The 66,731-nt window shown below is 54.3% G+C and overlaps 2 protein-coding genes and 1 long non-coding RNA gene across 16 annotated transcripts; 1 reads left to right on the forward strand and 2 right to left on the reverse strand.

The window, feature by feature from the left end:
* Nucleotides 1–501: 501 nt before the first annotated feature.
* Nucleotides 502–15,879, reverse strand: NMI (N-myc and STAT interactor). 14 transcript variants are annotated; one of them, XM_072757750.1, is made up of 10 exons: nt 15,742–15,879; nt 14,267–14,304; nt 12,728–12,841; nt 12,561–12,650; nt 11,564–11,659; nt 8,785–8,947; nt 5,157–5,263; nt 4,883–5,069; nt 2,768–2,874; nt 502–1,249 (listed from the first exon to the last, which is right to left on the reverse strand). In XM_072757750.1, exons 4-10 carry the CDS (start codon nt 12,642–12,644, stop codon nt 1,064–1,066), a joined length of 930 nt encoding a protein of 309 aa, XP_072613851.1. In that variant the 5' UTR covers nt 12,645–12,650; nt 12,728–12,841; nt 14,267–14,304; nt 15,742–15,879; the 3' UTR covers nt 502–1,063. The 14 variants fall into 14 exon arrangements, with proteins under 14 accessions (XP_072613851.1, XP_072613850.1, XP_025863806.1 ...); XM_072757749.1 differs by having other exon boundaries at nt 14,128–14,304; XM_026008021.2 differs by lacking the exon at nt 15,742–15,879 and adding an exon at nt 14,427–15,119.
* A 460-nt stretch (nt 15,880–16,339) lies between these two features.
* LOC140598989 (uncharacterized) lies at nt 16,340–18,480 on the forward strand. The gene is made up of 2 exons (XR_012001526.1): nt 16,340–17,271; nt 17,414–18,480. It is a non-coding gene; the product is annotated as an uncharacterized lncRNA (long non-coding RNA).
* Nucleotides 18,481–21,884: 3,404 nt separating this feature from the next.
* On the reverse strand, nt 21,885–29,685 carry LOC112926894 (uncharacterized). The gene is made up of 7 exons (XM_072760149.1): nt 29,667–29,685; nt 29,262–29,402; nt 27,498–27,578; nt 26,453–26,812; nt 22,929–23,321; nt 22,703–22,825; nt 21,885–22,159 (listed from the first exon to the last, which is right to left on the reverse strand). Exons 1-7 carry the CDS (start codon nt 29,683–29,685, stop codon nt 21,885–21,887), a joined length of 1,392 nt encoding a protein of 463 aa, XP_072616250.1.
* Nucleotides 29,686–66,731: the final 37,046 nt, after the last annotated feature.

The following is a 66,731-nucleotide window of genomic DNA, read 5'->3' on the forward strand; positions in this document are numbered from 1 at the left end:
TGCTTTCTTTTGCTTTTAGCTTTCCCTTTATTTTAGATGGCAGGCAGCACTGGGTAGGTTTAGGCTTAGAATTTTTTTAAAACATTTTATTTCTGCCAGCATTTTAATATGAACTTACTTCCACTGTTTGCTCTTTATGTAACATACCATATTAGGATAAAAGCCGTTCAAACATTCTTTACCAAAGAGAATTTTACCTTCTCTAAATAAGAACCTTGCATTTCACTGTTTAATTTCTACAACTTAGAAACAGTGGGATGCTAATGAACTGGGTCTCTCTCAAACTAAAATGTAAGCCCCTAAAAGGCAGCTGCTGTGCTTTCCTCTTCAGGCATTCCTTAGCATCTAGCATGATGAGTGATGAGCCTCTAGCTTTGCATTTACTTCTCCCTTTATTCCAAGGACGGCATTCCCTTATTTTTTCCATTAAAAGTGTAAAAGAAGGGAAATTATGGCCTTTGCAAGTTCTATTTGGAGATGAAAGAATCAGGGGACACTTGATACTCTGGGTGAAGAAAATTTATGTGAAAAGACCACACTCAGCTCTGAAAAATACTTTTGGGGCTGTGGAACAGCATTCTACACAATGGGAAAGTGGGAAATGATTGCTCTTGAAGTCCCTTGAAATTCAAAGTCTACAGAGATCACAAAGAGCTGAATATAACGTTTCTTTGGGAGAAATGTTCAGAGTCAAGTCTGCATACTGGTGGATCCAGGGCCAAAAGAGAATTGGCCCTCATGCCCCAGACCAAATGAGCCAACACAGCAGGGGGACAATTGCATCACTTATGGTTGATTTCAAGAGACGTGGCCCCGATCCACATAACTTATGAATAAACAGAACTGTTTTTAATACAGTGCACATAGTACGTATTGTAAACATGCCCCAGAGTTTGAAACAAAGAGGAATTCAAAAACACGGAAATATATTTTGTATCTAAGAATAAATGGGCACTAAAGAATTCAGGTCTTAATATCCTTAAAGGAAAAGGATATTTATTTTTGTCACATATTGACGGTGATTTGGGCTCAGAGGCTCTACCAGCCATATAATCTCCTGCCTCTATTCTTCAAAGTACGCTATGCAAGGTTGGTCTAGAGAACATTTGACCACTTCTACTTCTCCACCTCCATTCTTTTCCCGCTGAAAGTGAATGTTAACTAAATCCTGCAAAATTTCTTCATCCATCATCTGAAGATCTTCCATCCCAGTCAGAAGCACCGTCCTTTCCGATATTCCCGAAAACACCTAAGAAGGAAAGTTTAAAAGATGAATAGAAAACGTTCCAAGAGCTTTGAGGTCTAAAACTTCATATTGATAAGCTCTGCCTAATATTATCTTGGAAGAGACAAGAGCCTCAGGGAGATGTTGCAGGAAGAGAATATCCGAGGTGGGTCTGAGTTTCGGGAAGATAACCGGTGGCATTAGGACGAGCAGAGGAAAGAGGCATCGCTGCGGACAGAAGGACCAGGAGAGGATAGTCAGAGGTGCAAGCAGAAGCACCAAGTGGCCGCATGAATGGGGGAGGTGGAGCAAAACTAAGAATTGAGCATTTGAGTGGCTTTCAGGAGGGTGACCAGGTGGACAGGGCTGCGGTTTAATACCCAAGGAAGGACACTGAGGCTCCTTCCACAGTTTGGCTATTGTGGACATTGCTGCTATAAACATCGGGGTGCAGGTGTCCTGGAGTTTCATTGCATCTGTATCTTTGGGGTAAATCCCCAACAATGCAATTGCTGGGTCATAGGGCAGGTCTATTTTTAACTCTTTGAGGAACCTCCACACAGTTTTCCAGGTGTCCATCGAAAGATGAATGGATAAAGAAGATATGGTTTATGTATACAATGGAATATTCCTCAGCCATTAGAAACGACAAATACCCACCATGTGCTTCAACGTGGATGGAACTGGAGGGTATTATGCTGAGTGAAATGAGTCAATCGGAGAAGGACAAACATTATATGTTCTCATTCATTTGGGGAATATAAATAATAGTGAAAGGGAATAGAAGGGAAGGGAGAAAAAATGAGTGAGAAATATCAGAAAGGAAGACAGAACATAAAGACTCCTAACTCTGGGAAATGAACTAGGGGTGGTGGAAGGGGAGGAGGGCAGGGGGTGGGGGTGAATGGGTGACGGGCACTGAGGGGGGCACTTGACGGGATGAGCACTGGGTGTTATTCTGTGTGTTGGCAAATTGAACACCAATAAAAAATAAATTTATTATTAAAAAATAAAAATAAAATAAATAAAATATATGTTAAAGTATTAAAGAATACCTACATGATGTTCTATAACATATTTTAAGAACTATACAGCAAAATACGATTTTGAAATAAAATTTTGCTTACTGCAAATTTAAAAAAATAAAAAATAAATAGTACCCAAGGAAGCCACAGAGAAAAGGAACAGGTCGGGGTAAACATAGTGAGTTCAGAGAAAATGAGTGGAAAGAATCAGTTTTAATGCCCAATGACAGTAAACACATGAGAGAAATGCAGCTATGTCTCCACACGCAAAAATATGATGCCATTATCTGAATAATTTCAGGTTTTAAGAAGTGTGTAAGGAATAGAATACGGTACAGTTTTGCATTAAAATACTTTTTAAAAAGAGAAACTTATTTGCAGCAAGCAGATATGAAGAAACTATTTTGCTGTTGCTCACTAATAAGATTCAACATTAGCAGACTCACAACTTTTCTATTTTTTGTGGGGTGGGGTTGAGCAGTAAGTTCCCAAAATGAAAGAAAAGAGACGACTTTACCTGAAAGTGTTTCAAATGTGTTTCTGTGTATGGAGAAACAATGACGTTGTAGCAGTTTTCATTTATATAAAGCGGATAGTCTTTCTTTTTCAAAATCTTGTCAGCAACTGGAAGTAAATTTTTAAAAAATCATTTTCTTTTTTATATCACAGACATTTTTAACCAAAGTTAAAACTTCCTTCAAACAGAACACCACACTACACAGTGAATTTGAGTGATTATGTTCTTAAGAATTCTACGATCCACAGTACACACAAAAATACAAAATTGTGTATTTTGAAAAATGTAAGTCCAAACAATAATGGGTTTAAACAGATCCTTCCATCTTGAACTATCCACTGCAATCAATGCAAGGGCTGTGATGGCCTCAGACAGATCTACCCTGAGGTACACAAAATGCAATAACCACCTGCAAAAATGTAACCCCTTCATCCTAACAACATGTGAGTTTCCCAGTTTCTCAAGAAGCATAATTGAAAATTATGATTAGAATATTATACATATATATTTTTTACAATATACACGATATAAATTATTTTATTCCTATATTTTTATATATAAAATTACTTAGGCATCTTGCACCTAATATATAATATTATTCAGTAAACTGATATAATGATGTTAACCAACGGGGGCAGGGTGGGGCGGTTGGATGTCATCTAGAAAGTGAAGGCAAGTAACAAAAATTCATCAGTTTCCTCTAACACAAAGAATAACCAGACTTATTTTTAGCAGCATTTTTCTCCTAGAGGGAAAATAGGTAATGTTTCAGATTGCATAAAGTTTAACGGAAACAGTTCTTAGGAATATCCTATCACTTTGCTTTTTCTCCTCTCCCCAGTCCATCTCGGGTGAGCAATATGGTGCGGTGATTGAGAGCAGGCCCCTGCTGGTGAGGATGTAGAGAAACTGAATCCCTGGTTCACTGTTAGTAGGAACATAAAATGCTACAGCCAGTGTGGAAAGCAGTATGGCAGTTCCTCAAAACATTAAACATAGAATCACCATATGCTCCAGCAATTCCAGAAAGATCTAGAAAGACATTCAACTAACCATAACTAACTACATAGTAGAAGAAGGGACGTGTAGTGAAATGTCTCCATTTTTACTAAATTAATGTTCTTCTCTATTATCTCAATTTTCTTTGAAAAGAATGTGTTACTCTCTTATGAAAAACAGTATTTTTTAAATTGTATCACTGGATTTCTATTACATGTGCAATCCCAGGAGAAACCCTAAAAACTGGATTAACTGGAGTAAGATATTTTTTCCTTGGAGAATCACTTGGGCACATTAACAAAAGCATCTGTAGAATTTTATATTTTTAATCATAAGAATGTAAATATCGCTCAGATGATTGAGTAAAAATCCATTTCTACCTATAAAGGTAACAGCTTGTCTTCCCTGCAATCTATTCTCTCCACCTAAGAGACCCTCATCTGTCAAAATTGATGGGATGGAAGTGACGGTTTTCTCTATATACATTTTTAGATTTCTCTGCCACATACTCACTGTGATTGGGGGTAAGTTATTTACTGTCCCTAGGACTCCGTTTCCTCACCAATGAAGTGAGTATAACACGGATCTCCAGAGTTGTGCTGCGGTTCAGAGGAAATACATGCCCATGTCCTTGGGCACTAGAATGAAGGATGAGGATGCAATAGGATTGAAGTACCTGTTATATGTAGTATTATTCTCAGTAGCATTCACAGAAATCATTTTCAGGACCCTACCATTTTATAACATTTTTCTTTAAAAATCCCCTATTATTATGCTGTCAAGTAAATTCCAAAAAAAGAACAGAAAAGGAATACTTTCAGAAACGGCAGATCATAGGGGTGCCTGGGTGGTACAGTTGTTTAAGTGTCACACTCTTGGTTTCTGCTCAGGTCCTGACCTCAAAGTTGTGAGATGGAGCCTCTCCATGGGGCTCTGTGCCCAGCACGGGGCTGCCGAAGACTCTCCCTCTCCCTGCCCCTCCCGCCTTGCTCTCTCTCACTCTCCAAAATAAATACATGTTTAAAAAAAAAAAAAAAAAGGAAAAAGAATAGAAAATAAATGGCAGCACACGATTGAACGGTAGAGTCTTTCGTAGCTGCCTCCACGGGTGACTACCTCCAGCCTCCATAAAGGTGACCACGGCGCTGCGGGATGGCCTATGGTACTGCACACACAGCACTTCTCCACCTCCGTTCCGGGACTTAGAGAAGCTCAGTTCCAGCTTGTCTCTCATCTGGTCCTCAGGCAGTGCGTTGGGAATTTCACTAACATTGATCTTCACCTTAGACACTTCTTCATTGACCTGGGAAATCAGTTCATGTTCAGGAATACGGATGAGAAGAGTGTTCACACCCAACAGAATCCTAACAAGCCTTAATCACCATGTTACCTGGAATCTGACTCCTGAATTTAATGGAACTGGCTTGGCCACAATCTCCACATCTACATCTTCTATCTGTATATGATGTTTCCCCATCCTGATGATATTTTGGGCAACTGAAAAATAATTTTGGAGTATTAATTGCCAGGATCTTTTTTTTTTTTTTTTTTTTTTTTTTAAGGCTGAGAAGTTTGAGCTGGAATCCGGGTTTTTTTTTTTTAAACTTTCTTTTTTTTTTTTAGATTTTATTTATTTATTCGTGAGAGACATAGAGAGACAGAGAGAGGGGCAGAGACACAGGCAGAGGGAGAAGCAGGCTCCATGCCAGGAGCCTGATGCAGGACTCGATCCCGGGACTCCAGGATCACACCCTGGACCAAAGGCAGGTGCCAAACCGCTGAGCCACCCAGGGATCCCCCTAATTGCCAGGATTTTAATAGATGTTTTCACTTTTGGTTTAAGAAACAAATTATTATAGGTATTTTAAATGTCCTTTAATCTTAAAGGATCTAATGTTTTAAAAAATTTTCCTAGGACTTTCAAGTGATAATGGTCTTGTCACCAAAGTGGCAAATAGATATATTAATATTGAAATGTCAAAATATATCAGCAAAAATCACAAAGTAGTCAAAAAGGTACAAACTTCCAGTTAAAAGATAACTAAGTTCCAGGGATGTAATGTACAACATGGTGACCACAACTAACGCTGCTGTGTGTTATCCAGGAGAGCTTATTACAAGACCAGATCCTAAGCATGCTCATTACAAGCAAAAAAAGTTTTTTGCCCCTTTTGTTGAATCTATAAGAGCTCTGTTTATTGCATCTATATGAGAAGATAGATGTTGGCTACACCTGCTTCGGTCACCATTTCACAATATATGCAAATCACCATGCCATACACCTGAAATTTAGACTGTGATATGTATCAATGATTTCTCAGCAAAACTGGAAAAAAAGTATAATGTAGAAAATCTCATCAAGTTCCAGATTCATCTCTTAAGAGATAAGCCTGGTGATGCTTCAGAAATTCATCTATTATTTCAGCTCAGCCACACGCCCTTTGGAATTCCTGTTAACAGAATGATGAGAGAATTCCCTTAGTGCATTAATTAAAGCACAGCCAGAAACTTCTTCGGCGTTGAGTAAGCTGGAAAAAGTTGTGTGGGCCAGTGGCATTCTGACAATCTTATTTATCATTTGCCACTCCTCTTTGATATGCTATAAACACCAAAGAAATAAATGTTCATTTTCGTCTTTCCTAAGGATGACATATTAAAGACCACATAAGCTTGAACATCAAAGTGTGAGTCTTTTTTATTTTTTGGCTGTGTTTATTTATTTATTTATTTTTGGCTGTATTTAATGAGGAATTCTCCTTTTGCTAGAATGTCTTGAGATCATTTATTTAAAATGATAGCCTGTACCAATCACAAAACTATCAAAGCTAATTTATCAGTGCGCATGGGAGAGGCTCAGTACTGTAGTTATGCCCCAAATCATTAGAAATCCAGACAGCAGTGACATTTCAGGTTTAAAATGAATGTGGGTGTGCATTTCATTTCTAATTGTGGGACATGAGAGTTTATAACGTTTCAGTGGTTAACACAGGGCCGCTTACACTAATTTGTCACAAAGATAAGGGATGCCCACCCCGGCCTGACAAATGTCATTTGTTCGTGACAACCAGACACACCGCGGCTGAAGGACGAAACAGGCCGAGAGGCAGGGCGCAGCCATGTGGGAATTCACACTCACTGTACCACGATATGACTCCATAACTTGAATTATGACTTTCTTTTGTTAATGACAACAGGCAACAATAACAGAAACTGCCAACGAAGTCATCCTTAGATGATCCTCTTTCTCTCCCACACCCTCCTCCCCAGCCTCCAACATCTGGTGATCTGATGCAGCTGAGAATTCCCGCCTCCCACATCCTCTCTTCTGTCTTTTGTTTGTATCTCCATTACCACTGCCAACTGCCTACACAGAGCCCCTGGCCCCCGTCTCTGCCCTCGGCTGCAGCGCAGACCCAGGTGGACCCAAGGTGAACCGACAGTGGTTGCATATGCTGATCTGCTAAGATGCTCTTCTTTTTAATATTTCTATTCAGGCTGTAGTGACAGACCAGGTCTAAGGAGATACAAGTTATAATCCTAGATTCTCAGAATATGAACACTGGAAGGGCTTAAAACCGTCCAATCCCACCCCATAACTGGACAGATAAAGAATAAAAGCTGGAGAGAGTGACCTGCTGTGAGGACTGTTGGTCCAGTACAATGCTCATGGGTACTCAAGGTGTGGCTCTCAGTTTCGCGATTTTTAACCGTATGGACCTTGAACAAGTTCTCTATCTTTCCTAAGTTTCAGTTTCCTTATCTGGAAAACTCCCAAGGAGTGGCAATAATGACTGCTAACATCTACTGTTTATTTTGTGTCAGACACCGTGTAACAGCATTTCTGATTTAATACTCAGCCCAACCCCATAAAGTAGGCACTGTCTTAAGGCCTGCCAGAAAACTCTGAGATTCAGAAAGAACCCAACCCAAATCCCATATCTAAAAATGGGCAACGTTGGCACTGAAGGCCAGATTGTCCTCCCTAGCATGCTCCGGCTCGGAACAGGGTCCTACAGCAGACTCAGCAAACGTCAGGGCCCGTTTCCAAATCGCTGACTCTTGGGCTCTTTCCATTCACTGGTCATGTGCCCTTAGGTAAGTCACTTACACACCCAAGAATCTGTGTCCTTAGCTATAATATGTAAATAGTAACTCTCAGGATCCCTGGGTGGCTCAGCGGTTTAGCGCCTGCCTTCGGCCCAGGGCATGATCCTAGAGACCTGGGATCGAGTCCCCCGTCGGGCTCCCTGCATGGAGCCTGCTTCTCCCTCTGCCTGTATCTCTGCTTCTCTCTCTATATATATCTCTCATGAATAAATAAATAAAATCTTTAAAAATAAGTAAATAAATAGTAACTCTCCTCCCGGTCACGTGAGCGTAAGAGGAGCCATCTGTGAGAACTCTGGGGGAACTCTATGGAGCTCTATCAGCTTAAGACATTCTTGCTAACACCATTTTGAGGTAGCAGGTGGAGCAGAGAGACACTGGTATTGGACGTCACAACACCTGGGCTTGAGTCCCAGGATCGTCATGTTCTCAACAGGTGATCACATTCATGGCAGTTAATGTCCCAGTTTTCTCATCATCAAATGAGGATAATCCTGTCTGCCCCAAGGTATCGCCATGAGATGAAATGAGATGAGATGAGATGAGATGAGATGAGATGAGATGAGATGAGATGAGATGAGATGATAGATGTAAAAATTTTAAAGCAATAGCCAAATATCTAAGAAAGCTCTTTGGAAGTCTCAGCGATTTCCAAAAGCAACATAGTAAAAAAAAATTTTTAAGATTTATTTATTTATTTATTTATTTATTTATTTATTTATGATAGACAGAGAGAGAGATAGAGAGAGACAGAGACACAGGAGGAGGGAGAAGCAGGCCACACGCCGGGAGCCCGACGTGGGACTCAATCCCGGGACCCCAGGATCGTGCCCTGGGCCAAAGGCAGGCGCTAAACCACTGAGCCACCCAGGGATCCCCAACATAGTCAAATTTTTGAACATTACTCGTACCTTCTTCTCTTTCAAAGGTGATAAGAGCTTGCCCTTTCTGTAGCTCATAAAAAATTGGCGAGCTCACTTGAAATGAACAGGAGATGTTTAAAAACTGGCTGTCAGTCTCAGGGTTCTCTAAAGATGTGAACTTCACCTTTGTTTCAGGAATATCCTCTTTAATCTAATTTAAACAGAAATGTTTGATTAAAATCAAGACAAGAAATAACTTAAGCCCTTCTTGTGATAATGTGATTTGATCGTCCAATAATTCATCCTCCACTGATTTCAGAATCCCACAGAATACCAAGTGCAGTCTTATTTAATATCTTTAGTAATTACTTCTTCCTAGGTAAGTACTCAGGAATGTAATCAGATGCTGATCCTTTAATATTATTTCCCAGATGAAATTATAAATATGTAATCTCTCACTTTTTCTAATCAATGTTTAAACTAGCCAATATTGTATGGTGTTAGATTCTAAAGCCTACATCGCTCCTGTAGAGGAGTACCTCTTAAACAACCGTACTAATAATAGGCTCTCTTACAAGGGAATCATTAGACATACGTTCACGACAAAGCAGTATAAAATAGTTGAGTATATGCCATGTGTATTTTGATAGCTAACCCGGATAATTTCATCCCAAAAGAAAGACTCCTGAATTATGTTTTAATTATCAAATTTAAATTCCCCTTTCTCCAACACCTGCCCATCAATATTTTAACCATTATCAAACTTAGGTCTGTAAAAATGCGAAGGGACACCACCAACAAAATTCATAAGCTGAAGGGTAAAGTTACATGGTTAGACTTATCTGTTAAAATCACTGGGATTACCAGACATACACAACTATATATAAATGCACAAATGAATCTGTTGTTTGCATTTCTTTCTTTCTCTCTTTCTTTTTTTATTCCTGAGAGACACAGAGAGAGAGGCAGAGACACGGGCAGAGGGAGAAGCAGGTCCCTGCGGGAAGCCCGACATGGGACTGGATCCTGGGAATCTGGGATCACGGCCTGGGCTGAAGGCAGACGCTCAACCGCTGAGCCCCCCAGGCACCCCATGTTGTTTGCATTTCTATTTCCCATAATCATTTTACACGCTGCAAGAAAATGTTTGTGTTCTCACAAAGGGGTTAGAAAGAGTCAATAAGTTATTTGACCTAATTTCACATTTCTCACATTTGCCCTGTATCTTCACACTTAACCTCTGTAGAATTTGATTACTGTAAGTCCAATTTCAAAACAACTGGCAGTGTCTGAGAAAAGGCAGTGTTTCCCAATAATGTGGAAATACCCAATATACTCTGAAAAGTCGAAAGCTTTCTGGAACGAGAGTGCCTGATTTTGGTCTTGGGCACACTTGGCCAGAAGCAACTCACCTATGCTCTCTAGACCTCAGTTTCAGTCCTCTGGAAATCGGACTGGCTGAACTGGCTGGGTTCCCGAGGCCCCGTGAGTTAGAGGGTGAAGTGATTCCTCTCCAGCCAGGACGGTAACGGAGTGTTCCCTATGTCCCATAAACACGGGAACCTCACTTCCAGATATTCAATATCCTACCCCCCATTTCAGAAACAAAAAGTGACAACGTTTTAAGCATTTAAGTTGTTTAAAGACAGGTGTTTGTTTGTTTGTCTGAACAATGAGTTGTTATGGACAAAAATGGGGAGAGGGGCACCTGGGTGGCTCAGTCGGCTAAGTGTCTGTCTTTGACTCAGGTCCTGAGGTCAAGTCCAGCATCGGCTCCTGCTCAGCAGGGAGTCTGCTCCTCCCCCTTCCCTGTGCCCCTACCCTCTGCTCATGCTCTCTCTCTCTTTCTCTTTCTCATTCTCTTGCTCTTTTTCAAATAAATAAATAAAATCTTAAAAAAGAAAGCAAAAAGGGGTGAAAAGTTATGTCTAATTCAAATACAGGAAAATTTCGGAGAAAATTTAAATGGTGAAGACATATGTCCGATTTTTTATAAAAACTGTGAAATTCATTTAAATTACTTGGATTAGAAGAGCAATAAAAGAATTTAGTGAGAAGACCAATAATTTGATCCAAAAGTGACTGATAACGACGAATATTTTTTTTGTTTTTGCATTAACATACACATACATTAAAAAATAAAAGCATATACAAAAATTTTAAATGTGTATTATCAGAAATATACAGCCACACTTGACGGGATGAGCACTGGGTGTTTTTCTGTATGTTGGTAAATTGAACACCAATAAAAATTAATTAAAAAAAAAAAAAAAGAAAAAAGAAATATACAGCCAGATGAAATTTTACAAAGTGATCACATGCATGTGACCAGAGCCCTGATCAATAAACAGAACATGACCAACACCCCAGAAGCCTCCTTTGGTTCCCTTCCAGTTCCTACCTGCCTCCAAGGGCAACCAGATGCTAACTTCTAACACCCTGCTCTTGTGCTTATTTAAATGCAAGTACATGATATGCCCTCGTTTATCTTTTTTGGCTCAACACTGTGCTTATGAAGTTCATCCATGAGGCTTGCATGTGGTTATATTCTGTTCATTGTCGCTGTGTCATATTCCATTTTGTCAATACACTTCAAATTAATAATTCATTCTACTATGGAGAGTTGAGTTGTTTTCATTTTAGAGCTACTACAAACCATGGTGCCATCAATGGCTACAATGTTTTTTATTTTTATTTTTTAAAGACTTTATTTGACACAGACAGACAATGACCACAATGTTTCAAAGGTGAATTCTGTATCATTAAATTGGCTTTTCTGAAAAATGGTGTCAACTAAAAATGTGACACATAAAATAATTAGAGATACCTGGGAGTTTCTGGTGGCCTCCTGTAACTCAGCTTCGAGCCTTTGGATCTCCTCCTTTAGTTGAATATTTTCCTTTGTGAATCTGTCAGTTAATCTCTAAAAAAATCAAACAGCACCAAAAAATTAAACAGCCGCTGACCTCATTCTTCTAAATGAATCCAAGAAGCTACATTCCTATCGCCCTAATAAAGGCGAAGGAAGACATCATGACCTATTGATTCTTCTACTTCTGACAAGTATTATTATTTCCTCTATACAAGCAGTGAAACTACCTTTCCACAAAACCAAAGTCACAGATGATTTTGTAGAGCATGGATTGAGAGCCAGACCTCAACCTTATTAACTGCCTTCCTGGCCATTTGTGACAACAATATCACTTTTAAGTTAGGGGCACCTGGGTGGCGCAGTCGGTTGAGCGTCTGATTGGTGTCAGCTCAGGTCATGATCTCCGAGTCCTGAGACTCCGCAGTGTTGGGCTCTGCACTCGGCATGGACTCACCTTGGGGCTCTATCTCCCTCTTCTCCCACCCCCAGCAGCTCGTGTTTGCATTCTCTCTAAAATAAATAAACACATTTCTAAAAAAATAAGGAAATAAGGAAATTGCACTGTAATTGTAGACATATGTTACTTGGCATTAATTAAAAAAATTTTTTGCTGTGATTCCCACAGTATAGACATGCCAGACATATGGCCCTGGGTAAGTGGCTCAAGCCACCTGAGTCTCCCTCCCCTCTTGGGTCTGATCAGATAATTGCTAACTAAGTCCTTAACTTCTAGGTGCAAATCAAAGAAAGGAAGGAGGGGAGGAAAAGATAGCTAATATTCTAAGCCTTACAATGAAAACCTTAATATCTAAAAAAAAAGAAAAAAGAAAAAAAAAGAAAACCTTAATATCTTCCCAAATTCAAAGTAATGTTAGGCAAACACATATAAAACAGGCTTTACTGCAGAACTTATAGATATAAAATAATTTTAACAATATCTAGTAATATTTACCTTTCTTAGTTCATTTTTCGTTACCTCTTCACTTGACCAAGGATCCCAAAAAACTCGTTTTTCCCTAGGTCCATCATCTGCCATGATTACCTAATTATTGTTAAAAAGTAAATATTTTTAAAAATAGTACATATATATAAATTCAAGAAGAAAGAAATAACTTTTACCTTTTTACAGAAGAAACGCCTCTTCTTTGCTATATCTTTTGTCTTATCATCAAAGCCTTTATTGTCATGTGGCTTATATTTGAACCAAGTCTATATTTCAAATAACTGTAGCGTCTGTAAATGTATAAAAGAATTCTAAAAATTCTTTGCTTTTCAACACAATAATAGAAAATAGCAGGCATTAATATTCCTTTGAGGTTCATATCTTAATCATAATATGATGCCCCATTTGAAAAGATTTCAATTTTTGTCTTTTCAAAGGTTTTGATTTAAACATCTAATTCTTCCTATTGCATTTTCCAAATGTAAATGGAGTAAAAAGGACCCCCTCAAATACCTCTCCTCTACATGTATAGTAGTTGTTTTTTTTAACATATTATTTATTTATTCATGAGAGACACAGAGAGAGAGGCAGAGACACAGGGAGAGGGAGAAGCAGGCTCCATGCAGGGAGCCCAACACGGGACTCAATCCCAGGACCTGGGGTCACACCCTGAGCCCAAGGCAGACGCTCACCCCCTGAGCCACCTAGGCGTCCCTACCATAGTTCTTTAAAAAAAAAAGAAAAGAAAACTTTTTATTTATTTATTTATGATAGTCACAGAGAGAGAGAGAGAGAGAGAGAGAGGCAGAGACACAGGCAGAGGGAGAAGCAGGCTCCATGCACTGAGAGCCCCACGTGGGATTCGATCCCGGGTCTCCAGGATCGCGCCCTGGGCCAAAGGCAGGCGCCAAACCGCTGCGCCAGCTGGGGATCCCCCCCCCCAAAAAAAACTTTTAAGTAGGCTCCACACTTAGCATGGGGCTCAAGGTGGGGCTCAAACCCCTGACCTTGAGATCAAGACCCAGGCTGAAATCAAGAGTCAGATGCTTTACTGATGGAGCCACCCAGAAGCCCCTCACACGTACATTTTCACAAATCCTCCCTAGTCCACAAACCTAAACAAGAAAAAAATTACATCTTTACTTCTAATAATCTTTGATTAAAAGTTAGTATTCTCTTAAAATATGAGTACAAATAAGAAGCCACATGGTCTTTGCAGCACCTGTGACCAAAGCTGCCAAAATGGCACAAATATCTTCAAAAATCATTGTAACTCTTGCAGGTATCCTGAAATGCTGTTTGTGTAAAACCTTCCTTCAAAATTATGAGAGTCATTAAACTCACCACCAGGTCTTATAATACACTGTAATATATTGATATATATTACTATGTCAAAGATGTTTTTAATATTCTCATCATTGTATTTCGATATAATTTGCTTCTTTGTAATTCTATATATTTTATTTTATACATTTAAAAACTATTTTTAAAGGCCCATGGGCTTTATCAGACTGGGAAGGAATCCATGGCACAAAAAAATAAAAATAAATAAAAATAAAAAATAAAGGACATTTGCCTGCAAATGAATTCACTGAGATGGAAAGGTCCCAGATCAAACATGAGAAAAGGAGTATCATGTCTTTATTGTCTCAGAAGCACTTTAGTAACTGGTTTGTGATATAATCCTCTCAAATTTCCAGTAGCTGGATTCTCACCCTTCTTGTAGAAGAAACAGGGAAAAGATTTCTTCCTCCTTAAAAAAAAAAAAAAAAAAGAAAATAGAAAACTGGTTAAAAAAAAAAAAAAAGTTAGTGTCCACACAAGCAGCGTCCAGAAGCAGAGGGGACCGTAGCGCACCGGCTGCAGATGCCTCACCTGTCCTCCACTGGGAGGGCCCGGTTCCGGGGCACGGGCTCTTCCACCTGCAGAGCAGGAAACTACGAGAAGCCTGGAGCTCCCGGGCCCAAGGGGCATGAAGGGGATTTTCCAGTAAGGAGTGAGGGTCAGAGGAGCCGGTGCTCCCGCCCAGACACGCGCCTCAGAGACAGACGGACGGACCCAGAACGGCCGCTCTGCACTGGCACTGGCACTGGGAGCGTGACCTCAGGCTCCCCGCACGCAGAGGGGGACAGACACGCGGCTGTACGTGTGCGCGGGCTTGCACACACATGGGCCCGCACCTCGCGGGCGGCTCCCCGCAGCGCCGGGCGACGGGGCCTGGGCCAACCCACGACGGGGCCAACATGGGCACGGAGCCCGTCGCCCCGAACAGCGCTCCCGTCCTTCCCTGCTTCTTTGTAAAGACTCTACTCATTTACTTGAGGCAGAGACCGTGTGGCCCGGCGCGGAGCAGCGGCAGCGGCCCGCGGGGCAGGGAGCCTGGCGAGGGCCTCGAACCCAGGACCCAGGAGCACCCCGGAGCCACAGGCCCAGGCTCAGGCATGGCGCCACCCGGGCCCCGAATGTGTGGTTTCCAAGCCACTACGTTGGCAGTCACTGTCACCGCAGCAGCCCCTCCGCCTGCAGCGCCCCTGTCACCTCAGCAGCCCCTCCCCCAGCAGCGCCCCCTGTCACCTCAGCAGCCCCTCCCCCAACAGCGCCCCTGTCACCTCAGCAGCCCCTCCCCCAGCAGCGCCCCCTGTCACCTCAGCAGCCCCTCCCCCAGCAGCGCCCCTGTCACCTCAGCAGCCCCTCCACCCACAGCGCCCCCTGTCACCTCAGCAGCCCCTCCGCCTGCAGCGCCCCTGTCACCTCAGCAGCCCCTCCCCCAGCAGCGCCCCTGTCACCTCAGCAGCCCCTCCCCCAGCAGCGCCCCCTGTCACCTCAGCAGCCCCTCCGCCCACAGCGCCCCTGTCACCTCGGCAGCCCCCAGCAGTGTCACCCGCCTGTCCCCAGGGCGTCTGTGCCGCGGGCCGCGGGGACCAGACTGAGCTCCCAGTCGCAGGTTGTGCAGGAGGAAGGCGTGGCCGCAGCGCCCGCAGCCGCCCCGGCAGCCGCCCCGGCAGCCGCCCGGGAGCGCGAGGCCCCAGGGGTCGGGGTCCGGGCCCCCTGCGCGGCCGGGAGGGGACTCGGGCCTTTCCCGGTGCAAGCGGGGAGGGGGAGGGGCACCGGCGCACGCGGCCGCCTCGGGCCGCGGGGGGACCCGTCCGCTGCCCCCCGCCCCCGCCCCCCCAGCCCAGGGCGCACCCACCTACGGCGCAGGGCGGGCGTCCGGCTGGGCGAGCGGCGGGGCCCTGAGGCGGCGGGAACCCGGAGGCGGACGCCCGGGCCGGCTCCCCGCTCGCTCCCCGGGGCGCGCCTCCCGCAGGACTTTCACTTTCGCTTCCCGGGGCCTCGGGGCTCCCCGCGGACGGGCGGCGGCCGGGGACGGGGGCGCTGCGGGCAGGGGCTGCGCAGGGGCGTCGGCGGGACCCCCGGGGGCGGCCCGGAGCCTGCAGCGCCTCCCCGCGGCCCCCCTCCCCGGGCCTCCCCCTCCCCGGGCCCTTCCCCCTCCCCGGGCCTCCCCCTCCCCGGGCCCTTCCCCCTCCCCCGGGCCTCCGCCTTCCCGGGGCCTTCCCCCTTCCCGGGGCCTTCCCCCTCCCCCGGGCCTCCCCCTTCCCGGGGCCTTCCTCCTCCCCCGGGCCTCCCCCTCCCCACGGCCCCCCTCCCCCGCGGCCCCCCTCCCCCGGGGCCTCCCCCTCCCCCGGGCCTCCCCCTCCCCCTCCCCGGGGCCTCCCCCTTCCCTGGGCCTCCCCCCCCTCCCCCTCCCCCGGGCCTCCCCCCCTGTCCTTCCCCCTCCCTCTCCCCCTGGCCTCCCTCTCCCCTGGGCACCCCGCCGTCCCCCTCTCCCCCCACAGGTCTCCGGGTCTCTGTGACCCGGATTTGTTAATCTATAGGATCCTGTAGGGACTCGGAGTCCCAGGTCCCAGGACAGCACGGCGGGGGAGGCTGGGCCGCAGCAGGTCCGAGGGGCGCCAAGGCGAGCCTTGGCACCAGTGAGGCAGGGACCCCAGGGTACGTGGCTTCTTGTGCAAGAGGTGGCCGTTTTGTTTTCATTTTGAGTGTGTCCAAAAAGTATTCCTGAAGGGTGCACAGGCACCCATTCTAAGGCACCGTTTTCAAAAATCACCCATTTTGTGCGTGTGTTACTGGCCGTATTGTTGGGAAGGTGGGCAGGAAGGCAGGAAGGCCCGGGGGAGGCACGTCCGCGGGGCAGCAGGTCCCGGGGCGCTGACCCTCGCCTGCAGGTGCGTAGCCTACAGGTGCAGCCGCTGGGCCCCGAGCCGGGCCGGAGCCTCCTGCGCCACCTGCGAGCCCGGGGCGGGGAAGGCCGTGCTGTCCCCTTGGCTTCCGTGGCCCGTGGCCCTGGAAGGTTCTCTTGCAGCCTTCTGTTGGGAAGCTCGCAAATACATAAATACTTCGCCACGTGTGATCTTTTCCTTTGAAAATAAAAACATCTGGCTCATTTCAAGAACCCAGCGTTTCTTACTGCTCCTCCCAGAAGCACCCACAGCTGCCCTGGCCCCCAGGTAGCGGTCGGGCGGCAGGGCACCCCGGGACGTCGGGGCACCCAGCCCGGGAGACAGTGCTGCAGCCACACGGCACTCAGCGCAGCGGGCCGAGCACCGGGTCAACACACGTCAGATCCACATACATCAAGAATACCGATGGCAATGCAGCTGCTTTTCTAAGTGAAAAAATAAAGGAGCGCGTGACAAGGACTTTTGTCCTCATCAGCCCGGTAAGAAAGCTCAAAGCCCGTATCTGTTGCCACCTGAGCATTCCTTCCGCTCCACTTGGGCATGTTAGAGACCAGGAGCCCTGGACCGTTACCTACTTCAGCCTTGTTTCTTCTTTGTCTCATTTATGTTTTTCACAAGCAGATGATAAACGGCAGGGCGGCGGCCAGACACTGGCGGGTGCTGTTAAGGGGCAACGGCCACGAGCAGGAGGGAAGGCTTTGGGGTGCCCGGTGCTCTGCAAGGCGATGCGGCTCTGAAGATGAATGGGCAGCTCTGGGGTTACTAACGATGCTAACTGTTCATCTACCGGGGACTCCCAAACGTTTTCTAGACGTCTGTGTCTGGCCAGCAACATGAGACAGAGGAAAGGAATCACCCGCGTGTGCAAATGAAGACAGCAAGGCTTACGGACGCGATAAAAATCAGGCGGTTAATGGGTGATGACACTGGTAACGTGTTTTACTCTCAACCATGAAATCAAGTGTCTCCACACTGTGTTCCCCGGCGCCTGAAGAGGAGAGAATGCCGTGGCCAAAAGGGATTGGGAAATGTCGAATACTGGATTCACTTTTGGAGATTCACCATGCACATCGGCACGCTTGGAGGTTCGAGGGAGGGGGTACTGCAGGGCGAGAGTAAAGCACACATTACAAAACAAAACAAAACAAAACTTAAAAATAAAAATAAAAAATAAAAAAATAAAGCACACATTACAAAGTTTAACTTCATTCCACCTTGAGTTTATCAAACTAATTTGACCACTAAATTCCGTTTTTTCATGGAGCAAGTATTAAAATCTCAAAGAGTTTCTAATTTGAGTGATGCAATTTGAGCGGTGCTTCACTAATGATGGGCTTCAGGACAGGCTGCTTGAAAATATGGCATATTGAATATTTTAAACTGAAGGAGTTGCAGAGAACAGTAGGAGCAAGATCCTTAGGAGCTCTTCCTCTACCTCCACCCTCTTCCTCTGAGAAGCGCCTGCCTTATCTCTGAAGACAAAGGGACACAGAGAGGAACCCTAACACGCAGGATTCACTAAGTTCCCCCAGTTCACTCCGATTGCCGCGTACTCTCTGCTCTAACACGTTCCTACGTGACTGTGCAGCCTGCGTGAGTCCAGCATTCAAGCCCAGGCCTCACTGTTCCCTCCGGTCTCTATTTCCGCCTGAAGGTTCTCCTGTCACATAAAACTCATGTTAAACACATGTGTATCCTTCTCTCCTGCTAATCTCTTTGTCGGTTTCATTTTCAGCCCCACCCAGGGACCCCAAGGACATACAGGAAAACTGTTTCCTTCCCTACACTAAATTATAAACATGAATCCTAATATCAGAAAGTATTGAATGTCTGTAACACACTCAGTGGATCTGGCGTCGCACAGAGATGTCTGGGACGCTCACACAAATCTGCGCTGCCTGACAGCAGATGCACACCCCCTTACATGCTTCTCCTTCCCACCACACGCCAACGAACTCCTCCTAGATTTTTTATAAATTCACACACACACACACACACACACACACACACAGCCTGGTTACTAGCACAGTGTGATGGGCGCCATGAAGAGGTGCAGGCAAGAGGGAGCAAAACACAAGGGAGGGACTGGTCCCCCATCTCGGTTTCCTCTTTGGGAATTAGGTTGACTCTTAGAGGAGGCAGCCTGAGATGGGGGGGGGCTTGGAGGGGGCGCGGGGGTGACCACCCCCTGGGGCAAGAGACAATTTAGGGAGGTACCAAGACTTCTGTGGGCATGCAAATGAGGAAACTACCTGAAATCCCCTTTACTATGCCCTTCCTTTTATTTTTTTTTTTTAAGATTTTACTTATTTATTTATTCCTGAGAGACCCAGAGAGAGGCAGAGACACCGGCAGAGGGAGAAGCAGGCTCCCTGTGGGTCCCCTACGTGGGACTCGATCCCAGAACCCGGGGTCACAGCCGCAGGCAGCTGCTCACCCCTGAGCCCTGGGCGCCCCTTGCCTTCCCTTTCCCTCCAGCCTGTGCTATCCCCACCCAGACCCTGGTGACCTGGGCTGCAGGTCTTCCTGGGGAAGTCAGACTGGCTGAGATGCTCCCAGTCGCAGAATCCCGTGGGGCCCCAGGGCCCTGCAGCTCTGAGGGACAGAAGTGCAGGTGTCCCTAAGGACAGGGATCTGAAATGGCCTCAGCAGCTCGAAGAAACACTCACTATGTGCTGCGATGAGGAATAGATACAGAAAATAAATCAATGTACTTAACTCCTCAGGGCTAACCCCATACATAATAACACAGGGAATATTTTTAAAGGAAAATAATAAATACTTTAATTATGTGGACATGAAACACAACATGTAACAGGTCATTGAATTGTGGACACATTCTATATGCAGAATTGCCTTCTTGATCTCAATGAGATTTTTTATTATTTATTGGAATATATTACGTTAGATAAAAGAAAGATTTTGATAAATCCAATTTGAAAATTTGTCACGAAAATGAAATCTTAAATGCATATATATATATGCTCAGGAAGACGCAGAGAGAGAAACAATTTTGCAATACATAAGTATATCTGATCAACAGGACATGCGTGTCTAAAATGTCTGTACAGTGTTCTATGCCAAATTTATCTCAATAAAGCTGGAAAAAAATAAAACAGTAAGCAGCAGATTTTTTAAAAAGTAAAGTAAGTGTCCCATCCCTTTCTCTCTATCAAGTATGCAATACGACACGGCTAAACCTGCTGTTGGTGTCAAGTGGGGGCTTAGGGCCTGCTCAGGTCACTGAGGCTCTCCACCCCCCCACAAGTCTCTTGGGCTGGGGAATGGAGCTGCCCTCACCCAGGTTCTCCTGCCCAGCTCAGCAAGTAGTGGCTGCAGCCATTCTGTACACTGTGGACATTTTCTTCTCTTTTGTCTTCCTACCCACAGAAGTGCTTTTTTTTTTTTTTAGAACTAGTTTTAAGACAAAGCTTCAAAACAAATTTTTTTTTTTGCATCAGCTAGTTACTAGTCCAGTAACTATATCTAGTAGGTGCTACACAGCTCCTTCTTCCTAACTGGTGGTTAGATGCAAGGGGGGAAATCAGATACTCTAGGCCCAATGTCATAACCCCCTGGTATGGGTTTTCATATTAATGAAAACATTAGTGTATGAACATTTGTCTAAGTGAATAAAATACTGTGAGGTAGACCAAACATTTAAAAACAAAAGTCTGGGCAGCCTGGCTGGCTCAGTGGTTTGTTGTCTACATTTGGCCTGGGGCCTGATCCTGGAGACCTGGGATCGAGTCCCACGTCGGGCTCCCTGCAAGGAGCCTGCTTCTCCCTCTGCCTGTGTCTCTGCCTCTCTCTCTGTGTCTCTCATGAATGAATAAACAAAATCTTTAAAAATAAATAAATAAATAAATAAATAAATAAATAAATAAATAAATAAATAAATAATAAATAAAAACAAAAGTCAATCCAAGGTAAAGAATAAGAGTAAGAATAAGGAATAAAGGAATTATCTTCTTGAACCTTCCCTGGGCTGCTCATTTATCATGTAAACATAATTGATCAGTTAGAAAATTGTTTTTTGTTCAAGTATTAAGACAAAGAAGCTACTGTCTTTGATGATGCTGGGAAGAGGAACGATGACGTGTTTGCTCGTGAACTAGAGGCTCAAAAATAAACATCAACTCCTAAAGGCCAAGCCTTAAAGGTAGTAAGCAGTATACCTCAGTAGTATATTAAGGAAATTAAAGAAATCTAAGAATATTGCTGATGTTTTCTTGCTTTGCTTGTCTAATTGCAAATTGAATACTGCTTCTGATCGAACTCCCTTAGGCTGCACTGATGGAAAGATAAACCAAACCGTTAGGCTTGAGCTTAGAACACACAGGAGAGAAAAAACTCAAAGACTCTTGAGATTCTCAGGGTGTTTAAACAGAATATAGCCTTAGAATGTTGGGAAAATCAAAATATTAAATTCTGATTGTGTTATCACCCATATTCCCAAATGAGAAAGAATCAGGCAAAGCATCCAAATAAATTAATGTAGCTTCTCAGGGAGGTGAGCTGCTAAGAGAATATGCATAAACATAATGAAAACCGCTAAAAAAAGTATTAGAAGAAATTTATTTTGCTTACTATCTTTGTTTTTTGAAATGGGAATTTCTAGTTTGCTTTTGCCTGAGTGGCTGTGTGAGGAGTTCTAGAAATTGCCAACAAGCAAGATTTGAGTTGGTGCTTGAGTACGTTGTTTTTTATTATCTCTTTGGTTTAAATGATGTCCACAAGAGGTGTCAAATCATTGCCACAAGGAAGTTTACTGATCTATTTGGCAAATTAAAAACATATTAGGCAAAAGAGTGCAACTTCTTGTTCTAAGTTAGGGATGTTTTCTTGGAATTAGTGAGCCTAGTTAGATGGAAGAATATAATGTCCACCACGACGTATCTCAGGATAGTGTGTGATTTCTGTCGATTTTCCTTGCAGTGTGCGCAAATGTACAAGAAAGAGAAAAGGTGTCTGTGGGCAAAAGGACATGCTGTAAACTAATCCTTCTCGAACTGCAATGACAATATGGATTTGAGGATCTTGTTAACTTGCAAATCCTGCTTCCACAGGTTTAGCATGAAGGTTCTGTATTTCAGACATTGCCAGGTGCTGCTGGCACTGGTGCTGGTGCTGCTGCTGCTGGTAGTGCTAGTGGTGCTGGTACTGGTGTTGCTGGTGTTGCTGTTGCTGCTGGTGCTGCTGGTGCTGGTGGCGATGGTGCTGCTGGTGCTGGTACTGCTGGTGCAGCTGGTGCTGGTGCTGGTGCTGCTGGTGTTGCTGGTGCAGGTGGTGCTGGTGCCGGTGGTGCTGCTGGGGCTGGTGGTGCTGGTACAGGTGGTGCTGGTGCAGGTGGTGCTGTTGGTGCTGGTGGTGGTGGTGGTACTGGTGGTACTGGTGCTGCTGGTATTGCTGGTGATGCTGCTGGTGCTGCTGGTGCTGCTGCTGCTGCTAATGAAGCTGGTGCTGGTGGTGGTGGTGGTGCTGATGGTGCTGCTAGTGGCCCTGGTGGTGCTGCTGGTACTGCTGGTGCTGCTGCTGGAGGTTCTGCTGGAGGGGCTGGTGGTGCTGCTGCTGATGGTGCTGCTGGTGGTGCTTGCTGGTGCTGGTGCTGCTGCAGCTGCTGCTGCTGCTGCTAATGATGATGCTGCTGCTGGTGGTGGTATTGCTGGTGGTGGTGGTGCTGCTGCTGGTGCTAGTCGTGCTGGTGAGGTTGCTTCTGGTGCTGTTGGTGCTATTGGTGCTGGTCGTGCTGGTGGTGCTGGTGGTGCTGGTGCTGGTGCTGCTGGTGTTGGTACTGGTGCTGGTGATGGTCGTGTGATGTTAGTGGTGCTACGAGTGGTGCTGTTGGTGCTGCTGGTGCTGCTGCTTCTGGTACTGGTGCTGGTAGAGGTGCTGCTGGTGGTGCTGTATGTGCTGGTGGTGCTGGTGATTCTGGTAGTGTTGGTGGTGCTGGGGCTGGAGGTGCTGGTGGTGCTGGTGCAGGAGGTGCTGCTAGTCCTGGTGGTCCTGGTAGTGCTGGTGCTGGTGAAGGTGCTGCTGCTGCTGGCCGGTGCTGGTGCTGCTGGTGGCAGTGCTGGTTCTGCTACAGGTGGTGCTGCTGGTGCTGGTGCTGCTGCTGGTAGTGCTGATGCTGCTGGTGGTGCTGGCGTTGCTGGGGGTACTGGTGGTGCTGCTAGTAGTGGTGGTGGTGGTGGTGGTGGTGGTGCTGCTGCTGCTGCTGCTGCTAGTGGTGGGGGCGAGGCTGCTGGTGCAGCTGATGGTCGAGCTGGTGGTGCTGGTGCTGATGGTGCTGCTGGTGCTGCTGGTGCTGGTGCTGCTGGTAAAGGGGCTGGTGCTGCTGGTGCTGGTGTTGTTGGTGCAGGTGCTGGAGGTGGTGCTGGTGATGGTGGTCCAGGTGGTTCTGGTGCTGGTGCTGCTGGGGTTTCTGGTGCTGGTGCTGGTGCTGCTGGTGCTGCTGGTGTTGGTGCTGCTGGTGCTGCTGCTGGTAGTGCTGATGCTGCTGGGGGTGCTGGGGGTGCTGGTGCTGGTGCTGGTGCTGGTCGTACTGGTGCTATTGGTGCAGCTTGTGCTGCTGGTGCTGGTCCTGGTGCTGTAAGTACTGTTGGTGTAGCTGATGCTGCTGGTGCTGGTGCTGGTGCTGCTGATGCAGCTGGTGGTGGTTCTGGTGCTGCTGGTAATGGTGCTGCTGGTGCTGATGGTGCTGGTAATGGTGGTGTTGTGCCGGTGCTGGTGCTGCGGCCCGTGGTAATGGTGGTGCTGCTGGTGCTGGTGCTGGTGCTGGTGGTGCTGGTGTTGGAGCTGGTGCTGCAGGTGATGCTGGTGCTGCAGGTGGTGCTGGTGCTCCTGGTGGTATTGGTGGTGCTCTTGCAGCTGCTGCTAGTTCTGGTGCTGGTGGTGCTGGTGCTGGTGGTGCTGGTTCTGCTCGTGATGCTCGTGGTGCTGGTGGTGCTGGTGCTGGTGCTGTTTTTGTGGTTGTTGTTGTGGTGGTGCTGCTGCTGGTGGTGGTGATGCTCATGGTGCTGGTGGTGCTAATCCTGGTGCTGCCGGTGCTGCTGGTGCTGCTGGTGCTGGTGCTGTTTTTGTGGTTGTTGTTGGTGGTGGTGCTGCTGCTGGTGCTGGTGGTGCTGCTGGTGCTGGTGGTCCTGGTGCTGGTACTGGTCGTACTGGTGCTATTGGTGAAGCTTGTGCTGCTGGTGCTGGTCCTGGTGCTGCTGATGGTGTAGCTGGTGCTGCTGGTGCTGGTGCTTGTGCTTCTGATGCAGCTGGTGGTGGTGCTAGTGCTGCTGGTGTTGGTTGTGCTAGTGCTGGGGCTCCAGCTCTGCTGCTGCTGCTACTGGTGCTGCTTGTGCTGGTGCTGCTGGTTTTGCTGGTGCTTGTGCTGCTGGTGCTGGAGCTGCAGCTGCTGCTGCTGCTGCTGTTGGTGGTGCTGGTGATGGTGCTGGAAGTGCTGCTGGTCCTGATTGTCCTTGTAGTGCTGGTGCTGGTGCTGCCGGTGATGCTGGTGCTGCTCGTGGTGCTGGTGCTGGTGCTGGTGCTGGTCGTACTGGTGCTATTGGTGCAGCTTGGGCTGCTGGTGCTGGTCCTGGTGCTGCTGGTGCTGTTGGTGAGGCTGGTGCTGCTGGTGCTGGTGCTGGTGCTGGTGTTGCTGAGGCAGCAGGTGGTGGTGCTGGTGGTGCTGGTGATGGTTCTGCTGGAGCTGCTGGTGCTGGTGCTGGTGGTGCTAGAGCTGGTGGTGCTGCTGGTGGTGCTGCTGCCGCGGCTTCTGCTGCTGGTGCTGCTGGTGCTGGTGGTGCTGGTGCTGGTCATCCTGGTGCTGCTATGCTGGTGCTGCTGGTGCTGGTGTTGGTGGTGCTGGTGCTGGTACTGCTGGTGCTGTGGTGCTGATTGTCCTGGTGGTGGTGCAGGTGATGGTCGTGCTGCTCCTAGGGGTGCAGCTGGTGCTGAGTCTGGAGCTGCTGGTACTGCTGGTGCTTGTGCTGGTGCTGGAAATGCTGCTGGTCTTGGTGGTCCTGGTGGTGGGGGTATTGGTGCTGCTGGTGCTTCGGGAGCTGCTGCAGCTAGTGGTGCTGGTGCTGGTGCTGGTGCTGCTGGTACTGCTGGTGGTCCCTTGGTGGTGGTGCTGCTGCTGATGCTGCTGGTGGTGGGAGGGTGCTGCTGCCTATGCACAGTTGCTGGTGCTGCAGGTGGTGGTGCTGGTGCTGCTGGTGCTGCTGCTGCTGGTGCTGGTTGTGCTGCTGGTGCTGGTGTTTCTGTTGTGCTGGTGTTGCTGGTGGTGGTGCGGCTGGTGGCACAGGTGCTGGTTTTGGAGCTGGTGCTGGTTGTGCTGGTGCTGGTGGTGCTACTGCTGGTGCTGGGTGTGCTGCTGGTGCTGGTGTTCTGCTGGTGCTGGTGGTGCTGGTGGTTGTGCTGCTGGTGCTGGGTTGGTGCCGGTCCTGCCCGTGCTAGTCATGGTGCTGGTGCTGCTGGTGATGGTGCTGGTGCTGGAGGTGCTGCTGGTCCTGGAGGTCCTGGTGATGTGGGTGCTGGTGCGGCTGGTGCTGCTGGTGCTGATGCTGGTGGTGCTGGTGCTTTGGTGCTAGTGGTACTGCTGGTGCTGGTGCTGGTGCTGCTGAAGAAGCTGGTGCTGGTGCTGGTGGTGCTGATCACGGTGCTGTTGGCGCTGCTGGTGTTGATGGTGCTGGTGCTGGTGGTGCTGGAGCAGGTGGTGCTGCTGGTCGTGCTGCTACTTTGGCAGCTGCTACTAGTGCTTGTGCTGCTGGTGCTGCTGCTCGTGGTGCTGGTGCTGGTGCTGGTGCTTGTGCTAGTGCTGATGCTGCAGGTGGTGCTGCTGATGCTAGTGCAGGTGGTGCTGTTGAAGTTGCTTCTGGTGCTGCTGGTGGTGCTGCTGGTGCTGGTCGTGCTGGTGGTACTAGCGGTGGCGGTGGTGCTGCTGGTGCTACTGCTGATGGTTGTGGTGCTGGAGGTGCTGCTGGTCCTGGTGGTCCTGGTGGTGCTGGTGCTGGTGCTGCCAGTGCTGCTGGTGCTGCTGGTGCTGGTGCTGGTGCTGGCCATACTGGTGCTATTGGTGCAGCATGTGCTGCTGGCGCATGTCCTGGTGCTGCTGGTGCTGTTGGTGTAGCTGGTGCTGCAGGTGCTGATGCTGGTGCTGCTGATGCAGCTAGTCCTGGTGCTGGTAGTGCTGGTGATGGTGCTGCTAGTACTGCTGGTGCTGCTGGTGCTGTTGGTGCGGCTGCTTCTGGCAGTGGTGCTGGTGTTGGTGGTAGTTGTGTTGTGCCAGTTCTGCTGGTTGTGGTGGTGGCGGTGGTCACGCTGCTACCGCTGCTGCTGGAGGTAGTGCTGGTGGTGCTGCTGGTGCTGCAGCTGGTGATATTGGTGCTGCTGGTGGTGGTGGTCGTCGTGCTGCTGCTGCTGGTGATGATCCTGCTGGTGCTGGGGCTGGAGATGCTGGTGTTTCTGGTGCTGGAGCTGCTGCTGGTCTTACCGTTATTGTGGTGCTGGTGCTGGTGGTGCTGGTACTGTTGTTTTTGTTTTTGTGGTTGTGGTGATGCTGCTGCTGGTGCTGCTGGTGCTGCTTCCAGTGGTGCTGGTGCTGGTGGTGCTGGTCTGCTGGTGCTGGTTTTGGTGCAGGTCGTGCTGTTGTTTTTGGTGCTGTTGGTCCTGGTGCTGGTGCAGGTGGTGTTGGTGAAGCTGGTGCTGCTGGTGCTGGTACTGCTGTTGCTGGTGAAGCTGATGCTGCTGGTGCTGGTGCTGGTGCTTCTGGTGCTGTTGGTGTTGGTGATGCTGGTGGTGCTGGTGCTGGTTTCACTGATGCTCTTGGTGCTAGTGGTGGTGGTACTGCTGGTGCTGGTGCTGCTGGTGCTGATGAAGTCGGTGCTGCTGGTGCTGGTGCTGTTGCTTCTGGTGCTGTTGGTGCTGGTGGTGCTGGTGGTGCTGGTGCTGGTGCCACTGATTCTGCTGGAGTTGGTGCTGGTGGTGCTGGTGATGGTGCTGCTGATGCTGCTGGTGTTGGTGACGGTGGTGTTGTGCCGGTGCGGCTGCTGCGGCTGGATGTGGGCTGGTGCCCTTGTTGATGGTGGTGCTGTTGGTGCTGGTGCTGGAACTGCTAGTGCTGCTGGTGATGATGGTGCTAGAGGGGCTGTTGATGATGGTGTTGCTGCTGCGACTGCAGATGCTGTTGGTGCCAGTCGTGCTGTAGGTGCTGCGGGTGCTGCAGGTGGTGGTAGTGGTGCTGCTGGTGCTGGTGCTGCTGGTGATGGTGCTGCTGATGCTGTTGGTGCTGCTGGTGCTGGTGCTGCTGATGCTGCTGCTGCAGCTGGTGCTGGTGCTGCTGGTCCTTCTGGTGCTGCTGCTGCTGCTGGTGCTGGTGGTGCTGGTGTAGTGCTGCTGGTGCAGCTAGTGCTGCTGGTGCTGGTGCTGGTAGTGCTGGTGCTATAGGTGCTGCTGGTGCTGCTGCTGCTGCTGCTGATGCTGGTGCTGGTATTGGTGCAGCTGTTGATGTTGGTGCTGCTGCTGGTGGTGGTGGTGCTAGTGGTGCTGGTGTTGGTGCTGGCCGTGCTGGTGCCATAGGTGCTGCTGCTGCTTTTGCTGCAGGTGCTGCTGGAGCTGGTGGTCCAGGTGGTGCTGATACTGGTGCTGCAGTGTTGTTACTGCGGGGGTGCTGTTGATGTTGGTCCTGGTGCTGCTGGTGCAGCTGATGCTGCTTTTGCTGGTGCTGGTGGTGCTGGTGCTGGTGGTGCTGGTGCTGGTACTCCTGGTGCTGCTGGTGCTGGTTGTCCTGGTGCTGGTGCAGGTGCTGGTCATGCTGCTCCTAGGGGTACAGCTGGTGCTGAGGATGGAGCTGCTGGTACTGCTGGTGCTTGTGCTCTTGCTGGTGCTGGTGGTGCTGTTGATGTTGCTTCTGGTGTTGCTGGTGCTGCTGGTGGTGCTAGCGGTGGTAGTGCTGCTGCAGGTGCTACTGCAGACGGTAGTGGTGCTGGATGGGCTGCTGGTCCTGGTGGTTCTTGTGGTGCTGGTGCTGGTGCTGCCAGTGATGCTGGTGCTGCTCATACTGCTTGTGCTTGTGTTGGTGCTGGCCATACTGGTGCTATTGGTGCAGCATGTGCTGCTGGTGCTGGTCCTGGTGCTGCTGTTGCTGTTGGTGTAGCTGGTGTTGCTGGTTTTGGTGCTGGTGCTGGTGGTGATGCTGCTGGTGGTGGTTTTGGTGCTGGTGCTGCCAGTGCTGGTGCTGCTGATGCTGCTGGTGCTGTGGCAGGGGCTGCTGGTGCTGCTGGGGCTGGGGCTAGGGCTGGGGCTGCTGGTGTTGGTAGTCCTGGAGGTTCTGTTGTTCCTGATGGTCCTTGTCGTGCTGGTGCTGGGGCTGCCTGTGATGCTGGTGCTGGTGCTGGTTCTGGGGCAGGGCGTGTTGGTTCCATTGGTGCAGCTGGTGCAGGTGCTGTTGCAGCTAGTGCTTCTGGTGCTGGGGGTGCTGCTGCTGGTGCTGTTTGTGCTAGTTGTGCTGGTGATGCTGTTTGTGCTGGTGGTGCTAGAGCTGCTTGTCCTGCTGGTGGAGCTGCTGGTGGTGCTGGTGCTGCTTGTGCTGCTGGTGCTGGAGCTGGTGCAGATGGTGCTGCTGGTGTTGGTGCTGTTGGTCCTGATGGTCCTTGTGATGCTGGTGCTGGTGCTGCCTGTGATGCTGGTGCTCCTCTTGGTGCTGGTGCTGGTGCTGCTGCTGGTCGTACTGCTGCTATTGGTGCAGTTTGTGCTGCTGCTGCTGGTGGTGGTGCTGGTGCTGGAACTGGTGTACTGGTGTATTGGTGCAGCTTGGGCTGCTCGTGCTGGTCCTGGTGGTACTGGTGCTGTTGGTGTAGCTGGTGCTGCTGGTGCTGGTGCTGGGGGTGCTGGTGATGGAGCTGCTGGTGTGGCTTGTGCAACCAGTGCTGCTGCTTTTGGTAGTGGTGCTGGTGCTGGTGCTGGTGGTGTTGAGCCAGTGCTACTGCTGTGGTGGGATGTGCTGCTGGTGCCCGTGGTTATGGTGGTGCTGCTGGTGTTGGGGCTGGACCTGCAGGTGCTGCTGGTGATGTTGGTACTGGTGGTGCTGGTTGTGCTGGTGATCGTGCTGCTGGTGCTGAGACTGCAGCTGCTGCTGCTGCTGCCAGTGTTTGGTGATGGTGGTGGTGGTTATGGTGCTCGTGCTACTGGTGCTGGGGCTGCATCTGCTGCTGCTGCTGCTGGTGTTGCTGGTGCTGGTTCTGGAAGTGCTGCTGGTCCTGATGCTCCTGGTGGTTCTGGTGCTGCTGGTGCTGATTGTGCTGGTGCTGGTGCCGGTGCTCATCAGGCTGATGCTATTGGTGCTGCTGCAGCTTTTGCTGCATGTGCTGCTGCAGCTGGTGGTCCTGGTGGTTCTGGTACTGGTGCTGCGGTGTTGCTAGTGCGGGGGGTGCTGTTGATGGTGCTGCTGGTGCTGATGGTGCTGGTGCAGCTGATGCTGCTTGTGCTGGTGCTGGTGCTGTTGGTGCTGGTGGTGCTGGTGCTGGTGGTGCTGGAGCTGGTGGTGCTGCTGATGGTGCTCGTGGTGCTGTAGGTGCTGCTGCTGGGGCTGTTGGTGCTGGTACTGGTGCTGGTGCTGCTGGTGCTGGTGTTAGTGGTGCTGGTGCTGGTGTTAGTGGTGCTGCTGACGGTGCTGCTGGTGCTGCTAGTGCTGCAGCTTCTGGTAGTGGTGCTGGTGCTGCTGGTGGTGTGTTGGTGCGGCCGCTGGTGCTGACTGTGTTGCTGGTGCTGGTGTTTCTGGTGGTGGTGGTGGTGGTGCTGGTGGTGGTGCTGGTGTTGCCTCTGGTAGGGGTGCTGGTGCTGTTGCTGCTGGTGGTGTTGCTGCTGGTGCTGCTTGTGGAGGAGGTGCTGCTGCTGGTGCTGCTCATACTGGTGGTGCTGATTGTGCAGGCAGTGCTGGGGGTGCAGCTGCTGGTGCTGGTGCTGCTGGTGTTGCTTGTGGTGCTGGTGGGGCTGGTGGTGGTGGTGCTGGTGCTGGTGGTGCGTTGGTGCTGGTGTTGTTGGTGCTGGTGCTGCCGGTGCTGCTGGTGCTGCAATGCTGACGGTAGTGCTGCTGCTGCTTGTGGTGGTCTTGCTGCTGTTGCTGCTGGTGGTAGTAGTGTTGGTGGTGATGCTTGAGGTGGTGGTGGTGCCGGGGGTGGTGGTGGTGGTCGAGCTGCTGCTGCTGCAGCTGCTGCTGATGGTGCTGCTGGTGCAGGGGCTGGAGATGCTGGTGCTGCTGGGGCTGGGGCTGGGGCTGCTGGTGCTGCTGGTGCTGGAGGTGCTGCTGGTCCTGATGGTCCTTGTGGTGCTGGTGCTGGTGCTGTCATGATGCTGGTGCTGCTCGTGGTGCTGGTGTTGGTGCTGGTGCTGGTCGTGCTACTGCTAGTGGTGCAACTGGTGTTCTTGCTGGTGCTGCTGAAGCTGCTGCTGGTGATGGTGGTGCTGGTGCTGCCTGTGCTGCTTGTGCTACAATGCTGACGGTGGTGCTGGTGGTGGTGGTGGTGGTGGTGGTGGTGGTGGTGGTGGTGGTGGAGGTGGTGGTTGCGCTGCTGCTGCTGCTGCTGCTGCTGCTGCTGGTGATGGTGCGGCTGCTGCTGGGGCTGGTCGTACTGGTGCTATTGGTGCAGCTTGTGCTTCTGGTGCTGCTGGTGCTGTTGGTGTAGCTAGTGCTACTCGTGCTAGTGCTGGTGCTCTAATGCAACTGGTTGTGGTGCTGGTGGTGCTGGTGATGCTGCTCCTGGTGCTGCTGGTCCTGCTTCTGGTCGTGCTGGTGCTGGTGATGTTGGTGTGCTGATGCTAGTGCAGGTCGTGATGGTGCTTTTAGTGCTGCTGTACCTGGTGCTGGTGCAGCTGGTGGTGGTGCTGGTGGTGCTGGTGCTGATGCTGCCAGTGCTGCTGGTGCTGCTAGTGATGCTGGTGCTGGTGCTTGTCGTACTGGTGCTATTGGTGCAGCTTGTGCTGCTGGTGCTGCTCTTGGTCGTGCTGCTTCTATTGGTGCTGCTGGTGCTGGTGCGGGAGCAGTGGTGCTCCTGGTGCTGGTGTTGCTGCTGCTGGTGCTGTTTGTGCTAGTGGTGCTGGTGGTGCTGGTGCTGGTGCTGCTGATTGTGCTGGTGCTGGTGCAGGTGCTTGTCGTGCTTGTGCTATTGGTGCTGCTGGTGCAGCTGGCGCTGCTGGTACTGGTGCTGGTGCTTGTGCTGGTGGTGCTGCTGGTCCTGGTGCTGCTGTTGATGTTGGTGTAGCTGATGCTGCGGGTGCTGGTGCTGGTGGTGCTGGTGATGGGGCTGCTGGTACTGCTGGTGCTGCTGGTCCTCTTGGTGTGTCTGCTTCTGGTAGTGGTGCTGGTGCTGGTGGTAGTGGTGTTGTGCCGGTTCTGCTGCCTGTGATGGAGGTGGCGGTTATGCTGCTGCTGCCGCTGCTGCTGCTGGAGATAGTGTTGGTGGTCTGCTGGTGCTGCAGCTTGTGATATGGGTGCTGGTGGTGGTGGTGGAGGTCCTGCTGCTACTGCTGGTGATGGTCCTGCTGGTGCTGGGGCTAGGGATGCTGGTGTTTCTGGTGCTGGAGTTGCTGCTGGCCTGACGAAACTTCTGGTGCTGATGCTGGTGCTGCTGGTGCTGTTGTTTTTTATTTTGTGGTTGTGGTGATGCTGCTGCTGGTGCTGCTGGTGCTGCTTCTGGTGGTGCTGGTGCTGGTGGTGCTGGTCTGCTGGTGCTGGTTCTGGTGCAGGTCGTGCTGGTGCTTTTGGTGCTGCTTGTCCTGGTGCTGGTGAAGCTGGTGCTGCTGGTGCTGGTGCTGGTGCTGCTGGTGCTAGTGGTGCTGGTGGTGCTGGTGCTAGTGCCGCTACTGCTGTTGATGCTAGTGGTGGTTGTGGTGGTGGTGGTGGTGCTGCTGATGCAGCTGGTGCTGGGGATGGTGGTGTTGGTGCTTGTGCTGCTGGTGATGCTGGTGCTGATTGTGCTGGTGCTGGTGCAGGCGCTGGTCGTGTTGCTCCGAGGGGCGCTGCAGGTGCTGAGGCTGGAGCTGCTGGTGATGCTCATGCTTGTGCTGGTGCTAAAAGGGCTGCTGGACTTGGTGGTCCTGGTGGTGCTGTTACTGGTCCTGCTGGTGCCACAGGTGCTGCAGGTACTGGTGGTGCTGATGATGGTGTTGCTGCTCATGGTGCCAGTGCTGGTGCTGGTGCTGGTGATGGGAGTGCTGCTGGTCCTGATGCTCCTGGTTGTGGTGATGCTGCTTGTGCTGTTGGTGTTGGTGTTGGTGGTGCTGTTGGTGCTGGTGCTGCCAGTGCTGCAGGTGCTGCAATGCTGACGGTTGTGTTGGTGATGGTGGTTGTGGTCGTCCTGATGCCAGTGCTGCTGGTGGTACTGCTGGTGGCGCTGCTGTTGCTGCTGGTGGTGGTCCTGGTGGTGCATTACTGGTGCTGCTGCGTCGGGTGCTGCTGGTGCTGGTGGTGCTGGTAATGGTGCTGCTGGTGATGTTGGTGCTAGAGGTGCTGGTGATGAATGTGGTGGTCTGTTGCTCCCAGTGCTGGTGCTGATGCTGCTGATGGTTTTGTTGCTGCTGGTGCTGCTGTTGGAGGTGGTACTGCTGCTGGTGCTGCACTTGCTGGTGGTGCTGCTGGTGGTGCTGCTGGTGGATGGTGGTCATCCTGCTGCTGCTCTGCTGCCTGTGATGGTGTTGCTGGTGCTGGTGCTGGGGCTGCTGGTGCTCCCGGGTTCGGGGCTGCGCCTGCTGGTGAATGTGCTGCTAGTGCCCATGGTTATGGTGGTGCTGGTGGTGCTGGTGCTGGAGATGCTGCTGCTGGTGATGATGGTGCTAGAGGTGCTTTTGATGATGGTGGTGGTGCTGGTGCTGCTGGAGCTGTTGGTGCCAGTTGTGCTGGTGGTGCTGCTGCTGGTGGGAGTGCTGGTGGTGCTGCTGGTGCTGCAGGTGGTGTTAATGGTGATGCTGGTGTTGGTGGTGGTCGTGCTGCTGCTGCTGCTGGGGATGGTGCTGCTGGGGCTGGGGCTGGAGCTGCTGGTGCTGCTGGTGGTGTTGCTGCTGCTGCAGCTGGTGCTGGTGCTGGTGATGGTGCTGCTGGTGCTCCTGGTGCTGATGGTGCTGGTGATGGTGCTGGTGCTGGTCGTGTTGGTGCTATGTTTCTTTAATATTGAAAAAAATTTTTAATGAAATTAAGCAGCCAAAAATTATTACTAGTAATGGGGAGAAAAACCTGATAAATCAAAGTCAAATTCAATTATAAATCTAATTTTTCATTTTATCCCTTGTATTAAAGGTTTAAGAAAGTGAAATTCTCCTACATACTGATTTATGTTTACAAGCAGCACACAAAACATTATTTCACAGAGAAATATTCAGTAATCCTCTTAATTGCAGTTTTTTTAAATCTAAATGCAATAATTTAAGAAGCTTACACACACAAACATTGTATACCCTGAACTACAAAAGTGGTTTTCAGAGACAGATATGATTTTAGTCAAGTACACATTTCCACAAGGAACAAGTACTAACGAACATGTTAATAAAACACTATCTCAAATGCATTTCCTGCCATCAGCTTTTTAAGCAACACCATTTCAACCACTGAAAGTATTTATTTTTAGAAGTTTTAATCGGACCTACGAAAATGAGTTCTCTTAAAACTTGACAACTAGTTGGTTATTAAGTCCAAAAGGTTTTAAATCAAAGCCTTCCAATACGGAAGAATTCACAGGAAAATTTCATTTAAAACAAGAAACAAAAAAATCATGCTTGTAATCTAAGGAATATTAAAAAACAAATATCTGTGCTGGTGCTATTGGTGCTGCTGGTGCTGGTGCTGGTCATGCTGGTGCTGCTGGTGCTGGTACTGCTGGTGCTGTTGTTGCTGGTGGTGATGCTTCTGCTGGAGCTGCTGGTCTGCTGCTGGTGGTGCTGGTGCTGGAGCTGCTTGTGCTGCTCGTGCTGCAGATGGTGCGGGTCACACTGCTACTGTTCGTACTGCTGGTACTGCTAGTGCTGGTGCTGGTGCTTTTGCAGCTGGTGCTGGTGGTGCTGGTGGTGCTGGTGGTGCTGGTGCTTCTGGTAGTGCTGGTGCTGATTGTGCTGGTGCTGGTGCAGGTGCTGATTGTGTTGATCCGAGGGGTGCTGCTGGTGCTGAGGCTGAAGCTGCTGGTGCCGCTCATGCGTGTGCTGGTGCTAAAAGGGCTGCTGGTCTTGGTGGTCTTGGTGGAGCTGTTACTGGTGCTGCTGGTGCTTCGGGCGCTGCTGGCGCTGGTGGTGCTGGTGACGGTGCTGCTGCTGCTGCTGCTGCTGGAGGTGCTGGTGCTGGTGCTGCTGGTGCTGATTGTGCTGGTGCTGGTGCAGGTGCTGATCTGGTTGCTCCTAGGGGTGTTGCTTGTGCTGAGGCTGGAGCTGCTGAAGCAGCTGGTGGTGGTGCTGGTGGTGCTGGTGCTGCTGCTTCTGGTAGTTGTGCTGCTGCTGGTGATGGTGGTGTTGTGTCGGTGCTGCTGCTGCGGCTGGATGTGCTGCTGGTGCCCGTGGTTATGGTGGTGCTGCTGGTGCTGGAGCTGGAGCTGCTGGTGCTGCTGGTGATGTTGGTGCTGGTGGTGCTGGTTGTGCTGGTGATCGTGCTGCTGGTGCTGTTGGTGCTAGTCATGCTGGTGGTGCTGTTGCTGGTGCTGGTCGTACTGTTGCTATTGGTGCAGCTGGTGCTGGTGCTGCTGATGCAGCCAGTGCTGGTGCTGCTGGTACTGGGGCTGGGGCTCTGGTGCTGCTGGGGCTGGGGCTGGGGCTGCTGTTGTTGCTGGTGCTGGAGGCGTTGGTGATCCTGATGGTCTTTGTGGTGCTGGTGCTGGTGCTACCGGTGCTGCTAGTGCTGGTTGTCCTCCCGATGGTGCTGCTGGTGCTTCTGAATCTGGTGCTGCTGCTGGTGCTGCTGCTGGTCGTGCTGGTGAGAGTGGGGCAGCTGGTTTTCTTGCTGGTGCTGCTGAAGCTGTGGCTAATGGTGGTGGTACTGGAGGTGCTTGTGGTGCTAGTGGTGCTGGTGCTGCTGGTGGCGCTGTTGCTCGTGTTGGTGCTGGTGCTGGTCATGCTGGTGCTGGTGGTGCAGCTGGTGTTGTGGCTGGTGCTGCTGAAGGTGCTGCTGGTGCTGGTGATGTTGATGGTGTTTGTGGTGCTAGTGGTTTTGCTGGTGCTGGTGCTGCCGGTGGTGCTGGTGCTGGTGCTGGTGTTGGTGCTGGTGCTGGTCGTGCTGGTGCTAGTGGTGCTGCTGCTGGTGCTGGTTGTGCTCCTGGTGCTGGTGTTTCTGGTGGTGCTGGTTCTACAGTTGTTGTTGGTTGTGGTGGTGATGCTGCCACTCAAGCTGCTGGTGCTGCTGCTGGTGGTGCTGGTGCAGCTGTTGCTGCTATTGCTGGTGATGGTGTGCTGCTGGTGCAGCTAGTGCTGCTGGTCCTGGTGCTGGTAGTGCTGGTGCTATAGGTGCTGCTGGTGCTGGTGCTGGTGCTGCTGCTGCTGCTGCTGGTGCTGGTGTTGGTGCTGCTGTTCCTGCTGTTGCTGTTGTTGCTGCTGCTGGTGCTGGTGGTCCTGGTGTTGGTGCTGGTAGTGCTGGTCCTTTAGGTGCTGCTGCTGTTTTGCTGGAGGTGCTGCTGGAGCTGGTGGTCCTGGTGGTTCTGGTACTGGTGCTGCGGTGTTGCTAGTGCTTGGGGTGCTGATGGTGTTGCTTGTGCTGCTGGTGCTGGTGCAGCTGATGCTGCTTGTGCTGGTGTTGGTGGTGCTGGTGCTGGTGGTGCTGGTGCTGTTGGTGCTGACTGTGCTGGTGCTGGTGCCGGTGCTCGTCAGGCTGGTTCTATTGGTGCTGCTGGTGCTGGTGCTGGACGAGCTGGTGCTGCTGGTGCTGGTGGTGCTGGTGCTAGTGGTGCTGGAGCTGGTGGTGCTGCTGGTGGTGCTCTTGGTACTGTAGGTGCTGCTGGTGCCATTGCTGCAGGGGCTGGTGCTGCTCGTGCTAGTGTTATTGGTGCTGCTGCTGGTGCTGCTGGTGCTGCTAGTGCTGCAGCTTCTGGTAGTGATGCTGGTGCTGGTGCTGCTGGTGGTGTGTTGGTGCTGCCCCTGGTGCTGGCTGTACTGCTGGTGCTGGTGTTTCTGGTGGTGGTGGTGGTGGTCGTGCTGCTGCTGCTGCTGGAGGTGATGGGGATGCTGGTGCTGGGGCTGGGGCTGCTGGTGCTGCTGGTGCTGGTGCTGGGCCTGCTGGAATTGCTGGTACTGGAGGTGCTGCTGGTCCTGATGGTCCTTGTAGTGCTGGTGCTGGTGCTGCCTGTGATGCTGGTGCTGCTCGTGGTGCTGGTGCTAGTGCTGGTGCTGGTCATACTTGTGCTATTGGAGCAGTTTGTGGTGTTGGTGGTTGTCTGGGTGCTGCTGGTGCTGTTGGTGTAGCTGGTGCTGCTGGTACTGGTGCCTCTGCTGCTGATGCAGCTGGTGGTGATACTAGTGGTGATGGTGTTGCTGCTGCTGGTGATGCTGGTGCTGGTGCTGCTGGTGCTGTGGTTAGAGCTGGTGGTGATGCTGCTGGTGGTGTTGCTGGTGGTGCTGGTGCTGCTGTGGGTATTGCTGCTGGTGCTGGTGCTGCTGGTGCTGCTGGTACTGCTGGTGCTGGTGGTGTTGGTTGTGGGCATGCTTGTGCAGCTGGAGCTGGGGCTGCAGCTGCTGCTGCTGCTGGTGGTACTGGTGCTGGTGCTGGAAGTGCTGCTGGTCCTGATGGTCGTTGTGGCGTTGGTGCTGTTGCTGTCATGATGCGGGTGCTGACCCTGTCCTGGTGTTGGTGCTGGTGCTGGTCGTGCTACTGCTAGTGGTGCAATTGGTGTTCTTGCTGGTGCTGCTGAAGCTGCTGCTGCTGATGGTGGTGCTGGTGGTAGTGGTGGTGGTCGTGCTGCTGCCACTGTTGTAGTGCTGATGGTGGTGCTGGTGGTAGTGCTGGTGGTGCTGCTGGTGCTGCAGGTGGTGATGGTGGTGCTGGTGGTAGTGCTGCTGCTGCTGCTGCTGCTGCTGCTGCTGCTGGAGATGATGGTGCTACTGCTGCTGGGCCTGGGGCTGCTGGTCCTGCTGGTGCTGGAGCTGGTGGTGCTGGTGGTGCTGGTATCGGTGCTGCGGTGTTCCTGGTCCTGGTGGTGCTGGGGGTGCTGTTGATGGTGCTGCTGGAGCTGCTGGTGCTGCTGGTGCTGGTGCAGCTGATACTGCTTGTGCTGGTGTTGGTGGTGCTGGTGCTGCTGGTGCTGGTGCTGATGGTGCTGATTGTGTTGGTGCTGGTGCCGGTGCTGGTCATGCTGGTGCTATTGGTGCTGCTGGTCCTGGTGTTGGTGATGCTGGTGCTGCTGGTGCTGCTGGTGCTGCTGGTGCTGGTACTGTTGGTGCTAGTTTTGCTGGTGGAGCTGGTGCTGGTGCTGCTGATGCAGCCAGTGCTGTTGCTGTTGGTGCTGGTGGTGCTGGTGCTGGTGGTGCTGGAGTTGGTGGTGCTGCTGGTGGTGCTCGTGGTGCTGTAGGTGCTTTGCTGGTGCTGTTGGTGCTGGTACAGGTGCTGATGCTGCTCGTGCTGGTGTGAGTGGTGCTGCTGCTGGTGCTGCTGGTGCTGCTAGTGCTGCAGCTTCTGGTAGTGATGCTGGTGCTGGTGCTGCTGGTGGTGTGTTGGTGCTGCCACTGGTGCTGGCTGTGCTGCTGGTGCTGGTGTTTCTAGTGGTGGTGGTGGTGGTCCGGCTGCTTCTGCTGCTGGAGGTGATAGTGCTGCTGGTGCTGGGTCTGGGGCTGCAGGTGCTGCTGGTGCTGGGCCTGGGGATGCTGGTGGTGGTGTTGTTTGTGGTGGTGGTGATACTTCTGCTGGAGCTGCTGGTGCTGCTGCTTGTGGTGCTGGTGCTGGTGCAGTCGTGCTGCTGGTGCTGGTGGTGCTGCTGGTGCTTTTTGTGGTAGTGGTGCTGGTGGTCCCTGTGCTGGTGCTGGTGCTGCTGATTCTGCTGTTGCTGGTGGTGGTCCGGCTGCTTCTGCTGCTGGAGGTGATGGTGCTGCTGGTGCTGGGCCTGGGGATGCAGGTGCTGCTGGTGCTGGGCCTGGGGATGCTGGTGGTGGTGGTGTTCGTGGTGGTGGTGATACTTCTCCTGGAGCTGCTGGTGCTGCTGTTTGTGGTGCTGGTGCTGGTGCAGTGGTGCTGCTGGTGCTGCTGGTGCTGCTGGTGCTTTTTGTGGTAGTGGTGCTGGTGGTGCCTGTGCTGGTGCTGGTGCTGCTGATTCTGCTGTTGCTGGTGATGGTACTGCTGGTGCTGTTGGTGCTGCTTGTATTGGTGCTGGTCCTGCTGGTGCTGCTGCTGCTGGTGCTGGTGGTCCTGGTGTTGGTGCTGGTCGTACTGGTGCTTTAGGTTCTGCTGCTGCTTTGGCTGGAGGTGCTGCTGGAGCTGGTGGTCCTGGTGGTGCTGGTACTGGTGCTGTGGTGTTGCTAGTACTGGTGCAGCTGTTCCTGCTGGTGCTGGTGTAGTTGCTGCTGGTGCAGCTAGTACTGCTGGTGCTGGTGCCTGTAGTGCTCGTTCTATAGGTGCTGCGGGTGCTGCTGCTGGTGCTGCTGCTGCTGCTGCTGCTGGTGCTGGTGTTGGTGCTGCTGTTCCTGCTGGTGCTGCTGCTGCTGGTGGTGGTCCTGGTATTGGTGTTGGTTGTGCTGGTGCTTTAGGTGCTGCTGCTGCATTGGCTGGAGGTGCTGCTGGAGCTGGTGGTCCTGGTGGTGCTGGAACTGGTGCTGCGGTGTTGCTAGTGCGGGGGGTGCTGATGGTGTTGCTGGTGCTGCTGGTGCTGGTGCAGCTGATGCTGCTTGTGCTGGTGTTGGTGGTGCTGGTGCTGGTGGTGCTAGTGCAGCTGATGCTGCTTGTGCTGGTGTTGGTGTTGGTCTGCTGGTGCTGGTTCTGGTGCAGGTCGTGCTGGTGCTTTTGGTGCTGCTGGTCCTGGTGCTGGTGCTGCTGGTGCTGGTGCATATGGTGCTGCTGGTCCTGGTGCTGGTGCTGCTGGTGCTCTTGGTGCTAGTGGTGCTGCTGGTGCGGGTGCTGCTGCTGCTGCTGCTCTTGGTGCTTTTGGTGTTGGTGGTGCTGGTGCTGGTGCAGTGGTGCTCCTGGTGCGGGTGGTGCTGCTGCTGGTGCTTTTTGTGGTAGTAGTGCTGGTGGTGCTGGTGCTTGTGCAGGTGTTGCTGATTCTGCTGTTGCTGGTATTGGTGGTGCTGCTGCTGGTGCTGCTACTGCTGCTGGTGCTGCTGGTGCTGCTTTTAGTGCTGGTGGTGATGCTGCTGGTGCTGCTGGTGGTGGTACTGGTGTTGGTGCTGGTGGTGCTGGTGCTGGTGCTGCTGAGGTGCTGGTGCTGGAAGTGCCGCTGGTCCTGATGCTCCTGGTGGTGGTGGTGCTGGTGCTGGTGCTGGTTGTGTTGCTGCTGGAGGTGCTGTTGGTGCTGGTGCTTCTAGGGCTGCTGGTGCTGCAATGCTGACGGTGGTGCTGGTGGTGGTGGTGGTCGTGCTGCTGCCACTGCTGCTGGTGGTAGTGCTGGTTGTGCTGCTGTTGCTACAGATGGTGATGGTGGTGCTGGCGGTGGTGGTGGTAGTTGAGCTGCTGCTGCTGCTGGAGGTGATGGTGCTGCTGGTGCTGGGACTGGGGCTGCTCGTGCTGCTGGGGCTGGGGCTGCTGGTGTTGCTGGTACTGGAGGTCCTGCTGGTCCTGATGGCCCTTTTAGTGCTGGTGCTGGTGTTGCCTGTGAAGCTGGTGCTGCTCTTGGTGCTGGTGCTGGTGCTGGTTGTCTGGTGCTATTGGAGCAACTTGTGCTGTTGGTGGCCGTCCCGGTGCTGCTGGTGTGTTGGTATAGCTGATGCTGCTGGCGCTGGTGCTGCTGCTGCGATGCAGCTGGTGGTGATGCTACTGGTGCTGGTGATGGTGCTGCTGGTGCTGCTGGTGCTGGTGCTGGAGCTGCTGGTCCTGCTGCTTGTGGTGCTGGTGCTGGTGCAGTTGTGCTGCTGGTGCTGGTGGTGCTGCTGCTGGCGCTGTTTGTGGTAGTAATGCTGGTGGTGCCGGTGCTGGTGCTGGTGCTGCTGATTTGCTGTTGTTGGTATTGGTGGTGCTGCTGCCAGTGCTGCTGGTGCTGCTGGTGCTGATTGTGCTGGTGCTGGTTGTGCTATTGTTAGTGCTGGTGGTGATGCTGCTGGTGCTGCTGCTGGTGGTGCTGGTGCTGCTGGAGATGCTGGTGCTGGTGCTGCTGGTGCTGTTATTGTTGGTGGTGGTAACGCTGATGGAGCTGCTGGTGCTGCTGCCGGTGGAGCTGCTGCTGGTGCTGCTTGTGGTGCTGGTGGTGGAGCGGGTGCAGTCGTGCTGTTGCTATTCGTGCAGCAGGTGCTGCTGGTGCTGGTGCTGTTTGTACTAGTGGTGCTGGTGTTTCTGGTGACTGTGCTGCTGATTCAGCTGGAGCTGGTGTTGGTGGTGCTGGTGATGGTTCTGCTGGTGCTGCTGGGGCCAGTCTTGGCAGTGCTAGAGCTGGTGGTGCTGCTGGTGGTGCTGCTTCTGCCACGCCTGCTGCTGCTGCTGCTGGTGCTGCTGCTGCTGGTGGTGGTGCTGCTGGTGCTGGTGGTGTTGCTTGTGCTGGTGCTCGTGCTTGGTGAAGCAGGTGGTGCGGGTGGTGCTCGTGGTGTTGGTGGTGCTGGTGCTGCTGCTACTAGGGCTAGTGCTGGTGGTGCTGGTGCTGCTGGTGCTGGTGTAGCTGGGACTCCTCGTGGTCCTGGTGGTGCTGGCGTTGGTGGTGCTGGTGGTGCTGGTGGTGCTGGTGATGGTGCTGATGGTGCTGTTTTTGTTGGTGGTTGTGGTGCTGCTGCTGGTGGTGGTGGTGGTGCTTCATCTGCTGGTGCTTCTGGTGCTGCTGTGGTGCTGGTGGTGAAGATGGTGCTGCTGGTGCTGCTGCTGCTGCTGGTGCTGCTGGTGGTAGTGGTGGTGGTTTCGGTGCTGCTGGTGCTGATTGTGCTGGTGCTGGTGCCGGTGCTGGTCATGCTGGTGCTATTGGTGCTGCTGGTGCTGGTGCTGGTCATGCTGGTGCTGCTGGTGCTGTTGGTGGTGGTCGTGATGCTTCTGCTGGAGCTGCTGGTGCTGCTGTTGGTGGTGATGGTGCTGGTGCTACTTGTGCTTCTGGTGCTGGAGATGGTGCAAGTCAAGTCGTGCTGCTGCTATTGGTACTGCTGGTGCTGGTGCTGCTGCAGCTGGTGCTGCTTGTGCTGCTGGTGCTGGTGGTGCTGGTGCGGCTGCTGCTGCTGATCATACTCATGCTGGCGCAGGTTCTGGTCGTGCTGCTTCTATTGGTGCTGCTGGTGCTGTTTGTGCTAGTGGTGCTGGTGCTGGTGGTGCTGGTGCTGCTGCTGGTGCTGGTGGTGCTATTCGTCCTGGTGCTGCTATGCTGGTGCTGCTGCTGCTGGTTCTGGTGGTGCTGATTGTGCTGGTGCTGGTGCAGGTGCTGGTCATGTTGCTCCTAGGTGTGCTGCTGGTGCTGAGGCTGGAGCTGCTGGTGTTGCTCATGCTTGTGCTCATGCTAAAAGGGCTGCTGGTCTTGGTGGTCCTGATGGTGCTGTTACTGGTGCTGCTGGTGCTTTGGGTGCTGCTGCTTGTGTTGGTGCTGGTGCTGGTGTTGCTGCTGCTGGTGATGGTTGGCAGGTGCTGGTGTTGGAGGTGCTGCAGGTCCTGATGCTCCTTGTGGTGGTGCTGGTGCTGGTGCTGTTGGTGTTGGTGCTGTTGGTGCTGTTGGTGCTGGTGCTGCCTGCACTGCTGGCGCTGCAATGCTGACGGTGGTGCTGGTGCTGGTGGTGGTGGTCGTCCTAATGCCGGTGCTGCTGGTGGTAGTGCTGGTGGTGCTGCTGGTGCTGTGGTGGTGATGGTGGTGCTGGTAGTGGTGGTGGTCGTCGTGCTGCTGCTGCTGGTGATGGTGCTTCTGGTTCTGGGGCTGCGGTTGCTGGTGCTGCTGGTGCTGCTGGTGCTGGTGCTGGGGCTCATGGTGTTGCTGGTACTGGAAGTGCTGCTGGTCATGATGGTCTTTCTCGTGCTGGTGCTGGTGCTGCTGTGAATGCTGGTCCTCTCATGGTTCTGTTGCTGGTTCTTGTGCTGGCCGTACTGGTGCTATTGGTGCAGCTTGAGCTTCTGGTGCTGGTCCTGCTACTGCTGGTGATGTTGGTGTTGCTAATGCTACACGTGCTGGTGCTGGTGCTGTTGATGCAGCTGTTGGTGGTGCTCATGGTGCTGGTGATGCTGCTGCTGGTGCTGCTGGTGCTGCTTCTGGTGGTGCTGGTGCTGGTGGTGCTAGTGGGCTGGTGCTGGTGCAGGTCGTGCTGGTGCTTTTGGTGCTGCTGTTCCTGGTGCTGATGCAGCTGGTGGTGGTGCTGGTCATGCTGGTGCTGGTGCTGCTGGTGCTGCTGGTGCTCCTAGTGGTGCTGGTGCTGGTGCAGGTTCTGGTCTTACTGGTGCTAGTGCTGCAGCTCGTGCTGCTGGTGCTGCTCCTGGTCGTGCTGCTTCTATTGGTGCTGCTGGTGCTGGTGCTGGAGCAGTGGTGCTGCTGGTGCTGGTGTTGCTGCTGCTGGGGCTGTTTGTGCTAGGGGTGCTGCTGCTCCTGGTGCTGCTGGTGCTGCTCATGCTGGTGCTGGTGCTAAAAGGGCTGCTGGTCTTGGTGGTCCTGGTGGTGGATTACTGGTGCTGCAGGTGCATTGGGTGCTGCTGGTGCTGGGGGTGCTGGTGATGGTGCTGCTGATGCAGCTGGTGGTGGTGCTTCTGGTGCTGGTACTGGTTGAACTGGTGCTATTGGTGCAGCTTGTGCTGCTGATGCTGGTCCTGGTGCTGCTGGTGCAGTTGGTGTAGCTGGTGCTGATGGTGCTGGTGCTGGTGCTGCTGATGCAGCAGGTGGTTGTGCTGGTGGTGGTCGTGATGGTGCTGCTGGTGCTGCTGGTGCTTCTGGTGCTGCTGCTTCTGATGGTGGTGATGGTGATGGTGATGGTTGTGTTGTGCCGGTGCTCCCGCTGTGGCTGGATGTGCTGCTGATGCCCGTGGTATGGTGGTGCATTGGTGCTGGTTCTGGTGCTGGTGTGCTGATGCAGCTGGTGCTGGTGCTGGTGGTGTTGGTGATGGGGCTGCTGGTACTGCTGCTGCTGCTGGTGCTGTTGGTGCCCCTCCTTCTGGTGCTGGTGCTGGTGCTCGTGGTAGTGGTGCTTACTGTGTTGGTGCTGGTGCTGGTGTTGGTCATGCTCATGCTGCTGGTGCTGGTGCTGGTGCTGGGGTGCTGTTAGTTGTGGTGGTGATGCTTCTGATGGAGCTGCTGGTGCTGCTGCTGCTGGTGCTGGTGCTGGTGCTGCTTGTGCTGCTGGTGCTGGAGCTGGGGCAGGTCGTGCTGTTGCTATTGGTGCTGTTGGTGCTGGAGCTGGTGCAGTTGGTGCTTCTGGTGCTGGTGCTGCTGATGCAGCTGGTAGTGGTGCTGGTGGTGCTGGTGATGGTGCTGCTGGTGCTGCTGGTGCTGCTGCTTCTGGTAGTGTTGCTGGTACTGGTGATCGTGGTGTTGTGCCGGTGCTCCCGCTGTGGCTGGATGTGCTGCTCGTGCCCATGGTTATGGTGGTGCTGATGGTGCTGGTGCTGGAGCTGCTGGTGCTGCTGTTGATGTTGGTGCTAGAGGTGCTGGTGATGATGGTGGTGGTGCTGGTGCTGCTGGTGCTCTTGGTGCTAGTTGTGCTGGTGCTGCTGCTGCTGCTGCTGGTTGTGCTGCTGGTGCTAGTGTTTCTGGTTGTGCTGGTGTTGCTGGTGTGGTGCTGCTGGTGGTGCTGGTGCTGGTGTTGGTGCTGTTGCTGGTCATGATGTTGCTGGTGGTGCTGCTGCTGGTACTGGGTGTGCTGCTGGTGCTGGTGTTTCTGGTGGTGCTGGTGGTGGTGCTGCTGGTGCTTGGGTTGGTGCTGGTCGTGCCCATGCTAGTGGTGGTGCTGGTGCGAGTGCTGTAGCTGCTGGTGCTGTTGGTGATGTAGGTGCTAGAGGTGCTGGTGATGATGGTGGTGGTGCTGGTGCTGTTGGTGCTGTTGATGCTAGTCGTGCTGCTGTAGCTGTTGCTGTTTGAACAAGTGGTGCTGCTGGTTCTGGTGCTGGTGCTGCTGACACAGCTGGAGCTGGTGCTGGTGGTGCTGGTGACGGTGCTGCTGGTGCTGCTGGGGCTGGTTCTGGAGGTGCTAGAGCTGGTGCTGCTGCTGGTGGTGCTCCTGCTGCCGCGGCTGCTGCTGATGATGCTGGTGCTGCTGGTGCTGGTAGTGCTGCTGGTGCTGGTGGTGTTGGTTGTGCTGGTGCTCGTGCTGCCAGTTCTGGGGCTGCAGCTGCTGCTGCTGATGGTGCTGGTGGTGCTGGTGCTCATGCTGCTGCTGCTAGGGCTGCAGAGCTGCTGCTGCTGGTGGTGGTGGAGGTGCTGGTGCTGGAACTGGTGCTGGTCCTGATGTTCTTGGTGGTGGTGGTGCTGGGGCTGGTGCTGGTGCTAGTGGTGCTGCTGCTGGTGGTGCTGTTGGTGCTGGTGCTGCCAGTGTTGCTGGTGCTGCAAAGCTGATGGTGGTCTTGGTGGTGGTGGTGGTGGTCCTGCTGCTGCCGCTGCTGCTGCTGGTAGTGATGGTGGTGCTGCTGGTGCTGCAGGTAGTGATGGTGGTGCTGGTTGTGGTGATGGTGGTTATGGTGGGTCTGGGGTTGCTGGTGCTATTGGTGCAGCTTGTGCTGCTGCTGCTGCTGCTCCTGGTGCTTCTGGTGCTGCTGGTGTAGTTAGTGCTCCTGGTGCTGGTGCTGGTGCTGCTGATGCAGCCTGTGGTGGTGCTGGTGGTTCTGGTGCTGGTACTGGTCGTACTGGTGCTATTGGTGCAGCTTGTGCTGCTGATGCTGGTCCTGGTGCTCCTGGTGCTATAGGTGTAGCTGGGGCTGCTGGTGCTGGTGCTGGTGCTGCTGATGCAGCAGGTGGTGGTGCTGGTGGTGCTAGTGATGATACTGCTGGTGCTGCTGGTGGTGCTGGTGCTGGTGCTTCTGGTAGTGGTGCTGGTGCCTGTGATGGTGGTGTTGTGCCAGTGTTGCTGAAGGAGGATGTGCTGCTGGTGTCCGTGGTTTTGGTGGTGCTGCTGATGTTGATGTTGGAGCTGCTGGTACTGCTGGTGATGTAGGTGCTAGACGTGCAAGTGATGATGGTAGTGGTGCTGGTGCTGCTGCTGCTGCTGGTGTTTGGTGGTGGTAGTGTTGGTTGTGGTTATGGTGCTCGTGCAGCTGGTGCTAGGGCTGCATCTGCTGCTGCTGCTGCTGGTGGCGCTGGTGCTGGAAGGGCTGCTGGACCTGATACTCCTGGTGGTGCTGGTGCTGGTGCTGGTGGTCCTCCTGGTGCTGGTGCTGGTGCTGGTGATGCTGTTGGTGGTGGTTGTGGTGATGCTTCTGCAGGATCTGCTAGTGCTGCTGCTGGTGCTGCTGGTGCTGGTGCTGGAGCTGCTGTTGCTGCTGGTGAAGATGGTGCTAGAGGTGCGGTTGGTGATGGTGGTGGTGCTGGGGATGCTGGTACTGTTGGTGCCAGTCGTGCTGGTGGTGCTGCTGCTGGTTGGTGCGTTGGTGGTGCAGCTGGTGCTGCATTTGGTGATGGTGGTGCTACTGGTGCTGGTGGTGCTGTTGCTGGTGCAGCTGATGCTGCTGGTGCTGGTGTTCGTGGTGCAGGTGCTGGTGGTGCTGGTGGTGCTGGTGCTGATTGTGCTTGTGCTGGTGCAGGTGCTTGTCATGGGGGTGGTAGTGGTGCTCTGGTGCTGGTGCAGCTGGTGCAGCTGGTGCTGCTGGTGTGGTGCTGGTGCTGCTGGTTCTGTTGGTGCTAGTGGTGCTGGTGGTGATGGTCTGGTTTAGCTGATGCTGCTTGTGCTGGTGATCATGGTGCTGGTGATGGTGCTGCTGGTGCTGCTAATTTTCCGGCTGCTGGTCGTGCTGGTGCTTTCGATGCTGCTGGTGCTGGAACAGCTGGTGCTGCTGGTGCTGCTGGTGGTGCTGCTGGTGCTGTTGGTGCTAGTGGTGCTGGTGGTGCTGCTAGTGGTTCTGCTGATGGTGCCCTTGGTGGTGTTGGTGGTACTGGTGGTGGTGGTGCTGGTGCTACTGGTGCTGATTGTGCTGGTGCTGGTGCTGGTGCAGGTGCTGGTCATGCTGGTGCTATTGGTGCTGCTAGTGCTGGTGCTGCTGGTGCTGGTGCTAATACTGCTGGTGCTGTTGGTGCTAGTGGTGCTGGTGGTGTTGGTACTGGTCCAGCTGATGCTACTTGTGCTGGTGTTCGTGGTCCTGGTACTGCTGGTGCTGGTGCTGCTGGTCCTGATTGTGCTGGTGCTGGTGTAGGTGCTTGTCGTGCTCATGCTATTTGTGCTGCTGGTGCTGGTGCAAGTGCGGCTGGTGCTGCTGGTGCTGATCCTGGTGCTTCTGGTGCTGTTGGTTCTAGTGGTACTGGTGGTGCTGATCCTGGTGCCTCTGGTGCTGTTGGTGCTAGTGGTACTGATAGTGCTAGTGCTGGTGGTGCTGTTCCTGTTGGTGCTGATTGTGCTAGTACAGGTGCAGGAGCTGGTCGTGTTGGTGCTATTGGTACTGCTCGTGCTGGTGCTGGTGATCCTGGGGGTGCTGGTGCTGCTGTTGATGCTGCTGGTGCTGTTGGTGCTAATGGTGATGGTGGTGCTGGTGCTGCTGCTGTTGCTGCTGCTGCTGCTAGTGTTGCTGGTGTCGGTGCTGGTGGTGCTGGTGCCACTGTGCTGATTGTGTTAGTCCGGGTGCAGGTGCTCGTCCTACTGGTGCTATTGGTACTGCTGGTGCTGGTGCAGCAGGTGCAGCTTGTGCTGGTGCTGGTGGTGCTGGTGGTGCTGGTGCTGTTGGTGTTGCTAGTGCTACTTGTGCTGGTGATAGTGCTGGTCATACTGGTGCAATTGGCGAAGCTGGTGCTGCTGGTGCTGGTCGTGAATGTGCTATTGGTTCTGCTGGTGCTGGTGCTGCTGGTGCTATACTCTTAATGGTGCTGGCAGTGCTGGTGATATGGTGATAGTGGCGCTGGTGGTGCTGGTGCTCGTGCAGCTGATGCTACTTTTGTTGGTGTTCGTGGTGCTGGTGCTGGTGCAGCTGGTGCTGCTGGTACTGGTGTTGTGCTTGTGCTGGTGGTGCTGGTGGTGCTGGTGCTGGTGCTCCTGGTGGTGGTGGTGGTGGTGGGCCTGTGCTGGTGCTGCTGCTGCTGTTGCTGCTGCTGTTGCTGCTACAGGTGTGGCTGCTGCTAGTGCTGGTGCTGCTGCTGATGGTGGTGGAGCTGGTGCTGGTGGTGCTGTTGCTGGTGCCACTGATGCTGTTAGTGCTAGTGGTTCTGGTGGTGCTGGTGCTGTTGCAGCTGATGCTTCTGGTGCTGGTGCTGGTTCTGCTGATGCTGGTGGTGCTAGTGCTGCTGGTGTTGGTGGTGCTGCTTCTAATGGTGCTGGTTCAGGTCATACTCTTGCTATTGGTGCAGCTAGCGGTGGTCCTGCTGCTGATGGTGCTGCTGGTGATCTTGGTGCTAGTGGTGCTGGAGGTGCTAGTACTGCTGATGCTGATGCTTCTGGTGCTTGTGCTGATGTTGGTGCTGTTGGTGCTGTTGTTGTTGTTGGTTTTGGTGATGCTGTTCCTGGTGCTACTGATGCTGCTGGTGGTGCTGGTGGTGCTCTTGGTGCTAGTGGTGCTGGTGGTGCTATTGCTGGTGCAGCTGATGCTACTTGTGCTGGTGTTCGTGGTGCTGGTGCTGGTGGTGCTGGTGGTGCTGTTGCTGATTGTGCTTGTGCTGGTGCAGGTGCTTGTCATGGTGGTGGTATTGGTGCTCTGGTGCTAGTGCAGCTGGTGCTGCTGGTGTGGTGCTGGTGCTGCTGGTGCTGGTAATGCTAGTGGTGCTGGTGGTGATGGTCCTGGTTTCGCTGATGCTGCTTGTGCTGGTGATCATTGTGCTGGTGATGGTGCTGCTGGTGCTGCTGATGCTGGTGATTGTACTGGTGCTGGTTGTGCTGCTGCTCTCTATGCAGCTGCTGCTGGGACAGCTGGTAATGCTGGTGCTGTTGGGGGTGCTGCTGGTGCTGTTGGTGCTAGTGGTGCTGGTGGTGTTGATAGTGGTTCTGCTGATGGTGCTGGTGGTTGTGTTGGTGGTGCTGGTGGTGGTGGTGGTGCTGCTGCTGCTGTTGATTGTGCTGGTGCTGGTGCAGGTGCTGGTCATGCTAGTGCTATTGGTGCTTCTGGTGCTGGTGGAGGTGCAGCTGGAGCTATGGTGCTAGTGGTGCTGGTGGTGCTGGTGCTATCTTGCTAGTGGCGCTGGTGTTGCTGGTGCTCGTGCAGCTGATGCTACTTTGTTGGTGTTCGTGGTGCTGGTGCTGGAGTTGCTGGTTCTGCTGCTGTTGATTGTGCTGGTGCTGGTGCAGGTGCTTGTTGTGCTGATGCTATTTGTGCTGCTGGTGCTGGTGCAGCAGGTGCAGCTTGTGCTGGTGCTGGTGCTGCTGGTGCTGCTGGTGCTGCTGGTGCCACTTGTGCTGGTGCTAGTGCTGTTTATACTGGTGCAATTGGTGAAGCTGGTGCTGCTGGTCCTGGTGCTCGTCATGCTGGAGCTATTGGTGCTGCTGGTGCTGTTGGTGTAGCTGGTGTTGCGGTTGCTGGTGCAGGTGCTGCTGATGCAGCTGGTGCTGGTGCTGGAGGTGCTGGTACTGCTGGTGCTGCTGGTGCTGTTGGTATGGCTACTTCTGGTAGTGGTGCTGATGCTGGTCCTGGTGCTCCTGGTGCTGTTGGTGTAGCTGGTGGTGCTGGTGTTGGTGGTGGTGCTGCTGCTGATGCAGCATGTGGTGGTGCTGGTGGTGCTGGTGCTGGTGGTGCTGGTCTGCTGGTGCTGGTTCTGGTGCAGGTCGTGCTGGTGCTTTTGGTGCTACTGGTCCTGGTGCTGGTGCAGCTGGTTCTGGTGCTGCTGGTGCTGCTGGTCCTGGTGCTGGTGCTGCCGGTGCTGTTGGTGCTATTGGTGCTGGTAGTTCTGGTGCTGATGCCGCTGATGCTGTTGGTGCTAGTGGTGGTGGTGGTGGTACTAGTGGTGGTGCTGGAGGTGCTACTGCTGGTGCTGCTGCTGCTGATGCTGCTGATGCTGATGGTGCTGGTGCTGTTGGTGGTGCTGGTGCTACTCCTGGGGCTGCTGCTGCTGCTGCTGCTGCTGCTGCTGATGGTACTGGTGCTGGTGCTTTTTGTGGTAGTGGTGCTTTTGGTGCTGGTGATGGTGCTGGTGCTGCTGATTCTGCTGTTGCTGGTATTGGTGGTGCTGCTGCTGGTGCTGCTGGTCCTCTTGGTGCTGATTGTGCTGGAGCGGGCGGTGCTGTTGTTAGTGCTGGTGGTAATGCTGCTGTTGCTGTTGGTGCTGCTGCTGGTGGTGCTAGTGCTGGTGGTGCTGTTCTGTTGGTGGTGATTCTGGTGCAGGTCATGCTGGTGCTTTTGGTGTTGCTGGTCCTGGTGCTGGTGCAGCTGGTGCTGCTGGTGCTGGTGCTGGTGCTGCAGGTGGTGATGGTGGTGATGGTGGTGGTGGTGGTCGTCGTGCTGTTGCTGCTGGAGGTGATGGTGCTGCTGTTGCTGGGGCTGGGGCTGCTGGTGCTGGGGGTGTGCCTGCTGGTGTTTTTGCTACTGGAGGTGCTGCTGATCCTGATGGTCCTTGTAATGCTGGTGCTGGTGCTGCCTGTGATGCTGGTGCTGCTCGTGTGCTGGTGCAGGTGCTGGTGCTGGTCATACTGGTCCTATTGTAGCAGCTTGTGCTGTTGCTGGTGGTCCTGGTGCTGCTGGTGCTGTTGGTGTAGCTGGTACTGCTGGTGCTGCTGTTGCTGCTGCTGACGCAGCTGGTGATGATGCTAGTGATGCTGGTGATGGTGCTGCTGGTGCTGGTGCTGCTGGTGCTGTGGTTGTTGTTGGTGGTGATACTTTGCTGGAGCTGCTGCAGATGCTGCTTTTGGTGCTGGTGCTGGTGCAGTGGTGCTGCTAGTGGTGTGGTGCTGGAGCAGGTGCTGATGATTCTGCTGTTGCTTGTATTGGTGCTGCTGCTGGTGCTGCTGGTGCTGCTGTGCTGATGGTGCTTTTGGTGCTGCTGTTCCTGGTGCTGGTGGTGCTGGTGCTGGTCTTACAGTGATGCTGTTGCTGCTAGTGGTGCTGGTGCTGGTGCTGGTGCTGGTCGTACTGGTACTAGTGGTGCAGCTTGTGCTGCAGGTGTTGCTCCTGGTCATGCTGCGTCTATTGGTGCTGCTGGTGCTGGTGCTGGAGCAGTGGTGCTGCTGGTGCTGGTGTTGCTGCTGATGGAGCTGTTTGTGCTAGTGGTGCTGGTGGTGCTGGTGCTGGTGCTGCTGATGCTGCTGGTCCTGGTGTTGGTGGTGCTGGTGCTGCTTGTGCTGCTCATGATGGTGCTGGTGCTAAAAGGGCTGCTGGTATTTGTGGTCCTTGTAGTGTGTTACTGTTGCTGCTGGGGCATCGGGTGCTGCTGGTGCTGGTGGTGCTGGTGATGGTGCTGCTGGTGATATTGGTGCTAGAGGTGCTGAGGTTGATGGTGGTGGTCTGTTGCTGCCGGTGCTGGTGCTGGTGCTGCTGGTGGAGGTGGTACTGCTGCTGGTGCTGGTCTTGCTGATGGTGCTGCTGGTGGATGGTGGTCATCATGATGCTGCTCTGCTGCCTGCGATGGTGCTGCTGGTGCTGGTGCTGGTGCTGCTGGTGCTGCTGGGTTCAGGGCTGTGGCTGCTGGTGGATGTGCTACTGGCGTCCGTGGTTATGGTGGTGCTGGTGGTGCTGGTGCTGAAGATGCTGGTGCTGCTAGTGATGATGGTGCTAGAGGTACTTTTGTTGATGGTGGTGGTGCTGGTGCTGCTGGTGCTGTTGGTGCCAGTTGTGCTGGTGGTGCTGCTGCTGGTGATGCCGCGTCTATTGGTGCTGCTGGTGCTGGTGCTGGAGCAGTGGTGCTGCTGGTGCTGGTGTTGCTGCTGCTGGAGCTGTTTGTGCTAGTGGTGCTGGTGGTGCTGCTGGTGATGCTGTTAGTGCAGGTGCTGGTGGTGTTGGTGCTGGTGCTGGTGCTGCTGATGCAGTAGGTACTGGTGCTAGTGGTGCTGGTGAGGGTTCTGCTGGTGCTGCTGGTGCTGGTGCTGCTGGTGCTTTGGGTGCTGCTGCTGCTGCTGCTGCTCATAGTGCTGGCAGTCATGGGGGTGCTGGGGTGCTTCTGCTAGTGCTGGTCCCACAGCTGCTGGTGCTGTTGGTGTAGCTAGTGCTACACATGCTGGTGCTGGTGCTGCTGATGCAGCAGCTGCTGCTGCTGCTGGTGCTGCTGGTGCTGTTTCTGGTGGTGCTGGTGCTGGTGGTGCTGGTGTGCTGGTGCTGGTGCAGGTTGTGCTGGTGCATTTGGTGCTGCTGATCCTGATGCTGGTGCAGCTAGTGATGGTGCTGGTGGTGCTGGTGCCGGTGCTGCCAGTGATGCTGGTGCTGCTAGTGGTGCTGGTGCTGATGCTGGTGCTGGTGGTGGTCGTACTGGAGCTATTGGTGCAGCTTGTGCTGCTGGTGCTGCTCCTGGTTGTGCTGCCTCTATTGGTGCTGCTGGTGCTGGTGCTAGAGCAGTGGTGCTGCTGGTGCTGGTGTTGCCGCTGCTGGTGCTGTGTGTGCTAGTGGTGCTGGTGATTCTGGTGCTGGTGTTGGTGGTGCTGGTGCTGGTGCTGCTGGTGCTGCTGGTGCTGCTCGTGCTGGTGTTGGTGCTGAAAGGGCTGCTGGTCATAGTGGTCCTGGTGGTGCGTTACTGGTGCTGCTGGTGCTTCGGGTGCTGCTGGTGCTGGTGGTACTGGTGATGGTGCTGCTGGTCGTGCTGCTGGTGCCTCTAGTGGTGGTGCTGGTGCTGATGTTGCTGGAGGTGGTGCTGGTGCTGCTGCTGGTGTTGCTGCTGGTGTTGCTGCTGGTGCTGCTTGTGGTGATGCTGTTGGTGCTGCTCTGGTGCTGGTGGGGCTGATGCTGCTGGTGCTGGTGCTGGTGCTGCTGGTCCTGCTGGAGCTGGAAGTGTGGCTGGTCCTGATGATCCTGGTGGTGATGGTGCTGGTTCTGGTGCTGCTGGTGCTGCTGATGGTGGTGCTGTTGGTGCTGGTGCTGCCAGTGCTGCTGGTGCTGCAATGCTGACGGTAGTGCTGGTGGTCATGCTGCTGATGCTGCTGAGGATGATGGTGCTGTTGGTGCTGGGGCTGGGGCTGCTGGTGCTGTTGGTGCTGGGGCTGGAGCTGCTGGTGTTGCTGGTACTGGAGGTGATTCTGGTCCTGTTGGTCCCTGTGTGCTGGTGCTGATGCTGCCGGTGACTCTGGTGCTGCTGGTGCTGGTGCAGCTGATGCTGCTTGTGCTGTTGTTGGTGGTGCTGGTGGTAGGGGCTGCTGGTCCTGATTGTGCTGGTGCCGGTGCTCGTCAGGCTGATGCTATTGGTGCTGCTGGTGCTGGTGCTTGTCCAGCTGGTGCTGCTGCTGCTGCTGGTACTGTTGGTGCTAGTTGTGCTGGTGGTGCTGGTGCTGGTGATCGTGGTTCTGCTGCTGGTGGTGCTGTTGCTCTTGATGGTCCTTGTAGTGCTGCTGCTGGTGCCACTGACGCTGCCGCTGGAGCTGGTGCCTGTGCTGCTGGTCCTGCTGGTGCTGCTGCTGTTGCTGGAGGTGCTGCTGGTGCTGGTGTAGCTGCTGCTATTGCAGCTAGTGCTGCTGGTGCTGGTGCTTGTAGTGCTAGGGATATAAGTGCTGCTGGTGCTGCTTCTGGTGCTGCTGCTGCTGGTGCTGGTGCTATTGCTGGTGCTGCTGTTCCTGCTGGTGCTGCTGCTGCTGGTGGTGGTTCTGGAGGTGCTGGTGTTGGTGCTGGTCGTGATGGTGCTATAGGTGCTGCTGTTGCTTTTGCTGGAGGTGCTGCTGGAACTGGTGGTCCTGGTGGTGCTGGTACTGGTGCTGCAGTGTTGCTAGTGCTGGGGAGGCTGGTGCTGGTGCAGCTGATGCTGCTTGTGCTGGTGTTCGTGGTGCTGGTGCTGGTGGTCTGGGGCTGCTGGTGCTGATTTTCCTGGTGCTGGTGCCGGTGCTTGTCAGGCTAATGCTATTGGTGCTGCTGGTGCTGGTGCTGTTCCAGCTGGTGCTGCTGGTGCTGCTGCTGCTGGTACTGTTGATGCTAGTTGTGCTGGTGGTGCTGGTGCTGGAGCTACTGATGCAGCCAGTGCTGGTGCTGCTGGTGCTGCTGGTGGTGCTGGTGCTGGAGGTGCTGGAGCTGGCAGTGCTGCTGTGGTGCTCGTGGTGCTATAGGTGCTGCTGCTGGTGCTGTTGGTGGTGGTACTGGTACTGGTGCTGCTCGTGCTGGTGTTAGTGGTGCTGCTAATGGTGCTGCTGGTGCTGCTAGTGATGCAGACTCTGGTAGTGGTGCTGTTGCTGGTGCTTCTGGTGGTGTGTTGGTGCTGCTGCTGGTGCTGGCTGTGCTGCTGGTGCTGGTGTTTCTGGTGTTGCTGGTGGTGCTGGTGCTGGTGCTGGTGCTGCTGGTGGTGTTGTTGCTGCCGGTGCTGCTGGTGGTAGTGCTGGTGGTGCTGCTGGTGCTGCAGTGGTGATGGTTGTGCTGGTGGTGGTGGTGGTGGTCATGCTGCTGCTGCTGGTGATGGTGCTGATGGTGCTGGGGCTGTGGTTGCTTGTACTGCTGGTGCTGGGGCTGGGGCTCATGGTGTTGCTGGTTTGGAGGTGCTGCTGGTCGTGATGGTCCTTGTAGTTCTGGTGCTGGTGCTGCTGGTGATGTTGCTACTGCTCGTGGTGCTGCTGCTGGTGCTGCTCCTGGTCATGCAGTTCCTATTGGTGCTGCAGGTGCAGGTGCTGGAGCAGTAGTGCTGATGGTGCTGGTCGTGCTGTTGCTGGTGCTGTTTGTGCTAGTGGTGCTGATGGTGGTGGTGCTGGTGCTGGTGCTGCTGATGCTGCTGGTGCTGGTGTTGGTGGTGCTGACGGTGCTGCTGGTCCTGATGGTCCTTGTTGTGCTGGTTCTGGTGCTGCCAGTGATGGTGGTGCTACTCGTGGTGCCGGTGATGGTGCCAGTGCTGGCCGTACTGGTGCTATTGGTGCAGCTTGTGCTGCTGGTGGTGTTCCTGGTGGTGCTGGAGCTGTTGGTGTAGCTTGTGCTGCTGGTACTGGTGCTGGTGGTGCTGCTGATGGTGCTATTGGTGCTGCTGATGCTGGTGCTGGTCATGCTGGTATTGCTATTGCTGTTGTGGGGGATGGTGATGCTTCTGCTGGAGCTGCTGGTGTTGCTGCTGGTGGTGTTGGTGCTGGTGCTGCTTGTGCTGCTGGTGCTGGAGATCGTGGTGCTGGTGAGGGCTCTGCTGGGTCTGCTGGTGCTGGTGCTGGTGGTGCTAGATCTGGTGGTGCTGCTGGTTGTGCCGCTGCTGCCGCGGGTGTTGCTGCTGCTGCTGCAGCTGCTGCTGCTGCTGCGGCTCGTGGTGCTGGTGGTGCTGGTTCTGGGGCAGCTGTTGCTCCTGGTGCTGTAGCTGCTGCTGCCAGTGCTGCCGGTGCGGGTGGTGCTGGGTGTGGTGGTGGTGCTGGTGGTGCTGCTGCTAGTGCTTGAGCTGGTAGTGCTGCTGCTGGTGCTGGTGCTGCTGCTGGTGCTGGTGCAGCTGGGGCTGCTGGTGGTCCTGGTGGTGCTGGTGCTGGGGGTTCTGTTTTTGTTGTTGGTGGTGGTGGTGCTGCTGCTGGTGTTGCCTCCGGTAGTGGTGCTGGTGCTGATGTGGCTGGTGGTGTTTTTCCTGCTGGTGCTGCTTGTTAATGTGGTGCTGCTGCTGTGCTGCTCCTGCTGGTGGTGCTGATGGTGCAGGTGGTGCTGGAAGTGCTGGTGCTGCTGGTGCTGCTGGTGCTGCTTGTTGTGCTGGTAGGGCTGGTGGTGGTGGTGCTGGTGCTGGTGGTGCTGTTGGTGCTAGTGCTGCCTGTGCTGTTGGTGGTGCTGCAATGCTGACGGTAGTGCTGCTGCTGGTCGTGGTGGTCGTGCTGCTGTTGCTGCTGGTGGTAGTAGTGCTGGTGGTGCTGTTGGAGATGGTGTTGGTGTGGGGTGGTAGTGGTGGGCGAGCTGCTGCTGCAGCTGCTGGTGATGGTGCTGCTGGGGCTGCTGGGGCTGCTGGGGCTGGGGCTGGAGCTGCTGGTGTTGCTACTACTAGAGGTGCTTCTGATCCTATTGTCCCTGTAGTGCTGGTGCTGGTGATGCCGGTGATGCTGGTGGTGCTCATGGTGCTGGTGTTGGTGCTGGTGATGGTCGTACTGGTGCTAGTGGTGCAGCTTGTGCTGCTGGTGTTGCTCCTGGTCGTGCTGCTTCTGTTGGTGCTGCTGGTGCTGGTGCTGGAGAGGTGGTGCTGCTGGTGCTGCTGGTGCTGCTGCTGGTTTTGTTTGTGCTAGTGGTGCTGGTACTGCTGGTGCGACTGGTGCTGCTGATGCTGCTCGAGCTGGTGCTGGTGCTAAAAGGGCTGATGGTCTTGGTGGTCCTAGTGGTGCATTACTGGCGCCTCTGGCCTGCTGGTGCTGTTGATGCTGGTGATGGTGCTGCTGGTGCTGCTGCTGGTCCCCTGGTGGTGGTGTGGGTGGTGATGCTGTTGGTGGTGGGGCTGGTGCTGCTGCTGGTGTTGCAGCTGGTGCTACTCTAGTGCTGGTGGGGCTAGTGATGCTGGTGCTGGTGCTGCTGGTGCTGCTGGTGCTGCTGGTGCTGCTGGTACTGGAAGTGCTGCTTGTACTGATACTCCTGGTGGTGGTGGTGGTGGTACTACTGCTGGAGGTGATGCGGATGGTGGTGCTGTTGGTGCTGTGCTGCCAGAGCTGCTGCTGCTGCTGCAAAGCTGCTGATGGTGCTGCTGGTGGTGGGGGTGGTCATGCTGCTGCTGCTGCTGCTGGAAGTGATGGTGCTGCTGGTGATGGTGCTGCTGGTTCTGGGGCTGGGGATGCTGGTGTTTCTGGTGCTGGGGCTGCTGCTGGTCTTACGGTTATTGTGGTGCTGGTGCTGGTGTTGCCGGTGATTTTAGTGCTGCTCGTGGTGCTGGTGCTGGTGTTGCTGGTACTGTTGTTTTTGTTTTTGTGGTTGTGGTGATGCTGCTGCTGGTGCTGCTGGTGCTGCTTCCGGTGGTGCTGGTGCTGGTGGTGCTGGTCTGCTGGTGCTGGTTTTGGTGCAGGTCGTGCTGGTGTTTTTGGTGCTGCTGGTCCTGGTGCTGGTGCAGGTGGTTTTGGTGAAGCTGGTGCTGCTGGTGCTGGTGCTGGTGCTGGTACTGCTGGTGCTGGTACTGCTGGTGCTGGTGAAGCTGATGCTGCTGGTGTTAGTGCTGGTGCTGCTGATGCTCTTGGTGGTAGTGGTGGTGGTCCTGATGGTGCTGGTGCTGCTGGTGCTGGTGAAGTTGGTGCTGCTGGTGCTGGTGCTGTTGCTGCTGGTGCTGGTGAAGCTGATGCTGCTGGTGTTGGTGCTGGTGCTGCTAGTGCTGCTGGTGTTAGTGATGCTGGTGGTGCTGGTGCTGGTGCCGCTGATGCTCTTGGTGTTAGTAGTGGTGGTGCTGCTGGTGCTGGTGCTGCTGGTGCTGGTGAAGTTGGTGCTGCTGGTGCTGTTGCTGTTGCTGCTGGTGCTGTTGGTGCTGGTGGTGCTGGTGCTGGTGCCGCAGATGCTGCTGGTGGCGGTGCTGGTGGTGCTGATGATGGTGCTGCTGGTACTGTTGTTTTTATTTTGTGGTTGTGGTGATGCTGCTGCTGGTGTTGGTGGTGCTGCTTCCGGTGGTGCTGGTGCTGGTGGTGCTGGTATGCTGGTGCTGGTTTTGGTGCAGGTCACGCTAGTGTTTTTAGTGCTGCTGGTCCGGGTGCTGGTGCAGGTGGTGTTGGTGAAGCTGGTGCTGCTGGTCCTGGTGCTGGTGCTGCTGGTGCTGGTGAAGCTGGTGCTGAAGAAGTTGGTGCTGCTGGTGCTTGTGCTGTTGCTGCTGGTGCTCTTGGTGCTGCTGGTGCTGGTGGTGCTGGTGCTGGTGCCGCTGATGCTGCTAGTGGCAGTGCTGGTGGAGCTGGTGCTGGTGAAACTGGTTCTGCTGGTGCTGGTGCTGTTGTTGCGGGTGCTGTTGTTGCTGGTGGTGCTGCTGGTATGCTGGTGTTGTTTGTGGTAGTGGATCTGGTGTTGCTGGTGCTGGTGCTGGTGCTGGTGCTTGTGCTGCTGCTGCTGGGGCTATAGCTGCAGCTACATCTGCTGCTGGTGGTGCTGGTGGTGCTGGTTCTGCTGGCACTGCTTCTGGTACTTCTGGTGCTGCTATTGGTGGTGGTGGTGGTGGTGATGCTGCTACTCGAGCTGCTGGTGCTGCTGCTGGTGGTGCTGGTGCTGGTGCAGCTGTTGCTGCTGTTCCTGGTGATGGTGCTGCTGGTGCTGATACTGGTCTTAGTGGTGCTATTGGTGCAGCTTGTGCTGCTTCTGCTTGTCCTGGTGCTGCTGGTGCTATTGGTGCAGCTTGTGCTGCTTCTGCTTGTCCTGGTGCTGCTGGTGCTATTGGTGCGGCTTGTTCTGCTGGTCCTTGTCCTGATGCTGCTGGTGGTGGTGCTGGTGCTGGTGCTGCTGGTGCTGCTGCTTCTGCAAGTGGTGCTGGTGTTGGTGCTCGTGGTTTTGAGCCAGTGCTGCTGCTGCGGCTGGTTATGCTGCTGGTGCCCTTTGTTACGGTGGTGCTGCTGGTGCTGGTGCTGGAGCTGCTGGTACTGCTGATGCTGTTGGTGCTAAAGGTGCTGGTGATGATGGTGGTGGTGCTGGTGCTGCTGGTGCTGTTGGTGCAGCTGGTGCTTCTGGTACTAATGCTGGTGGTGCTGGTGGTGGTGGTGCTGCCTGTGGTGCTGGTCTGGTGCTTGTGATGGTCATACTGGTGCTATTGGTGCACTTTGTGCTGCTGCTGCTGCTGCTGCTGCTGCTGGTGGTGATGCTGCTGCTGCTGGTGCTGGTGCTGGTACTGGTTGTACCGGTGCTGTTGGTGCAGCTTGTGCTGTTGGTGCTGGTCCTGGTGCTGCTGGTGCTGCTGGTGCTGCTGGGACTGGTCCTGGTGCTGCTGATTAAGCAGATGGTGTGGCTGGTGGTGCTGGTGCTGGAGCTGCTGGTGCTGCTGGTGCAGATGGTGACAGACATGCTGGTGATGATGGTGGTGGTGCTGCTGGTGCTGTTGGTGCAGCTGGTACTGCTGGAGCTAATGCTGTTGGTGTTGGTGGTGCTGGTCCTGGTGGTGCTGGTGCTGCTGGTGCTATTGGTGCAGCGGGTACTGTTGGTGCTAATGCTGGTGGTGCTGGTGGTGCTGGTCCTGGTGGTGCTGGTGCTGCTGGTGTTGTGGTGCTGGAGGTGCTGGTAATGATGGTGGTGGTGCTGCTGCTGGTGCTGTTGGTGCAGCTGGTGCTGCTGAGTCTAATGCTGGTGGTGGTGGTGGTGCTGGTGGTGCTGGTGCTGGTGGTGCTAGAGCTTTTGGTGCTGCTGGTGGTGCTGGTGAGGGTGCTGCTGGTGCTGCTGGTGCTGCTGGTGCTGGTGCTGGTGCTGGTGATGCTAGAGCTGGTCGTGCTGCTGGTGCTGCTGGTGCTGCTGGTACTAGAGCTGGTCGTGCTGCTGGTGCTGGTGGTGTGGTTGTGCTGGTGCTCGTGCTGCTGGTGCTGGAGCTGCAGCTGCTGCTGCTGCTTTTGCTGGTGCTGGTGCTGGTGCTGGAGGTCCTGATGGTCCTTGTAGTGTTAGTGCTGGTGCTGCCGGTGTTGCTGGTACTGCTCGTGGTGCTGGTGCTGGTGCTGTTTGTACTGATGCTATTGGTGCAGCTTGTGCTGCTGGTGCTGGTCCTGGTGCTGCTGATGAAGCAAGTGGTGGTGCTGGTGGTGCTGGTGCTGTTGGTGCAGCTGGTGCTGCTGGGTCTAATTCTGGTGTTGCTAATGCTCTGGTGCTATTGGTGCTAGTGGTGATGGTGGTGCTGGTTTTGGTCCAGCTGATGCTACTTGTGCTGGTGTTCATGGTCCCGGTACTGCTGGTGCTGGTGCTGCTCGTCCTGATTGTGCCTGTGCTGGTGTAGGTGCTTGTCGTGCTTGTGTTATTTGTGCTGCTGGTGCTGGTGCTGGTCATGCTGGTGCTGCTGCTGCTGGTACTGCTGATGCTGTTGGTGGTGGTGATGCTTCTACTGGAGCTGCTGGTGCTGCTGCTGGTGGTGCTGGTGCAGGAGCTGCTTGTGCTGCTCGTGCTGGAGATGGTGCAGGTCGTGCTGCTGCTATTAGCACTGGTGGTGCTGGTGCTTTTGCAGCTGGTGCTGCTGGTGTTAGTGGTGCTGGTGCTTCTGGTAGTGCTGGTGCTGATTGTGGTGGTGCTGGTGCAGGTGCTGATCGTGTTGCTCGTAGGGGTGCTGCTGGTGCTGAGGCTGGAGCTGCTGGTGCTGCTCATGCGTGTGCTGGTGCTAAAAGGGCTGCTGGTCCTGGTGGTCCTGGTGGTGCTGTTACTGGTGCTGCTGGTGCTTTGGGTGCTACTGGCGCTGGTGGTGCTGGTGCTGCTGCTTCTGGTAGTGGTGCTGGTGCTGGTGATGGTGGTGTTGTGCTGGTGCTGCTGCTGAGGCTGGATGTGCTGCTGGTGCCCGTGGTTATGGTGGTGTTGCTGGTGCTAGTGCTGGAGCTGCTGGTGCTGCTGGTGATGTTGGTGCTAGTGGTGCTGGTGGTGTTGGTTGTGCTGGTGATCGTGCTGCTGGTGCTGTTGGTGCTAGTCATGCTGGTGGTGCTGTTGCTCGTGATGGTCGTACTGTTGCTATTGGTGCAGCTGGTGCTGGTGCTGCTCATGCAGCCGGTGCTGGTGCTGCTGGTAAAGGGCCTGGGGCTGCTGGTGCAGCTGGTGCTCGGGCTGTGGCTTCTGTTCTTGCTGGTGCTGGAGGCGTTGGTGGTCCTGATGGTCTTTGTGGTGCTGGTGATGGTGCAATTGGTGCTGCTAGTGCTGGTGGTCCTCCTGATCATGCTGCTGGTGCTGCTGGTGCTGCTGCTGGTAGTGCTGCTGGTCATGCTGTTGCTGCAGGTTGTGATGGTTGTGCTGCTGCTGGTGGTGGTGGCCTTGCTGCTGCTGCTGCTGCTGCTGCTGGTGCTGCTGGTACTGGGCCTGGGGCTGCTGTTGCTGCTGGGGCTGGGGCTGGGGCTGATGGTGTCGCTGGTTCTGTTGGTGCTGGTGGTCCTGATGGTCCTTGTGGTGCTGGTGCTGGTGCTACTAGTGCTGGTGGTCCTACTCATTGCGCTCCTGCTGCTGCTGGTGCTGCTACTGGTGGTGCTGGTGCTGATGCTGCTTGTGCTACGGGTGCTGGCTCTGGTGCAGGTTGTGTTGTTGCTATTAGTGCTGATGGTGCTGGTGCTGTTGGAGCTGGTACTGCTGGTGCTGGTAGTGCTGGTGCTCGTGCTGCTGGTGATGCGGCTACAGGTGCAGCTGCTGCTGCTGCTGCTGGAGCGGGAAGTGCTGCTGGTCCTGACACACCTGGTGGTGCTGGTGCTGGTGCTGCTGGTGTCAGGTGTTGCTGGTGCTGGTGGGGCTGGTGATGGTGCTGCTGGGCTCGTGCTGCTGCTGCTGCTGCTGGTGCCTCTGCTGCTGGTGCTGGAGCTGGTGCTGGTCATGCTGGTGCTATTGGTGCTCTTGGTGCTGGTGCAGCTGGTGCTCTGGTGATGGAGCTGGTGCTGCTGTTGCTATGGTGATAGTGGTGCTGATGTTGCTGGTGCATGTGCAGCTGATGCTACTTTTGTTGGTGTTCATGGTGCTGGTGCTGGTGGTGCTGGTGCTGCTAGTACTGATTGTGCTGGTGCTGGTGAAGGTGCTTGTCATCCTGGTGCTATTGGTGCTGCTTGTGCTGCTGCTGGTGCAGCTGGCGCTGCTGGCACTGGTGCTGGTGTTGTGCTGGTGGTGCTGGTGATGCTGGTGCTCGTGCTCCTGGTGGTGGTGGTGGGCCTGTGCTGGTGCTGCTGCTGCTGTTGCTGCTGCAGGTGAAGCTGCTACTGGTGCTGGTGCTGCTGGTGCTGGTGGTGGAGCTGGTGCTGGTACTGCTGCTGGTGTTGCTGGTGCTGCTGGTGGTGGTGTTGCTGCTGCTGCAGCTGGTGCTGGTGCTGGTGATGGTGATGGTGCTGGTGCTGGTAGTGCTGGTGCTATGATTTTTTTAATATAGAAAAAAATTTTAATGAAATTAAGCAGCCAAAATTATATTACTAGTAATGGGGAGAAAAACCTGATAAATCACAGTCAAATTCAATTAAAAATCTAATTTTTCATTTTATCCCTTGTATTAGCGGTTTAAGAAAGTGAAATTCTCCTACATCCTGATTTATGTTTATAAGCAGCACACAAAATGTTATATCACAGAGAAATATTCAGTAATCCCCTTAATTGCAGTTTTCTTATTTTAATCTAAATGCAATAATTTAAGAAGCTTACACACACAAACATTGTATACCCTGAACTACAAAAGTGGTTCCCAGAGACAGATATGATTTTAGTCAAGTACACATTTCCACAAGGAACAAGTACTAACAAACATGTTAAGAAAACACTATCTCAAATGCATTTCCTGCCATCAGCTTTTTAAGCAACACCATTTCGACTACTGAAAGTATTTATTTTTAGAAGTTTTAATCGGACCTACGAAAATGAGTTCTCTTAAAACTTGACAACTAGTTCATTATTAAGTCCAAAAGGTTTTAAATCAAAGCCTTCCAATACGGAAAAATTCACACAAAACTTTTCATTTAAAAACCAAAGAAAAAATCATGCTTGTAATCTAAAGAATATTAAAAAACAAATATATGTGCTGGTGCTATTGGTGTTGCTGGAGCTGGTGGTGCTGGTGCTTGTGCTGCTGGTGTTGCTGGTGATGGTGGTGCTGCTGGTGCTGCTGCTGCTGGTGGTGCTGGTGCTGGTGTTGGTGCTGGTGCTGCTGATGCTGCCAATGGTGAAGGAGCTGGTGCTGCTGGTCCAGCTGGAGCTGCTGCTGCTGCTGCTGGTGCTGGTGGTGGTGGTGTTGGTGCTGCTGGTGCAGCTTGTGCTGCTGGTGCTGCTGCTGGTCATGCTGGTGCTATTGGTGCTGCTGGTGCTGGTGCTGGTGCAGCTGGGGCTGCTCGTGGTGGTGCTGTTTTTGTTTTGGTGGTGGTGGTGCTGCATCTGCTGGTGCTACTGGTGCTGCTATTTCTGCTGGTGGTGCAGGTGTTGCTGCTGGTGCTGCTTCTGCTGATGCTGCTGGTGGTAGTGGTGGTGGTTTTGGTGCTGCTGGTGCTGATTGTGCTGGTGCTGGAGCCGGTGCTGGTCATGCTGATGCTATTGGTGCTGCTGGTGCTGGTGCTGGTCATGCTGGTGCTGCTGGTGCTGTTGTTGGTGGTGGTGGTGATGCTTCTGCTGGAGCTGCCGGTGCTGCTGGTGGTGGTGATGGTGCTGGTGCTGCTGGGGCTGGTGCTGCTGGTGCTGCTCGTGGTGCTGGTGCTGTTGCTGGGGCTGCCAGTGCTGCTGGTGAAGCAGGTGGTGCGGGTGGTGCAGGGTGTGGTGGTGGTGCTGATACTGGTGCTGCTAGTGCTTAAGCTGGATGTGCTGGTGCTGGTGGTGCTGCTGCTGCTGGTGCTGGTGCAAGCTGGGGCTGCTGGTGGTCCTGGTGGTGCTGGTGCTGGTGGTGCTGTTTTTCTTTTTGGTGGTGGTGGTGCTGCTGCTGCTGGTGGTGCTGGTGCAGCTGGGGCTGGTGATGCTGCTGCGAGTGCTGCTGGGCTGGTGCTGGTGGTGCTAGAGCTGGTGGTACTGCTGGTGGTGCTGTAGATGCCGCAGCTTCTGCTGCTGCTGCTGGTGTTGCTGGTGCTGGTGCTGGTGGTGCTGCTGGTGCTGGTGGTGCTGGTGCTGGTTCTGCGGGTGCTGCTCGTGGTGCTGGTGCTGCTGGCGGTGTTGGTGCTACTGCTACTGGTGGTGGTGTTGCTGATTGTGTTGGTGCTGGTCATGCTGGTGCTATTGGTGCTTCTGGTGCTGGTGCTGCTGGTGCTGGTTCTGCTGGTGCTGCTGGTGCTGGTGCTGGTGCTGTGGCTGCTGGTGTTGCTGGTATGGATGTGCTGCTGGTCCTGATGGTCCTTGTAGTGCTGGTGCTGGTGCTGCCTGTGATGCTGGTGCTGCTGGTCGTGCTGGTGCTGGTGCTGGTCGTACTGGTGCTGCTGGTGCTGGTGCTGGTCATGCTGGAGGTATTGGTGCTGGTCATGCTGTTGCTGCTGGTGCTGTAGTGGTGGTGGTGGTGATGCTTCTCCTGGAGCTGCTGGTGCTGCTGCTGGTGGTGCTGCTGGTGCAGCTTGTGCTGCTGGTGCTGCTGCTGGTCGTGCTGGTGCTACTGATGCTGCTGGTGCTGGTGCTGGTGCTGGTGCAGCTGGGGCTGCTCGTGGTCCTGGTGGTGCTGTTTTTGTTTTGGTGGTGGTGCTGCTGCATCTGCTGGTGCTGCTGGTGCTGCTATTTGTGCTGGTGGTGCAGGTGGTGCCGCTGGTGCTGCTTCTGCTGGTGCTGCTGGTGGTAGTGGTGGTGGTTTTGGTGCTGCTGGTGTTGATTGTGCTGGTGCTGGAGCCGGTGCTGGTCATGCTGATGCTATTGGTGCTGCTGGTGCTGGTGCTGGACATGCTGGTGCTGCTGGTGCTGTTGGTGGTGGTGGGGGTGATGCTTCTCCTGGAGCTGCCGGTGCTGCTGCTGGTGGTGATGGTGCTGGTGCTGCTTGTGCTGCTGGTGCTGGAGATCGTGGTGCTGGTGAGGGTTCTGCTGGTGCTGCTGGTGCTTGTGCTGGTGGTGCTGGATCTGGTGGTGCTGCTGGTTGTGCTGCTGCTACCGCGCATGTTGCTGCTGCTGCTGCTGCTGCTACTGCTGCTGCTGGTGCTGGTGCTGGTGCTGGAAGTGCTGCTGGTCCTGATGTTCCCGGTGGTGCTGGTCCTGGTGCTGCTGGTGCGTCGAGTGCTGCTGCTGGTGGTGCTGCTCATGGTGTTGGCGGTCATTGGGTTGCTGGGGTGCTTCTGCTAGTGCTGGTCCCTCAGCTGCTGCTGGTGGTGGTAGTGCTGCTGCAGCAACTGCTGCTGCTGCGGCTCGTGGAGCTGGTGGTGCTGGTCCTGGTGCAGCTGTTGCTCCTGGTGCTGGTGCTGCTGGTGCTGCTCGTGGTGCTAGTGCTGTAGCTGGTGCTGCCAGTGCTTCTGGTGAAGCAGGTGGTGTGGGTGGTGCTAGGTGTGGTGGTGCTGCTGCTGCTGGTGCTGGTGCAGCTGGGGCTGCTGGTGGTGATGGTGCTTGTGCTGCTTGTGCTGCTGGTGCTGGAGATCGTGGTGCTGGTGAGGGTTTTGCTGGTGCTGCTGGTGCTGGTGCTGGTGGTGCTAGATCTGGTTGTGCTGCTGGTGTTGCTGCTGCTGCTGCGGCTACCGCTGCTGGTTTTGGTGCTGCTGGTGCTGGCGGTGCTGGTAGTGCTGGTGGTGTTGGTTGTGCTGGTGCTCATACTGCTGGTCCTGGGGCTGCAGCAGCTGCTGCTGCTGCTGCTGCTGCTGCTGCTGCTGCTGCTGCTGACGCTGGTGGTGTGGTTGTGCTCATGCTCATGCTGCTGGTGCTGTGGCTCCAGCTGCTGCTGCTGCTTGTTGGTGGTGCTGGTGCTGGTGCTGGAGGTCCTGATGGTCCTGTACTGCTAGTGATGGTGCTGCCGGTGTTGCTGTTGCTGCTCGTGGTGTTGGTGCTGGTGCTGGTGCTGGTCATACTGGTGCTATTGGTACAGCTTGTACTGCTGGTGCTGGTCCTGGTGTTGCTGGTGTAGCTAGTGCTGCTGGTGTTGATTGTCCTGGTGCTGGTTCACATGCTGGTTGTGGTGCTCCTAGGGGTGCAGCTGGTGCTGAGGCTGGAGCTGCTGGTGCTTGTGCTGGTGCTGGAAGTGCTGCTGGTCTTGGTGGTCCTAGTGGTGAGGGTATTGGTGCTGCTGGTGCTTCGGGTGCTGCTGGAGCTAGTGGTGCTGGTGCTGGTGCTGCTGGTATTGCTGGTGGTGCCTCTGGTAGTGGTGCCAGTGCTGATGCTGCTGGTGGTGGGAGGGTGCTGCTGTCTATGCTGCAGTTGCTCGTGCTGCTGGTGGTGCTGGTGGTGCTGCTGGGGCCGGTGCTGCTGTACTCCTCGTGGTGCTGGTCGTGTGGTGCTGGTGCTGTTGCTGGTGCAGTTGGTGCTGGAGCTGGTGCTGCCGGTGCTGCTGGAGCTGCTGTGGTGCTGGTCGTGTTGGTGGTAGTGGTGGTGGTGGTGGTGCTGCTGCTAGTGGTTGTGCAGGTGGTGCTGGTGCTGGTGGTGCTGGGGTTGCTCGTGGTGCTGGTAGTGCTGTTGTTAGTGCTGGTGGTGATGTTGCTGCTGCTGCTGCTGGTGCTGGTGCTGGTGCTGCTGCTGCTGATCATGCTTGTGTTGGTGCAGGTTCTGGTCGTCCTGCTTCTATTGGTGCTGCTGGTGCTGTTTGTGCTAGTGGTGCTGGTGGTGCTGGTTTTGCTGGTGCTGGTGGAGCTGGTGGTGATGGTGGTGTTGGTTGTGCTGGTGCTGTTGTTGCTAGAGCTGGTGGTGCTGCTAGTGGTGCTGGTGAGGGTGCTCCTGGTGCTGCTGGTGCTGGTGCTGGTGCTGCTGGTGCTGTTGTTGTTCGTGGTGGTGGTGGTGATACTTCTGCTGGAGCTGTTGGTGCAAGAGATGGTGGTGCTGCTGGTGGTGCTGCTGCTGCCACGGCTGCTGCTGCTGGTGCTGGTACTTCTGGTGTTGGTGGTGCTGGTAGTGCTGGTGGTGTTGGTTGTGCAGGTGCTCATACTGCTGCTGCTGTAGCTGCAGCTGCAGCTGCTGCTGGTGCTGGTGCTGCTGGTGCAGGTGGTGTGGTTCTGCTGGTGCTCGTGCTGCTGGGGCTGGGGCTGGGGCTGCAGCTGCTGCTGCTGCTGCTGCAGCTGGTGATGGTGCTGGAAGTGCTGCTGGTCCTGATGCCCCTGGTAGTACTGGTGGTGGTGCTGGTGCTGGTGCTGGTGGTGTTGCTACTAGTGGTGCTGTTGGTTCTGGTGCTGCCAGTGGTGCTGGTGCTGCAATGCTGACGGTGGTACTGGTGGTGGTGGTCCTAATGATGGTGCTGCTGGTGCTACTGGTGCTGCTGGTGCTTGTGCTTGTGGTACTGGTGCTGCTGGTGCTGGTGCTACTAGTGCAGCTTGTTTTCTTGCCGTTGCTGCTGAAGCTGTGGCTAGTGGTGGTGGTAATGGTGGTGCTAGTGGTGGTATTGGTGTTGCTGCTGCTGCTGGTGGTGCTGGTGCTGGTCCGAAGGTGATGCTGTTGCTACTCCTGCTGGTGTTGGTGCTGGTGCTGGTCATACTGGTGCTAGTGGTGCAGCTTGTGCTGCTGGTGATGCTCCTGGATTGCTGCTTCTATTGGTGCTGCTGGTGCTGGTGCTGGAGCAGTGGTGCTGCTGGTGTTGTTGGTGCTGATGCTGGTGCTGTTTGTGCTAGTGGTACTGTTGGTGCTGGTGCTGCTGGTGCTGCTGGTGCTGCTGGTGCTGCTGGTGGTGATGGTGGTGGTGCTGCTGCTGCTGGAGCTGGTGTTGGTGGTGCTGGTGCTGGTGCTGCTGGTGCTTCTGGTGCTGCTCCTGCTGGTGCTGCTGCTAAAAAGGCTGCTGGCCTTGGTGGTCCTGGTGGTGCATTAATGGTGCTGCTGGTGCTGCTGCTGCTGCTGGTGCTTCTGGTGGTGGTGCGGGTGCTGATGCCTCCGGTGTTGGTGCTGGTGCTGCTGCAGGTGTTGCTGGTGTTGGTGCTGCTGGAGTTGGTGCTGCTGGTGCTGCTCTGGTACTGCTGGTGCTGGTGGTGCTGGTGTGGCTGCTGCTTCTGATGGTGCTGGAAGTGCAGCTGGTCCTGATGCTCCTGGTGGTGTTGGTGCTGGTACTCGTTGTACAGGTGGTATTGGTGAAGCTTGTGCTGCTGG

This window comes from Vulpes vulpes, chromosome 5, assembly GCF_048418805.1.
Source record: "Vulpes vulpes isolate BD-2025 chromosome 5, VulVul3, whole genome shotgun sequence".
NCBI lineage: Eukaryota > Metazoa > Chordata > Mammalia > Carnivora > Canidae > Vulpes > Vulpes vulpes.

Bases quoted from the DNA above. Each gene is read 5' to 3' on its own strand.
- NMI (XM_072757745.1), bottom strand. From the start codon at position 12,644: ATGGCAGATGATGGACCTAGGGAAAAACGAGTTTTTTGGGATCCTTGG. The intron at 8,948-11,563 runs GTATCTCTAATT...TGTTTAAATTAG, and splicing joins AGGCCACCAGAAACTCCCAG to ATTAAAGAGGATATTCCTGA. The intron at 1,250-2,767 runs GTAAAGTCGTCT...TTTCCTTCTTAG, and splicing joins CACATTTGAAACACTTTCAG to GTGTTTTCGGGAATATCGGA.
- LOC112926894 (XM_072760149.1), bottom strand. The intron at 23,322-26,452 runs CAGGACCAACAG...GACCAGCACCAG, and splicing joins AACACCACCTGCACCAGCAC to CACCAGCACCAGCACCCCCA. The intron at 22,160-22,702 runs ATACAGCACCAC...CACCACCACCAC, and splicing joins ATCACCAGCACCACCAGCAC to CAGCACCAACAGCACCACCT.